Source organism: Dreissena polymorpha, chromosome 5 (genome assembly GCF_020536995.1).
Source record: "Dreissena polymorpha isolate Duluth1 chromosome 5, UMN_Dpol_1.0, whole genome shotgun sequence".
NCBI lineage: Eukaryota > Metazoa > Mollusca > Bivalvia > Myida > Dreissenidae > Dreissena > Dreissena polymorpha.
The window spans coordinates 5780963-5840815 of NC_068359.1; the positions used below are offsets into that span (position 1 = coordinate 5780963).

Here is a 59853-nt window from a genome sequence, read left to right on the forward strand (position 1 = left end):
CCAACAACGAACCGTCGGCGGCATTCATAAGCTCCGATTCACTCATCCTGTAATAAATAATTGTGTCACTTATATGCAACTTCATATGCAGCATGTGTTGTGTTTATATTAAAAACAAAGACGGATATGCATAACTTTTTACACCACTGTCGTGTGATTAAATCGACCCCGCCCGTTCTTTTTTTTTTTGCTATTTTCGTTTACTGGCATTGAGCTAAAAAGTTCCAATAGAATTTCGGACCTGCATCGCTGCTGATCTTAATCTCTGAGAGGCAGTTTAAGCAGAGTGATTATTCATGATATGCTATCTAATATATAAGTGAATAACCTTAGTACCTTCATTTGGACATAAAGATAAATGCTTTAGATCAACCGTTTAGAACGTAATTTAAAATATATGGTCATATAGATTTTACTCATTAGACTTATCCAATTTGTTTAACATTTATCTTTCACATTTATACCAAATCATAATCATAGTTCAAAGGGATAAGAACATGCTTCGGTAATTCGTTTTTGTTTTGCGTACTAAGTACATACATTTTTATTTATTGCCTGCTTACTTTAACAGTATTCCACAGCGAATTCTGCATGTTTGATTCACAAAAAACGAGTGTGTTATATCTGGAAAAAAGTGTCTAGATGTCGGGAAACGAAGTGCCATTGCTTTTTAGATGATCGGTAAACGAAGTGCAGATGAAAAATGTGCATGCGACTCTTAAAACATTTGAATTTTCTCAAATACATTAGTAAACTAAAATGTAACATTTTGTAACATTACTGGATATATTGATCTTTTAATTTCGAATAGTAAGCACGTTCTTAATTATTTCCAAGTATCTTTATTTTATTAAAATATGTACTGATCATTCAATTCATGCTGATTATCGATGGAATTTTATCGGTTTTTTTAATAATTCATCGTTTTTCCGCGAATTTCTTTCTTCGCAATACGAAGTGCTATACCATTAATCACCCAAACAATGTTCTGTGTCTAAAAACCAAATAAACAGAACATACATACAAAAAAGCTGAAGAAGTCTACTCTCGCGCGTGGCTTTTGTTGTTCTCTGTTAGTGAAGTGCCATCCGTCAACGAAGTATTCGCATACCCGGCGTGAGCGGAGTACGTACTCTACAAGTTTGTACGTAGTCCATGATGCATAAAACTTTGATTTAAGAAATTGGGATACTTGAAAAAAAATGAATTTAGAGCTAAATTTGGTCATTTATAATGTGCACGTGACGTATTTATACTGTAAGCGACTATATTAGAGTTATAGGTATTTGTGAAATATGCAAGCATGTGAGCCCCCATAGTTGACACCTGCAAACGCCGTCGAAACGTTTAAAATGCTACAGCTGATCATAAGTCACATGAATGTCTCGTATTTAAAAGGTGCAAGACTACCGGTATATCAGATGGGAAGGCTATTCTAGACACTACAACCACGTTTAAGTCCATTTATGCCTAGTGGACTCTCCCATCCTTCTAAATTGGATCAATTTATTTCCAAAATTTAGGATGTCTAGTATATTTATTTCTATCTTTAGAATATTTCTTACAGAAATTCCTTTAAGTCCATAGTGCAGGAAGACTCTGGTTTGGATTTTGATCGCTTAAAACTTCACAAGTATCTATTAGTACAGTAGTCAGTGAAAACGCTGGTTTGTTTATATTTCACACATGAGAATGCACTCAGAACGTTAAAATGCGCTTATTTTGACCATGAGTCAAACGGTTTTAGTATTTATGCTTTCTACAACCGCGTGTGAGTTCATAGGCAAGGAAAACACGCGTACGGGAAATATGGACGCTTGAAAATTGCATGAGAACTTGATAACTTCGTTCAATTATGTTATAGGATACTGGTTAGAACATAGTTTTCGTTAGAAATAGTCTTAATGTTCGAAAGAACATAACACACTAAGTGAAATAAATAGGTTTATTGAATACAATACTAAAATCAAATCAGATACATTGAATGAATATTTCATTTTTATGAGAGTTCATTTTTAAATGGTGTAAATTGCTTAATAGGTGTTGTGACATAAATTTAAATTTTACGTGTTAATATGATAAATGGCTTGAATATTTAATCCTATATGGCTAAGTAAAATACATAGTGTACATTGGCTTCAAAGATATATTCGTACGGCCGTTGATTTTAAGATGCGCCTTTCTGAACGTACATTTGTGCATGATACATTTAAAATATGGTCAAAGGTGTTTAATGACGTTAGAAATATGTTGCGACAACCCATACCTGTGAGTGAAATATACTTTCACGCCTCGCGGCCGTTTTCGCAACAATCTTTATATTAAAACACGACTTATAACGTCATTTCGTTAAACGTGTATCGTGATGTCGATTTTCGTGTCAAGATGACATTTTGCTTTCGGTTGCATGTGTGATATTTACAAAATGTGAAGTATGATAACAGATCGAAGATTCTCTTAACGGGTATGATGAAAAGAATAAACACTGTGAAGATGACAGTATGTAATTGTAACGAGTGGACCATGCCGGTCCTAAAGCGCTCATCTGAATTCAAGGTACACCAATTGTCGAAGACGTCAATCGGTAAAATATTTTTTGCCCCACTTGGCCATGATTTGAACATGGCATAGACATTGTCCAGATAAACATTCTGACCCAGTTTCATCATTTTTGAGTAATAAATGTCGCCCCATGCAGAGGAAACAGGGTTTTACTTAGTTGGGACCGGGTGACTTAGTTTTTAAACACATATGACCAGATTGGATCTCAGCCTAGATATTGTCAAGATAAATGATCTGACCAAGTATCAACACAATTTTTTTTTAAAAAATGTGGCCTTTAGAGTGGTAAGCAAAGATTTGAACCGGGGAAGTTTTTGGGTCGCAAATAACCCAGCTTAAAGCTCGGCATAGATATTGTCAAGATAAATATCTGACCACGTTCCATAAAGATTTAGTCATAAAGATGGATGATTCTTGATTGGTAACATGGTTCTTCTAAGATTTGACCTGGTGGCCAAGTTTTGAGACGCATGCGATCCGGATTCAAACACGGCTTAGCTATTGTCAATATTTATATTCTGATCATGTTTAGTCAATTTAGTGTAATAAATATAACATCTAGTTCGGAAGCAAGGTTTCTCTCAGATTTGATTTGGTGACCTAGTTTTTGCACGCTTGTGACATAGATTCAAACTCGGACTAGATAGTCTAAGTTGAGTTTAAAACATGAGAACATTCGTGCTAACTTTCGTGCTACTAGGCAATTTTCAAGATAAACATTCCGACTAAGTTTTATCAATATTGAGTAACAACTGTGACCCCTAGATTTTTACAAGTGTTCTCTATGATTTGACTTCAATACCTTTTATTTGCACGCAAGTGACTCATACTGGAATTTTGCCTAGATATGTTCAATATAAACTGACCAAGTTTCATCGGGATTGAGTAATAAGTGTGGCCCCATGAGAGGTGATAAGATTTCTCTCAGATTCGACCTGGTGACTCAGTTTTTAGACGCACGTCAACACGCTTCGGACAAGGCCTAGATAGTGTGCAGATAAAAATTCTAACTTAGTTTCATTAAGATGGAGTCATACATGTTTCTTCTATACAAGAAACAAGGTTTTTCTAAGACTTGACATGGTCTTCTTGTTTTTGCACGCACGTAATCAAGATTTGTATTCGTCGTGATTATTGTTGAGATGAACATTCTGACCAAGTTTCATCAAGATTAAGTAGAAGTTTACACTAAACAAGTTTTACCTATGATCTAAACAGGTGACAGTTTTTCGACGCACATGATTCACATTAGAACTCAGGCTAGATAATATTAATATTAAATACTGACTAAGCTGTATAAAGATTGGATTTAAATTGAGACCACAAGAGTGGAGACGTTATAAAAATTGACGACACATGACGAACGTCGACGAAAGCCGGACAATTATGACATGATTTACACAAACTTGTTGTAGAAGGATATATTCTGGTTTAAGTTTTAAAAGTACTGATTACTTATTTTCACATTTCAATTCAATTGCCAATGAGTTGCTTGCACTTTGTTTAAAAAAGTGCAAATAAAATAAAAATACATAATTATGTGTATTTTATTTTATTTCGTTTTTTTCCCGTCAATTTGAGATCGACTGATTTCTCATATTTATTTCTTTAAGAATCATTTACAAAGAAAGCTAAACAATCACAAAAGTATCGAAAAAAACATAAACCACATGGTGCATATAATTTATGTTACTAACTGATTAAATGAGGAACACAAGTTTATAGTGTATACAATTTTACATTCTCAATACCGAAATTATGATATACAAATGACAGTCTTCGGCGGCCTTTCACAGAAAGCGTGCATTAAATTGACTTGTTGACATATATTATTATAATGTGGCTATTAATTTCTTAACTTTACGAAGGTATAAATTAGATATCATCGAAACGGAAAACCTATAAAATGTCAAAAGATATGTTAACACAAATAATACATGATAGAATCGTTGATGTCTCCTTCCGCGCTCCGCGTCGACTATATATTTCTTAATAACAAAATTGTATGTTCTTGAACACTGTACATGTAAGAAATAATGGCAATAAACACACATATACGGAAACAAGTCATAGAAGTCAACTCCAAAACTAAAAATATACAATTATACATATACATACAAACGTTGTCATTCAAATGTTACAGCAGATCAGCATACTTACCACCACGAACTACATCAGGTCATTTTACTTGTGTTCGCTTATAAACGTGTAAGTAAAACAACATTGCGAAAGTAAATAACGCTTTACATCAAGTTTTACCATGATTTCAATGATATTACATCTACTATAATAATGATCGTGCAACTCTTCATCCACTTCAATCTAGAAAACTGCCCGTTTAATTGGGTATTGTGCACTATAGCATTCGAATAATGCAATTCTTCCCATGACATTTGCAAAGAGCATTTGTCCAACTAAAATTGTACATAAATAGATATCTGGATTAATTCCACGACAACCTGTCCCTTGAAAACTAAATGGACCTAATAGTAGTATATACCCAAATTCTGATGGCAGAATATTATCACCTTGAAGCGAACAGAACATGCGCATGGCTTATCGTACGAAAATCATCTTGTTGCATAGTGAATAAAACGGCAAAGCTGTGACAGAGGCGATTTTATTAATGTGTCATATTACATTGCACATACTTGTATTTAACGGTTGTTTTTTCAACAAGCATAGGCTATTTCAAGCCAAAGATTTTGTGCTATAAGATACAATATTCCAGTGCATAGTTATATGTGTTTTCGTTTCGTAGGGTTAACTATGATGGAAAACAATGGCTCTGTAATAGGCCTTTAGCTTATCATTTCTAACGCAAAATAAGGGTTATTATTATTAAAATTAGACAGCAAAACAAAGCGTTTGTTCGGAAAAAAATCACCCAATGGAATGGTAAGTGTAGACAAGATTTTAATTGTGTCTCGTGAAGAGTATCCTTCTTTATTGAATTTCGACCACTTTGCTCTAGTTCGAGCATCAAGGTGGATCTTGCAAGCCGACATGGGAACTACATTAATAACTTTATGCTTATTAAATAGTAGTTAATTAATATGATAAAACGATACTTATTAAGTTTTACATAATTGCATAATTGAATGTAAGTCTCACTTTCGACAATGTTTAACAGGGAAACCCTTACCACGGGAACAATGTTCTATAGAACAAATGAGAATATATGTATAATTAACGTGTACTTCAAGCCCATTTTACTAGGCTTTTCTTAATCTTCAAGACACAATCTTAAACAATACATCCCAAACCTAACCCCGTTGTTATTTTAAAACAAATCATGTACTGTTATATTGCTTAATTTTAAGTTAACCAATGGTACAAGCTATTCCCCGATATATATATCTCTACTTATGTTATCAACCATATTTTGCCCCCACGTGTTGTGAACCGCTTGACCATACTAGCGGCTCGGGTGCTCAATGATCCGCTGTCGTTGCTCAATGCTAGGCTGTCTTGATTTCTGTTTTTTCTGCATAAGAAAATATATGAATGAAAAGCCTACCTTGTTTGGAAAATATTGTGAATCAATCGTTTTTCAAATCGTATCAATTATGATTATTATAAACACGCCCAAGAAAAGTAACCTTAAATGAAGCACCGACTGCGTTCCAAATCTTTCCTGGTCGTTCACAAAACGTTCATTTCAGCTCTGATATCCGTTGACAAACATGTCAGTACACAATTCCGGTGCAAAACTGCATCATATTACATAAATGCCCTTGTGTGCTCAATAATAGCTAAGTGCCAACTAATCTTAATCGCTATCCACTACAGAAGGCTCGGGGGTGCCGGGAATTATAATCACTTCTGGTGGTTCCAACTTTGACGCTCGTTCGGCGCCTCCGTCCTTGGGAGAATCATCCGCCAGCGACCCGTCAGTATCCCGTTCCGGCTCCATAGAACCGGTGGTCTCTTTTTCAAGCTCAAATGTTTCGCCCTCCGTGTCATTCTTGGTGGTCAAAGGGGAAAATTCGGTAGGTGCTTCCGGATCATCCGATTTCGCTTTTTGCGCGGACTGCGTGTCTGTTTTCCGGTAGATCGCTACTGGTTCTTCCTCGTCGACTGGAGGCTCCTTGCGTTTGATGTTCAGCTTCTTACGGAATGTGGTGATGATACTTCCTGGAAATGTACATATGTATTTCACAACATGTCAAGTTTAAACCATGATATATGTACAATATTGGTCTGTGAAAGTGGCTGTTGGGTACTTAACCAGTGAGCTACACGAACAGTTGTTAAGGTTATACTCTACAATACTAAGTGTTAATTATTAAGATATTGAAAGGTTTCTATTTTATCACACGGCTTTTATTTGATTAAAATATTGTAGACTTTGATTTTTTTATGCGTGTTATGATAAAACAAGATTTTTCAATCGATCATCGCCGCATGATATTAGCTTTGCTAGGAACCAGTTAAACATAATATAAAACCGCATGTCCTTAAAGCAGCTGGGTTGCACGTTCAGATGAGTTTAAATCTCCAATGAAACACAATATCCATATTTAGTTGCATTAAATAGTACGAGTGAATGTTTTTAAAGTATTACAGGGGCCTTTTCACAGATTTTGGCATATTTTGAAGTTTGTCATTAAATGCTTTATATTGATAAATATAAACATTGGATACAAAAATCTCAAGTAAAAAATCAAGAACAAAATTAAAAAAAGAGAAAAAAAGGTATCCCTCAGCAGGGCTCGAACCACTGACCACTGGAGTCCTGGAGTAAAAAGTCCACCACTTAGACCACTCGGCCATTCTTCCGAATAAAATGCCAGATGTGTTTCATACTTTATATAAACAATCCTCGTAGTTTCATAAAATATAACGACAACAACAGAACTCTCCAAATTATTAATTCGTTTCGCGTTGCAACGGTTTATAAGGTTCGGGTTTTAAAATCGTCAAAAAGTGCATATAATGGCTATTTTAGAGCATGGTAAATGTTTAGTATTACTGTTTCCTCACAAATAACATTACTAAAACGAAAATTAGCGAATCTGAAACAATTGTTTTACAATATTGTCAATTTACCGAAACGTGAAAAAGCCCCTTCAATTATCAATACAAGTGGGTCTGAAAGGCCCAATGTCGCTCACCTTAGATACAAAGGAACCGACCTGTTTTCATGAAGAGTGAAATATAAATGTAACTTTTAGAGTACAGCAAGGTTTTAGGATGGCCATATAAAAAATGCACTTCCCTCCAGGCCATGTTTTTCAACAGATCAGAACCATTTTCGAACTCATCCAATATATTATTAGAACAAAAGTTCTGACTAACTTTCATGAAGATTGTACTAAACATGTGAATTTTAGAGTGTTAACAAGTTTTTTACTATAGCAATATAAGGGAATATGCCTGGCGACCATGTTGTTCAACCAACCAGAACCATTTTCTAACTCGTCCGATTATCGTTTAGACAAATCTTCTGACCAAGATTCATAAAGATCAGACAATAAATGTGGCCTCTAGAGTGGTAACAAGGTTTTACTATAGCCATATAGCCATATAAGGAAAAATGACCCGCCCCCTGGCGGCCATGTTTTTTACACCAACCGGAACCATTTTCGAAATCGTTCAAGATATTATTGGGACAAATCTTCTGACCAAGTTTCATGAATATCGGACAAGAAATTAAATGTGGTCTCTACAGTGTTAACAAGGTTGTACAATAGCCATATATAGCCTTTTAAGGAAAAGGTCACCGCAACCTGGCGGATATGTTTTTAACCAACCAGAACCATTTTCGAACTCGTCCAATATATAATTGGGACAAATCTTTTAACGATGTTTTATGATGATTGGACAATAAAGGTGGCCTCGTATGTGTTAACAAGGTTTTACTCTAGCCATATACATGTAAGGAAAATTGCCCCGCCAACTGGCGGCCATGTCATTCAACCAACCGGATTTTTTTTATCGAACTATTATTTTTCGGAGCTTATGTAAGATATTCAAGATATTATTGGAACAAATCTTCTGACCAAATTTCATGAAGATCGGAAATAATTGTGGCCTCTAAAGTGTTAACAAGGCAAATGTTGACGCCGAACAACGCACGACAGACGACGGAAAAAAGGCGTTCCCAAATGCTCACCATGAGCACATTGTGCTTAGGTGAGCTAAAAAGCAACTGGTTAGTGCATGTACAATGAATGCTTGTACTGGCAATACAACTATTGTACACACTGGCCGGGAAAATGAATGCGTTAATGATTTATAATATATCATGTATGCCCACAGGCTTAAACCATGCACGTGTATACATTGGCAATATTACATATATACAAACTGGCTGGGCGTTTTAAGCAACACACTTGCGTATATTGGCAATACCGTTAATATGAACGCATGTTGGTCGGGTTAAGTCATGCACGTGCGTGTATTTGCGATAATACTGATATGCATACTGGCTGGGCGGTTTCAGCCATGAACGTGCGTGATTCAGAAATAATACTCATATGCACACTGTCTGGGCGGTTTTAGCAATACCTTTCACAGTCTCAGCCACGGGCGTTTTATGTTTGCTTCTAAACAAAATTTGGGTTGACCTGCCGGAAAGAATAATGGAATACAGGCCTGGGTAACCAATATTGGTTTAATATAATTAAAGAAAAAATTAGATGTTGATCGATATTAAACAAACTTCTATAGAAACCAAACTTATACGTAGCATATTATCTTGGTAATTCGCCGCTTTTTGTCACGGCAATCCATCTGTGAACCACAACAGCAGGTACATAAGCTAAGAACGACAACTATTAATAGATTCACATGCACCAACTGAACAAAAGTAACGCTCATTGTAATAACGGCGATGTGGAACTCAAAACTATAAGAAGCACTAAATAAACACGTGGTATTTTAGAAGATCTAAATATTGTGTTCAGACCAAACAACATTAAATACAATTAACGCAACACATGTTATTAGCATTTGAGAATATTTACAATTTAAATCTTTGTTTGTTTAAGTATAACGGACATAAAGACGGACGGACTCTGTGAGTCTACATTCCGGAGTACAATATATATGTTAATTGAAGATAAATCATTGCAATACATTTTCCTTCTTCATTATCTCATATAATGGAACTTCCATTAGGAAAGTTTGAGGAAAGTCCCGTTCTCCCATGGCTTCGATTGTGGAAGTCATGTGACACAAACTGAGCGTAAATTACCCATAAACTTAATTTAATGCAAGCCGTGATCACATGAAAATTAGTTATCCACGTCACGTAATGTTACCTTTCTTCTGGACACCGGATGTCGATTCGGCGGTCGTGTTTGACTTCCGGGGCGGCGCGATGGAGCGGCTTGTTGAGCTGGATACGGCCTGGTGTTTGGTGTAACACCAGGCGACGAATAGGATGATCAGGAATAGGCACGAGAGGGAGACGCCGACGGCGATACCATGCACGTAAGACTTGTCGGCCCGGTCAAGCTCGATCTGTTGTTGGGCGTATATCGCTGAAATTCGCGATACACGTTATACTAAGGATATATAGGTATTTCTGCTATACATTTGCCAACCAAACTAGTACAAAATACCTGCGTTGTATTGATTGAAACTAGAGTCTCATACCTGCAGTTGGTGTCTTGAGAGAGATATTATGAAAGATGGTGCAATCTGACCCCATTCACACACGACAAAGAAAAATTCTTATGAATAGAAATCATTGTACTTAATGTTAATATTAATTGAATTATCTTCGTAATACGTCATACCCGACCAAACGACCAAGAAAAATAACTAGACGATGACATCAATGATTCTGTGCCCAGTGTTATTTTATTATTGTTCTTGAAAGCTGACATTAGAGCTAAGGAGTTTCAAAAGTGAAATGTAGGCGTGCAAAATGAGATGAACACAATATCACTAGGTGTTTTTGTAACTGAAATATGTTATCAAATGGAATAGTCTCATTCTCCATCCGCAAAATTAGTGATACTAAAATAAGTAAAGGAATATATGAAGCATACATAGGACAATAATACTAGGATCAGAACAGTTTACCACAAATGAATCAAAACTGGATTTGTCATTTTGGGAGACCTACTCGTACAGTGTCTTCATAACCGACAGAAAAGTATATAATAAGCTAAATCAGTGTTAGTATTAATTTTACGAATGGAAAAACGGGTGCGGGGCTAATTCTTCAATCTGCTTCTAATAGCATAAATGTATATGGCCAATCGTTTGTTTTTTATTTCGTTTATGATCACTGTTCATAGTTTTAAGTCACATCCCTTCATTTTGTATCAAAAACTGAATTATTTAGAATGGAAGCAGTTCGGGGATTCGAAGGCGTCAGGGTTTTCAACTTCCCAGTGGGCATCCAACGTTGCTGCAACGTTGTATTTAGGTTGCATTCGAACGTTGCAGTTTGGCTGTACGAAGAGTCCAAATGAATGTTTTCCTGACGTTTTTTCCAAACGTTGCTGCAACGTTGTATTTAGGTCGCATTAAAACGCAGTATTTTTAAATTCTATTTTTTTTTAAAATAATATAACAAGGGCTGTTTGTAAAACATGCATGCCCCCCATATGGGCTGTCCGTTGTAGTGGCAGCCATTGTGTGAATACGATTTTTGTCACTGTGACCTTGACCTTTGACCTAGTGACCTGAAAATCAATAGGGGTCATCTGCGGGTCACGATCAATGTACCTATGAAGTGTCATGATCCTAGGAATAAGCGTTCTTGAGTTATCATCCGAAAACCATTTTACTATTTCGGGTCACCGTGACCTTGACCTTTGACCTTGTGACCTCAAAATCAGTAGGGGTCATCTGCAAGTCATGATCAATCTACCCATGAAGTTTCATGATCCTAGGCGTATGCGTTCTTGAGTTATCATTCAAAAACCATTTTACTATTTCTGGTCACCGTGACCTTGACCTTTGACCTAGTGACCTCAAAATCAATAGGGGTCATCTGCGAGTCATGATCAATGTACCTATGAAGTTTCATGATCCTAGGCCCAAACGTTCTTGAGTTATCGTCTGACAACCACCTGGTGGACGGACCGACCGACAGACCGACCGACAGACCGACAGACCGACATGAGCAAAGCAATATTCCCCCTCTTCTTCGAAGGGGGTCATAAAAATTTAGAACTATTTACTGCCAACCGTTCTTTCGATTATTATCGGCAGTTATGAAAATTATGTTTCATACAAACAACCATTATTTGATGTCTAGAGAAAATTACCTGAAACGCTCCCCGAGTGGGAATCGAACCCACCAACTTCCGATCACTAGGCAGATACCTCATCCACTACACCACGTCGACTGTTGTATGTTACAGACAAAAATATTGACTATTAATTTTTGGTCGAAACTTTGAAACTAGATTCTACCATTTTAATGCATAACACAACTTAAGCAATATATTTTATCCGGCGAATTTGAGTTAAAGTTTATGTTTAGCATCGTAAAGTTTAAGCAACTGATTTGTAAAATTTAAAAAATTAATTTCTAAAATGTACAAGAAATCATATTCATGAACTGTATTATTGTAAAGTACGAATCCTACTCGGGGAGCGTTTCATTATCCCCTCCATAGACAATAAGTACTGGTTCTTTCTAGGAAACGGACTCGACTGTGTGCATATCTGCCGATAATACTCGAAAGAGCGGTTGACAGTAAATAGTTTGTTTATTTCTTTATATTATTTAAAAAAAGAAATACTACGTTTAAATGCAACCTAAATACAACGTTGCAGCAACGTTGGAAAAAACGTTGAAGCAACGTTGGAAAAAAAACGTCGGGAAAACTTTCAAATAGACCATTGGTACAACCAAACTGCAACGTTCAAATGCAACCTAAATACAACATTGCAGCAACGTTGGATATTGTGACAACCAAACTGCAATGTTTGAATGCAACCTAAATACAACGTTGCAGCAACGTTGGAAAAAGACGTTGCAGCAACGTTGGAAAAAAACGTCGGGAAAACTTTCATATAGACCATTGGTACAATCAAACTGCAACGTTCGAGTGCAACCTAAATACAACGTTGCAGCAACGTTGGATATTGTGACAACCAAACTGCAACGTTTGAATGCAACCTAAATACAACATTGCAGCAACGTTGGAAAAAACGTTGCATCAACGTTGGAAAAAAACGTCGGGAAAACTTTCATATAGACCATTGGTACAACCAAACTGCAACGTTTGAATGCAACCTAAATACAACGTTGCAGCAACGTTGGATGCCCACTGGGAAACTGCAACGTTTGAATGCAACCTAAATACAACGTTGCAGCAACGTTGGAAAAAAACGTTGCAGCAACGTTGGAAAAAAACGTCGGGAAAACTTTCATATACACCATTGTGACAACCAAACTGCAACGTTTGATGAAACGTCCGGGTAATGTTTTGTATGCAAAGTTGTGGCAACGTTCAGTAATGGTTGCCGACGTTGCGACCTAAATATTACGTTGTATTATCAACGCAACAACCCACTGGGTTGGTTAATCCACACAATTCTTATCATTCTTCCAGTATTAAGGCTGTTTCAGAATGTTGATTTGTTGAATGTTGATTTCCAAATAGCATTAAACTGGCCGTACCTGCATGGTCCTGCTTCTTATGGCGACTGCATCGCGCGGACACGTCGACGTCAAAGTCGTAGAGCGGACGTTTCTGAACGTAAGCGTACGTGTAACTCTCCGATACCTCCACGCGCACTGAGCTGACTTCCCAGCAGAACGAGTTCTTGTTCTGGTCGTGGCATGTCAATTCCTGTAATAATCGAACACCGCAATACATGAGCCGCTTTATGGGATGATGGGTCGCAAGATTTCGTGGTGTCGTTAGCGCTTGCGCAATCTGGAGCTAGGCAGTACGCACGGCGCATATGGCATGAGACCCATTTTTGCATGGCGCGGACCATGTGGTAATATTTACTTAATTGTTCTGCTTGTGGAACATCAATACATTTTTTTTTATATTGATACTGTATAATTATAAACCATTATAGGAAGGATTCGACTGAAAGAGGAAAACCCACAAACATGAATACTGATGGCTATATAGTAATTGATTTCCCAATACATTTGCCAATATCTTTACAGAATAAATATAATGTTTCTTGTGAACGCTAACATCGAATGACCATTTACACCAATATGCTGTGTAACATTACACGGTATGAAAGTGTTTTAAATAAGACTAAACAAGCCTGTGCCAGTTTCTTTCGTTATGAATATTACTAACCATGGAGGTAATCACCTGGTATTTATGTATGTGCTTTATTCTTGTGAATTTTTCCTCAAACAATATATTTGGTATTATCAACGCAACAACACAAATAATGAAGCAAGCGATTAATCTACTAGCTAAGCTATTTGGAGAAGATTCCTCTAACGATATATAAGCCATTGTGTATGAGTCTGTCTATTTGATAACGATTATCTAACTATACAACCGATGCCTTTCACAATCGCTACGCCATTGCCCAAGAATAGTCACACCACCGTTATAGACCAATTAGAGCACAGCTTTGTTGAAAACTATTTTGAACTCGACAATGGCGTAGCAATTGTGAAAAGCATCGGTTGAATAATTAGTAAGTGGTAAATTTGTTTGATTTTGATTGTATTTGATTGTATGAGATGTGTAATTACAATGTGAATGTCTGTCCAACCGAATCATGCATGCTTGCAATGTATGTCCGTGGTAGCCAGATCGATTCTAGAAAATGTTTTTGCAAGTTTGCTGTTTAATGACCGTTTTACGATAGACTTCTGCGAACAGGTATCGATTTATTCATTAAGTATGAAGTCTTCTGCGTTGTTTGAAACGAAGATTCGGTAAATCGGTTGAAGATTGATGGAGAAGTGACCTTCGGAAATTGGCTGGTGTGCCGAAATCAGCATTTGAAAGGTCGTAGTCACATACCTTGTTATATATATTAGGAAAAACCCACTAACTTTTGCTTTTGTTGTTTTAATATTTTGTATAAAAAATTGAAAATTTTGAGGATTTGGGAGGCGGGTTTGCAGCTTGGGGTAGGGGGTGCAACTTATGCCGAGTGCCTTTGCGTTCAGTTTCGTCCCAGTTAAGTCTGTGCTGTCCGCAACTGTCTAATCAGGGACGACACTTCCGCGCCTATACTTTTGTACACGGAGAATTTAACAAAAAGTGGAAAATATCGTCCCTGATTAGCACATGCGGACTGCACAGACTTTTATGGGACGATATTTTACGCATTTTCAGAAGGCCCGTTTTTCTGGCTCGTCTCGATTACAGTTGCCACAAATTACAGGGCGTCTTTAAAGTGCCTCAGGATAGCGGAGCCACGATGATGACGACCATAATGCGTTTTATCTGATAACAGCGGTACCACATCCCGCATCCTTCGATTATGGTGGGCTGTCATGTTTCAAATTGCAAGACATTTAATGAAGCCATAGCCGATCAATAGCTACACTGTCTGTAACGGTTTGGTACTACTGTACATTATATTGTTTTCGTTCATAAAATTGTTCGTCCTAATAATGCTTATGAAGACGAAATTATTTGTTTTAGGCTATTGCTACAAAATCTCATATGTAACTCGCAATGTTTTCTAAAGGCAAAGAACAAGCGCGTGATAGCTAAACTAATAAACCCAATAATCACCGAAGGCAGTCCCTATTCTGTGCGAGTACTTTAAAAAAGTGAAGTTTACAATAAATTTGTGATGAAAACTTTGAGAGCGTAGAATGACTGCTAACGAGAAGTAAATAGACATTGCTCATGTCGCACACAGTTTTTATTTTGAGCGCCCAGTTTCAATGAAACAATTGTATGAGTAACAATGCAAATCTTTGCTAAACACGGTAGAGTATATACTAGAACATGGCGATTTAGGAAACAATGATGAAGCCAAACGGAATTGATTGAGATCGAGACATTAAGTTAATTCGTCCTTTAACGATGTACACTAGACACCCATAAAAACACACATATCATACCCTTATGTAGTCTCCAGACGCGAAGCGGTGACCAACAAACTTCAACTTGACGTCACAGACGCTGATGGTCGCCGTCTTGAACGTAACGCAAAGTGCGTCGCACGTGTGGTTGTCGATTGCGTCCGGAGAGAAAACCGTGAGGCCACAGTAGCCGTCGGGGGCAAGACCCTTGGATTTAAACCGGATGTCCTGCCCTAAGCCTAACTTTAAAACGGAACCGCACTTGTTGTTGGGCAGGGTTTTGTCCATACTGGCTAAAATGAAAAAAATTGTCTTCTTACGTTGAAATGGTAAAACATTACGTTCTGGTATGTTAAATTATACTTATAAGCATAGATCAAACTAACTTTATTTAACATTTATATCATATAAATATTATAATTTTTAACACATTTTCGGGTGCTTATATTTGACAATTACGAATTGAGACATTGATACATAAAAAGAGACATTTCACTTTGCGAACCCAATAATGAATTGTACATAAGTCGTTTTAAACAAATATATCAAATAGGCATGCATCGCAATTGTAACTGAATGTCCACTATCGGCATATTCTTAATCAGTTGCTGTTCCCATCTTTGTTTACTACATACAAGGTGCCTGTACCACGTGACTTTTTTTAGCTATGTTTGGGACAATCGGATGTCAACAAACCATCGCTTCAGGTACGTTTCTGATAATTTCTTCATTAATTCAAAACCATTTTCAAAAAAACAAAGACGAGAGCCCGGTCATTGTCAAAATACACAACTGTGGAAAATTCTTGCATACCACACATAGCATTTAAAAAATGTGTCCCACACATAGTATTATTGCATTTTTATACACCACAGACTCCGAATCAGATGTATATGCGCAAACATACAATATATGTAGCTTCTCTATGAAGAATTACAATGTCCGCCCTATTTTTTAAACCTTCAACAATATTATAATGAACATTTTTGTTGATTGAATAAAAAATATACCACACATGGCATTTTAATTCAAGTATTTACAAACACGAGGTTGCACTTTTTGGAAAAAATACTAAATTAATTTTACGCAAACTTAACACAGTTGTGTATTTTGATAATGACCGGGCTCTCGTCTTTGGTTTTTTTTAAGGTTTTGAATTAATGAAGAAATTATCAAAAACGTTACCTGAAGCGATGGTTTGTTGACATCCGATTGTCCCACACATAGCCGAAAAAGTCACGTGGTACAGGCACCTTGACATACCAGTGCAGCCTTATAATTAACAAGAAATATCTTTTAAAAAAGATATACGGCGTTGATTGTGGTTGGGGTTGGTGAAAGGTAAAGAGTTCAATGAATGAGATCAAAGATAGCGAATGTCTTTTTCTGAACAGTTCTTAGCTGCATCACACTCAGTACGGGATGTTACCCGGAGTTTTCGCGGCTTATTTTACATTATTACATATTGGTGAAGTCTATAGATAAAAAACAGGAAGCAAAAAGAAGAATGGAAGAGAAATTAAAACATACAAGAGGGCCTGAAAGGCCCAAGGTATCCCCCGCAACATATGCTTTGTTTGAGGATGGGTGCAAATTGGACGGATGAACATTATGATAGATGGACGGACGGAGGACAATAACACAAAACTAAGACAAAGGAAGGTTCTTAAGCCTTCACAATTTATTTATGTGAATAAATAAGTCGTGCGTTTTTGGCAGGGGAATATATTCATACCAAGTTTTAAAGAAATCCGCCAAAGCGCTTCCAAGATATGGCTCCGGACACAAAAATGCCTATAGTAAAAAGCATTTTTTCAAGATACAAAGGGCCATAAGTCTGTTTTTAACAGATGGTGTACAATGCCATTTGGCGTGCATCATCCTCTTATGCATATATATACTCATACCAAGTTTAAATGAAATCCGCCAAAGCACTTCCAAGATATGGCTCCGGACACAAAAGTGCCTATAGTAAAAAGCATTTTTTCAAGATACAAAGGGCCATAAGTCTGTTTTTAACAGATGGTGCACAATGCCATTTGGCGTGCATCATTCTCTTATGCATATATATACTCATACCAAGTTTCAATGAAATCCGCCGAAGAACTTTTCAAGATATGGCTCCGGACACTAAAAAGCATTTTTTCAAGATACAAAGGGCCATAAGTCTGTTTTTAACAGATGGTGTAGAATGCCATTTGGCGTGCATCATCCTCTTATGCATATATATACTCATACCAAGTTTAAATGAAATCCACCAAAGAACTTCTAAGATATGGCTCCGGACACAAAAGTGCCGGACGGACGGACGGACGGACGGACAACGCCAAAACAATATCCCTCCGCCTCTGGCGGGGGATAATAAGTCAACCGGCCACACGCGAAGTATCTTAACATATTTTAAATATTGATACGCGCGTTCTTCGAACAAACCTGTTTTAGTGGTTTGTTGGGCATTGCTATTTGATTCGATTATTAACAGTATCGAGAATCATCGCGCTCATGCTTAAAACATTGGTCAATATAGTGGAATAATTCTTGTAAAATTAATCAAAAATAATATTTATCATGGTATTGTTGAAATTAAGACATTAAGAATCTATTATTGACATACCATAATTATATCGCCGAATATCTCCATTTAACATATTTCTGGTCTAATGAAAATTCCAGTTCACCAAGTTCACGCGGTAGCGTCTTTATTATATAACGATTATTTTACTGGCCGCGAACTGACCCGGATACCTTACGGGTTGGAATGCAATGCATTAAAGTGAAGTCACGCTTCCACTGCTGGAAACAACGGCTTGTTTAAAACTTTATACTTTTACATGTTTTATGTTCAGTTTCGGAAACAAATAAAAATGGTTTTGCCAAAACGAATAACGGGATAGGGAAAAACGATACTTTTATGAACTTAAATATACTAGTACACAGACAGGAATATGGAAGTAATTACTTAATGTGAGAACATAGCCTTTAAGTACAAACGCTCTGGCGCTGACAAGCCTCTGAATATAAAGGGGCACACACAAACAGTATTGATGTCAATATTTGAGTGTAAAACTGTTCTATCCATCAGGCCTTTTCATTAGAAATAAAATTGTTTCATACTGAACACGCAGTAAAACAGAATAACATGCTATACTACAAAGACGCGGTCATGTTTCCAATGCTCTGGGGTATAATGATCAAATCAGCCAATGCAATTAATGAAGTGTATTCATTCATGTCTAGCCGCGGGAAATTTTATTTGAATTTTATTGGACACTTACAAAGGTCAGGTAAGGTGAAAAGTTGGCTTAGACAGCTACGCCGAAAAAACAAGACTCTCGACTTTGTATGTATGTATCGCAACAACACATACCTATGATTTCCTCGCCATACACCGCAACGAGAAGGCAGATTGCTATGGTGACGTATGCAGTTCCCATGGTGACGTCGCTAGATGGAATCTGCAAATATAAGGACATACTAATCATCAAAACAAACACTGGAATTTGTTATGCAATAGCAACAGAGATCGGCGAGTAATTATGGCATATTATGGTCTTATTAGTGAGCCCTTATCCATAGGGGCTAATAATTATTCAAATGAAGATTTTTCACTCATTTCATATAAGGAAAAAAGTTATCCTCAAGGCTGGCAAACATTGCATATAGGGGACAAACTAAGAACAACTCTACGTGATATAATTTAAGAAATATATCTAAGGTTGGGACTTGTCTTTCGTGGAGGAGAGTTATTTTGCTACAAAACTAAATAAATTATGTACCCACCGCGGCGTCGCCCGTTTTTGCCAAACAAAATTAATTGAAACAAACTATGTAGAAAACCGTTATGTGATGAAACATACAAACTATCTAAGCCCTGTGATTGAGGTTTCAAACAAAGACTTTAACCCATTTATGCCTATCGTCTAGAAAACAAGGCCTTGGCAAACAGCGTAGACCCAGATGAGACGCCGCATTATGCAGTGTCTCATCAGGGTATGCGCTGTTTGCTTACAGGAATTTCTGTAACAAATATTCTAAATACATGTATAGAAATAAATATACAAGACATCCCAAATTTTGGAAATAAATTGATCCAATTTAAAAGGATTGGAGAGTCCACTAGGCTTAAATGGGTTTAAAGTTGCATCTTGCCCCCAATGCATGGTAAGTTCTGCAACATACAGGCGCATAGACGTGAGAGAAAGCGTCAATCTATCAAACAAAAGGATTCGCGTTCTGAGAAAACTGGGCACTGTGCATATGCGTAAAGTGTCATCCCAGATTAGCCTGTGCAGACCGACTTAAAACGATTTATGTATTCTGTCGACTAGAAACTACCATATTTGTTTCTTGTACCTGCCAATATTAATAAATGGTTTGTCTTACACATAAAACCCCCGAATCCCATCAGTCTGCGTACAAAAAAAAAACACTAATTGCGAAATTTTCAACAAGTCTGACTTGCGAAGTTAGCGCCTATGTTAGCGTTTAGTCGATGACTCTCCCGTCTCACCATCGACTGGCTTATGCCGATATACAGTATGGCATACTTCGATATACTAAATGATAGACATTTCTTTCATGGCCTCATGCAATCCATCTGTCGCACTATATCCTAATATAAAGAAAACAAACATCAATCATGCAGTTATACGGATCCGACTACTTCCGTCAGCCGGAAATTTCTTCTGAGACATACTTTCATAAGTTTGACAACAACCTGACAACCACCAGACAGACATGGCATACGCTTTCTGGTTTCTTATAATGTTAAAGGGGCATTTCCCGTTTCGGTAAATTATCAAAATTCAATAAAATGTTTCAGATTTGCAAAGTTTCGTTGTAGTAATGATATTTGTGAGGAAACAGTAATACTGAACATTTACCAGGCTCTAAAATATCCATTATATGCATCTTTTGACTTAAAAACCTGAACAATATAAAGCGTTGAAACGCGAAACGATTGAATAATTTGGAGAGTTCTGTTGTTGTCGTTATATTTTGTGATACTACGATACTTTTAAGATCCAATGTTTACATTTATCAATATAAAGCATTTAATGACAAACTTCAATACATGCCAAAATCTGTAAAAACTGAAAAGGTCTCTTTAATACTAGATTACTTAAAAGATTGCGTTGTATACTATACTACAAATGAAAGCATAGTGATAGTAACTGTAGAATGAACAATTCTTAGTAATTTGCAACAGGTTGCAATTTCTCGGCGTGGCTGTCTTACTGGTAACCAAGGTTTGACCTTTCTATATAGACAATGGAATGTTGAAGAAATTTCCCACCAGTTAAGCAGAACGAGTATTTCATGGAATTGCATTGGCTAATTTCTCCTAAACTTTGGCAACATACATGTATCTGTTTTCAGAATAATGGAAAACCGTCGGAGTATACTCTATGCGCTTTAACTCTTTCAGTGCTGGAACCGAATTTTGAAGGCCTTTGCAAATAGTTTGGATCCAGATGAGACGCCATAGAACGTGGCGTCTCACCAGGATCCAAACTGTTTGTTATTCTGATAGTATTCTTTTAAAAAAATCTAAGAAAATGCTAATTTTATCAATTCAGCAGACGACATTTTAGCAGACGACAAATTTCCCAGCATGCAAAGGGTTAAAGTGTTGACGCTTGATTGTTTCGTCTTGCACAATTTTCCAAGCGGGATATCACATATTGAGAAGGACAGATTGCCTTCCCACCTTTGTCTCTTGATCATTTATCCTGTTTTATCCTGCGTTTGGTGACCCTTCCCACCTTTGTCTCTTGGTCATTTATCCTGTTTTATCCTGCGGTTTGGTGACTATTTCCAAAGAGTTTATCAATGTTTGTAGGGCTTTAGGTCGCTGTTGGAGTCGATGGTACAAATGATGCAATAATTTGAACAAAATACAGTTCAATTACAATCCAGCAACTCTTAAACGTTGATTTGTTTTAAATTATTATTTGCAAACGAGTCAGTTTAGCTTATTTAGGCCTTTATAAGCTCAACAACAATTAAGAAATTGATTTATCAAAATAGCGACAATCAACATAGAATACAATAAAAAGAGTTCAGGTTCGCTAAAAAAGTTTCATTCAGGTTAAACAACTATGGATTGGTCGGTCAGGTTTGTTGAAACAAACAACTTGTTTACGCCTGTGTGAATTTTATGTCAATGGCCTGAACTTGTATTTAGTGATTTGAGTTGTGTGTGGTATTCTTAGGTTTTGTATTTTAACATGTTAACTTTTAAGACGCCAAATATTGTTTAAAGATTTTCTAATTGAAAATCTAATATTAATGAATATGTTTTGCAGTCACGTTCGAGGTACTGAAGTCTTAAAAATAATAAAACAAGGTTATATTTCCCGTTTATGTCATTTTTAATATATTTTTTTAACAAAACGATAAACCAACGTGAAGGCAAAATAAAATAATATTAATTATTATTAACAACAAGCAAATTCGTAGAATTGATATCCCCCGCAACATATGCTTTGTTTGAGGATGGGTGCAAATCGGACAGATGAACAAACTGACAGATTTTTTCAAGATACAAAGAGCCATAACTCTGGTTTTAACAGATGGTGTACAATGCCATTTGGCGTGAATCATCCTCTTATGCATATATATACTCATACGAAGTTTCAATGAAATACGCCAAAGCACTTCCAAGATATGGCTCCGGACACAAAAGTGACGGACGGACGGACAGCCGGACGGACAGCCGGACAACGCCAAAACAATATCTCTGGCGGGGGATATATACTTATACCAAGTTTATATGAAATCCGCCAAAGCACTTCCAAGATATGGCTCCGGACACAAAAGTGCCTATAGTAAAAAGCATTTTTTCAAGATACAAAGGACCATAACTCTGTTTTTAACAGATGGTATACAATGCCATTTGGCGTGCATCATCATCTTATGCATATATATACTCATACCAAGTTTCAATGAAATCCGCCAAAGCACTTCCAAGATATGGCTCCGGACACAAAAGTGCCTATAGTAAAAAGCATTTTTTCAAGATACAAAGGGCCATAACTCGGTTTTTAACAGATGGTGTACAATGCCATTTGGCGTGCATCATCCTCTTATGCATATATATACTCATACCAAGTTTCAATGAAATCCGCCAAAGCACTTCCAAGATATGGCTCCGGACACAAAAGTGCCTATAGTAAAAAGCATTTTTTCAAGAAACAAAGGGCCATAACTCGGTTTTTAACAGATGGTGTACAATGCCATTTGGCGTGCATCATCCTCCTATGCATATATATACTCATACCAAGTTTCAATGAAATCCGCCAACGCACTTCCAAGATATGGCTCCGGACACAAAAGTGCCTTTAGTAAAAAGCATTTTTTCTAGATACAAAGGGCCATAACTCGGTTTTTAACTGATGGTGTACAATGCCATTTGGCGTGCATCATCCTCTTATGCATATATATACTCATACCAAGTTTCAATGAAATCCGCCAAAGTACTTCCAAGATATGGCTCCGGACACAAAAGTGCCGGACGGACGGACGGACGGACGACCGGACGGACGGACGGACGGACAACGCCAAAACAATATCCCTCCGCCTTTGGCGGGGGATAATTGTTACGTATACTTACTGCATTCCACTTAAATAAGGCTTGAATTAAGAAAAACGTCTGATTAATAAAGACATACACTACAGTGTTACAGAAACAAGAGGGCATGAAAGGCCCAAAGTCGCTCACCTGAGATTCAAAGGAACTGACCAGTTCTGTGCAGCCCAAGATGTCATTAGAACAAAATGTTCTTACCAACTTTCATGACTAGTGAACACCCTGGCAGCCACGTTTTTCAACAGACCAGAACCATTTTCATACACATCTAAGATATCATTTAAACAAATATACTGACAAAGTTTCATGAAGATTCATGAGTCCATATAAGGAAAAATGCCCTGCCCACTGGTGGCCATGTTTTTCAAGCAACTGGAACCATTTTCGAACTTGTCCAAGATATCATTGGGACAAATCTCCTGACAAAGTTTCGTGATGATCGTACAATAAATATGACTTCTAGAGTGTTAACATGGTTTTACTATAGCCATATAAGGAAATATGCAATGCCCCCTTGGCGGCCATGTTTCTCCACCAACCGGAACCATTTTCGAACTCATCCATTATATCATTGGGACAAATCGTCTGACCAAGTTTCATGATGATCGGACAATAAATGTGGCCTCTAGAGTGTTAATAAGGTTTTACTAAAGCAATATATAGCCATATTAGGAAAAATGCCCCGCCCCCTGATGGCCATGTTTTTAAAGCAACCGAAACCATTTTCGAACACATCCAAGATATCATTGGGACAAATCTTCTGACCAAGTTTCATGAAGATTAAATGTGACCTCTAGAGTGTTTACAAGATTTTTCTATAGCCATATAAGGAAAAATGTCCCGCCTCCTGGCGGCCATGTTTTTCAACCAACCAGCATCATTTTTGAACTCGTCCAAGATATTATTGGGAAGATCCGAAAATAAATGTGGCCTCTAGAGTGTTAACAAGATTTTACTATAGCCATATACAGCCATATAAGGAAAAATGCCCCGCCCCGTGGAAGCCATGTTTTTCAAGCAAACGTAACCATTTTCGAACTCATCCAAGATAATATTAAGACCAATCTTCTGACCAAATTTCATGAAGATAGGACAATAAAGGAGGCCTATATAGTGTTAACAAGGTTTTACTAAAGCCATATGTAGCCATTTCAGGAAAAATGCCCCGCCCCCTGGTGGCCATGTTTTTTAAGCAACCGAAACTATTTTCGAACTCATCCAAGATATCATTGGGACAAATCTTCTGACCAAGTTTCATGAAAATTGGAAAATAAATGTGGCCTCTAGAGTGTTAACAAGGTTTTACTATAGCCATATAAGGAAAAATGCCCCGCCCCATGGCGGCCATGTTTTTCAACCAACCTGAATCATTTTTGAACTCATCCAAGATATTATTGAGATGAATCTTCTGACCAAGTTTCATGAAGATAGGACAATAAATGTGGCCTCTAGAGTGTTAACAAGATTTTACTATAGCCATATAAGGAAAAATGCCCCGCCCCTTGACAGCCATTTTTTTCAAGAAAACGTAACCATTTTCGAGCTCATCCAAGATATCATTAAGACCAATCGTCTGACCAAATTTCATGAAGATTGGACAATAAATGTGGCCTCTAGAGTGTTAACAATGTTTTACTATAGCCATATAGCCATATAAGGAAAAAATGCCCCGCCCCTTGGCAGCCATATTTTTCAAGCAAATGTGACCATTTTCGAACTCATCCAAGATATCATTGTGACCAATCTTCTGATCAAATTTCATGAAGATTGGACAATAAATGTGGCCTCTAGAGTGTTAACAATGTTTTAACAAGGGAATAAACTATTAGAAAGTATGCATGCACATGTTATCTTTCTTTAACAGACTGTTCACATGTTTTCACTATCTACATATAGAGAAAACTGCCCCAACCCCTGGTGGCCATGTTTTTCCACCCATCATGACCATTTTCAAACTCGTCCGAGATATCTATAAAATCTATGTTTAGAAAAAGTTGTACGATGATTAGGCAAAAAATGTGACTTTTTTTTTACTATATAAATATAAGGAAAATGACAGCCCCACCCCCCTGGCGGCCATGCTTATTACCGATCCGAACCATTTTCAAACCCAACCGTCATATCCAGAAAACACATGTTCTGACCAAATTTCATGAAGATTGGACCAAAAATGTGACTTATTTAGTGTTCACGTGTTTTCACTATATATCATACATATAGAAAAAACTGCCCCGCCCCCTGGCGGTATGTTTTTTCACCGTTCTGGACCAGTTTCGAACTCGTCCGATATATCAATGAAACCAATGTTTGACCAAGTTTCATGATGATTGGGCAAAATTGTGACTTCTAGAGTGTTCACGTGGTTTTTCTATAGCCATATAAGGAATACTGCCCCGCCCCCTGGCGGCCATGTTTTCCAACGGACCGGAACCTTTTTGAACTCAACCAACATATCATTTAGACAAACATTTTGACAAAGGGAGATGAAGATTGGGCATCAAATGTGACTTCTACAGTGTTCACAATGTTTTTGTGTTTTTTTAACCTTATGACCTAGTTTTTGACCCAGCATGACCAAGTTTCGAACTCAGTCGAGGTATCAATGGAACAAATATTCTGACCAAGTTTCATGAAGATCGGACAATAAATATGGCCTCTAGAGTGTTCACAAAGCAAAATGTTGACGACGCACGACTCACGACGCACGACGAACGACGGACAAAAAGCGATCACAAAAGCTCACCATGAGCACGTTGTGCTCAGGTGAGCTAAAAACAATGAAATATTTCTATCAATTTTGCGAAATGTAAAAATAGAAGCAAAACTTAAAACAATACAAAGGTTCACCTTTACATAGGCAGGTTTTCTAAAAGAAGTCGATACTTGCCTGTATTCGAAATGTTAATATTATGGTCTGAACAGTTGATGACACGTCTTTTTGTTACTGAAAACTTATCATACCGGATGCACAGTTAATCGGAAAAACATGTCAGCTTACAGAAATATATTTAATATAATTATGAGCAATATGCGTATCAGGTGTGTGGTAACACGGACTCTAGATGAGACAATATACGCTCCGTGGTGGTAAGACTTATGACGTGCCTGCATCTAACTTTCACGCGCATTAAACAAATCGATCCATATGGAAGTAGTTGACGGGCGATAACGCGTCACGTGTCATCACCTCTGGGTGTGGTGTCTTAAACTTCCCCCGCTGTAACCCCGATACTAGACCGTGAGCACCTCTCTGTTGCCGCTATGGATTCAATTAAAGACCTATAACTTGTCATTGTTAAGAGAACAAACATAACAAGGATGCTGTTTTCATGTTTCCGCACAATTTTATTGAGTGTCATATGAATATGATAACATGAAATCACTTACATGCGGCAATTTCAATTGCATAGACAGATATTTTTGTTATTTTAAGAAAAGACACGCGAGCACTGATTGATGCATACATTATACATGTTTCAATTTAATCGAACTGATCCATCTTGTGCGTATTAGTTTAACTGTAACTGATTCATCGTGTGTGTATTCGTGTAACTGTAAATTATACAATAAGATGAATAAGTGTTATTATCATATATGTTAACTTAAAAAAAAACAATACAATTTTGTTAATTATTTTTCTCTGACTGATACTCCTGTACTGTATCATTTAAAACATTAACATAATTGTATCTATGGAACTTAACAATTTAGATGTCCTCTATTTACTGTAGGTGTTTGACTATTGACTCGCTGTAAATGAGTGTCTGGTCTCCTAATCACATATGAACGGACTTTGATATTAAACTCACTGGTACGACATCTAAATCAGTAGAATTTACACACACAAAAATCATAATTGAACCGCGCTCTTGAAACACACACCCTATGAAAACAGGGCGTAATGCGTGTGCGTAACGTATCGTCCCTGATCAGCCTGTTCAATCCACAAACGATTAAAATCAGGAGCGACACTTTCCGCTATTGTTATATGCTTCGTTTCAAAGAAGTCAATTCCACTTGTAAATGTGATGCATAAGGCCCGTTTGTACCGCAGCGCGACTCGTATAATATGTATACGCGTGCCCCTACCCTCACTGACGGAACCCCGCATCCAGGATGGCATTTGCCCCAGTTTACGATCTTTAACATAAAAATTAACTTAACATCTCGATCAACATAATCAGATATTTGATTTTTTACCAAAACCAACAACAAATTTCAGTTAAATTTAATACGTTCGTCTTCAGGTCCAAACGAGATAATATATACTCAGCTATGAACTTACACGAAGTAATTTGACCGTCATGAAATCTTGATGTTGCTATTGATTATTGGCAAGCAGAATCCGCGACGCTTCGCTTGACAGAACAAAGCCGCAGCCGATATGAGGGATGGATGGAATAAAGCAAATACAACAAAACTTTCATGATTTGACTATAAAAAGATAAAAACACAGTTTATTGTCGACATACAACTATTTCAGTTTCACGTACCTTGCGTGTGAGTATTTAAATCCGATATTTGCTGTTAAAAGAAGAAACACAAAAAGCGCTGTCTAACGCTTGTATTATCAACGGTATATACAGGGAATAGTGGTTAACTGCAGCTGCTGCTTCTTTGGTTAATGGAAGCTAGAGGCCCTCGAAGGGGAATTTTCCGAACACAAAAAGCCAATACTAATTTTATGCGAATGTCAGTTATTGATCAGGTATGGCTAATTGGCTCTAGGGATCGTGGTATCTACGAAAAGGTTTTATCGAACACCATCTGCGGAATCGAACGCCATCTGCGGAGATGGTTTATCATATACATTTGTATCGGTTTCGGTTGAAGTTTGATATTCGCATAATCATGGGTTTGATTCCATTCCAAGACATTATATAACCCGTATGTGATCATATTCTAAAACAACAGGAGTTAGGGCCTATATATAACGTACATGTATTAACATGTACTATTGTAATACATGATTTGTTAAATAGTCATACCCGTAGCCGGGGGGATGCGTTGGGTGCGTTTAACATTTTTTGACGAGTACAAAAAAATGTTAAAGCTATAACTGTAATAGATAATCATAACGTTGATGAAGCTACTTATTTTGGTTTGAAATCCCAGTCTAATAACCTTTTTCGACAATCATCTAAATGGCTGGAAAAACAATTGGATTAGCTTGAGTAAACGATCTTAGAACAAAGGAAGTGCATTTTAGATGATTATTAACGGAATGTTATGCCAGCTTCCGAAAATGACTGAAATCAAAGGACAACCTGTACTATTGCCGAAGACGAATGAGTCACTGGTTAATAATTGTGCATTATACCACGATTTATAACAATTGTGCTCAGCATTTTCGACAGACTGCGTTGTCTTTTTGTTATATACCCGAACAACCATTTTCGGATCACCTAAAGGGTTTTCCAGTAAAAAAAATATCAGCTATGCTCAAGACAGTTTTGAACTTAAAACGTTATAACATATGACGTTAACGTTTAATGTTCATTAACTGCGACGGATCTTGAGCCTTATGGGCTAATAAGTCCATCTTTTTTCTTTAACTTCATTGTATACATTGTTAAGGACTTTGAGACCATAAGGCTACTAGTTTGTGGTTAGGGTCTTTATGAAGCCTTAATGGTTATATGTTTCTGAAATTCGTTTAGAAAAAGATAACTTATCTGTTAAATATAGTTGTAAAAAAATAAAAGTAACCAGTTATACCATTTTGATTTCTGTTTAGTATTGGTGCAGATTAGAGAAGACCCAGTTTTGTTAATCAGTGTTTGTTGTACAATACGACATTAGGCCTCTGGTACTATCTATAGTAGCAGACAAATAATTGTTTAGAAAAAAAGTCAAATATTTCCTTTCAATTTGCTTGATTTATAATGGTTGAATTTTGGAATGGTAAAATACACCAATTTTATCAAGATCCCGCAATTCCAATAAAAAAATGATATGTTATACCGTTCTTATTGTTACATTCTATAAAAAATTTGTTGCATATGGAAAAACTGTGTGCGCGTATACTAGTGTCGGGTTAAACAACGTATAAAATAATGTATTTCCGTGACTACTAGTAATCGAAAAGGGTGGTTATAGAAAACCGGTAGTGGGGAATACATGTATGTTATATCATATTCATGTCGATTAGTCACTTATTATGGTCAATGAAAGTGAAATTTCATATTAAAATTAATGATCTATAACCTTTGTCTCTTTATACAGATAAAAAGTCACCAGAATGCAGGAATTAACGTTTCATTTTCAAAATTTTCTAGGAGGAAGACCCCCCCCCCCCCTCATTGAGGGACACCCCCTCCCGCCCGCACCTACCTCATTGAGGGACACCTCCTACCCCCTCATTGAGGGACACCCCTCCCCCCTCATTGAGGTTCACACCCTCCCCCTCATTGAGGGACACCCCCTCCCCCCTCATTGAGGGACACCCCCTACCGCCCGCACCTACCTCATTTGCCACTTCGTGGCACAATCGTTTATGGAAAATTTCGCACCCCCGTTTCAAAACCCTGGCTACGGGCCTGAATAGCATGTTATAATTAAACTAGAAATGGCGCGACAGAGGCCGACGCGTATCCCCACGCCGCATGTTTGACCCAAGGGCGCCCCAGGGTAGGTAATGGGGCCATGCATAGTTGAGATTTACCGTATTGTCATAAGAGAAGTTCAGTATCAATTAGAAGTGAAGTTCAGTATCAATTAGAAGTGAAGTTCAGTATCAATTAATTAGAAGTGAAGTTTAGTATCAATTGTGTGTAAGTTTCAAGGTTCTATAGTGCTTATAGTGTAGGAGGAGATATATATAGTGGCCAGGACGGACGGACGGACAGACAGATGGACAGACGGCGGAGATAACCACAATATCCCCACGCTTTTCAAAAAGCGTGGGGATAATTAGTGATTTAGCAGAGCTAGCAATTATTTTACTGTATTGATAGATCATAAATCGAATTCATAACGATTTTATTTTTCTTAATAATTTAAGTTTCGGTTTCGAAATAACAGATCTTCGTGTACATCGGTCATGAATTAAATGACTTTTAAAATATACTATATATACGACTTGAGCAAAATTACATCTTTAAGATAACAGAACATGTTTATTATCCATTAACGCATTTAAAGTAGTAAATTAAATCCTTTTGTCCGTAAACTCGTTCATTTCATAATGATTATTCTAAATATAAACATTACGAGCTGTTTACTTTTTAATATCTAATTTAAACTCGCTTGTATGTGAAGTTGTCGTGGCCGAGTGGTTAAGGCGATAGACTAGAAATCTATTGGGATCTTCCCGCGCAGGTTCGAATCCTGCCGACAACGCAAATTTTTTGCAACGCGTTTTATTTCTTTGCTAACGATTTTGATTTTATATAGCATAGTGTTGTTAAATAAGTAGTCCGGTTTTCCAGCAATGACACAGAAATTGTAATTACTGCTCGTATAAACCAAGCTTATGAACAAAAGGTGATGTATTTAAATGCACATAGCAATGACTTTTCATTATTCCATATAATATTTAATTTAATCAGTTAATTGATAACAAGGCTACATTAACAGTGAAACAAAGGCAAACAATTTAATATAATTATAAGCGAAGATTTTAAACATGAAAACATATATATTTTAATCAATAATTGTGTACTTTAAATTAGATAACCAATTTAACTTTAATGAAGTTGTACTTTGTGGTGGTGGTGGTGGTGGTGGCGGCGATGAATATGACCGTGACCGTGACGACGATGATGATGATAATGAATTTATAGAGGATAATGGATAATGATAAATTGTCTCCGATGTTGATAATTGACATGATTATGGTTATATTATGACGGTAATTGTGAATATAACGTTAAGGCTGAAGACAATTAAGATGGTGATGATAAATGTGATGATTATGATTGATGATGAACAATGACCGTTTTGATGATGATGATGATGATGATGATGATGATGATGATGATGATGATGATGATGATGATGATGATGATGATGATGATGATGATGATGATGATGATGATGTATGATGTTGATGATGATGATAATGATGATGATGATGATTATAATGATGATGATGATGATGATGATGATGATGATGATGATGATGATGATGATGATGATGATGATGATGATGATGATGATGATGATGATGATGATGATGATGATGATGATGATGATGATGATATACTAGTATATTTAAATCCATAATTGTGTACTTTAAGTCTTTAACCAATTAAAATTGTATTGCAAAAAGAGGTTATAAAATGCCGTAGGGTAACTTCCCAAATTTTAGGGTAGGGGTGTCCCGCTGAGACTTCCGAAATGTGACCAATTTTAATACCGGAATTCTGATAAAGTAGACCCATTTTGATACAAGATTTTTGGAAAAAGCATACCCATTTGTATACGATAACATTGAGAAAGTGGACCCATTTCAATACAAGAAGTTTGATAAACTGGACCCATTTAAATACTAGAATTTGATAAAATGGACACATTTCATACTAGAATTTTAATCTCTTTCATATCAAAACAGTATACTTATGGAATTTGCTATTATATCTTTCCCGCCACTGAAATTTACTTTTTGATACCCATTTATATGCAAGAATGAAATTTATCATACCCATTTTGATACTGATACTTTCAAATCTATATGCATGTATATACAAGCAAACTTCTGATTGTAATACCCATATCTATACTTAGATGCTCAAAACCATACCCATATCTATAATTTTAGTCGAAAAACACACCCCATAAAATCGGCACACCCCTATATACCCGTATATAGGAAGTTACCCCCCCCCCCCCCGGGTATAAAATATTAAGTACAAGGAATTTACAATAACGATTTAGTAGGTTTTATTATGAATACTTCTAAATGTAACGTGTAACATTTAGATTTACATGACGAACAATATCAGAAATTCCAACATGGACACGAGACAGATTGATTTATAGACGGAGTTGTCGTGGCCGAGTGGTTAAGGCGGTAGACTAGAAATCTATTGAGATCTTTCCGCGCAGGTTCGAATCCTGCCGACAACGCATAGTAACATAAAACAGCAGGTTGATATTCCAGTAAAAACGCCGTGTGTTGGCATAAGTGGCAGCACAAACATACATCGAACTTCTTAACTCAGGGATGTACATGTGCAGCTAGAAAACATTGACCTGGCAAAAGTTATGATCGTTTAGCACGATTTTACAACGCAATAACTGTTTATTTAATGAGGAACGATTCAATCGGTTAAAATCAATTCTAGTACAGAATGAAATGTATTGATCGGATATGTTTATCCACGAATAAAGCCCAGTGTCAGGTTAACATTTGCGAGCATTACTAGAAAAACATGCATTAAGTCGTACCTGTTCATTAGTTCGACTATTGTGACTAAGAGGTTGTCATATTGTCCGACTCATCCAGGTACGCATTCGTTAAACAAGTTTAAAAATTATTCTAGTTGCTCGTGCTCGTTTGCATTAACTAATTGTTGTCGTGGCCGAGTGGTTAAGGCGATAGACTAGAAATCTATTGGGATCTTCCCGCGCAGGTTCGAATCCTGCCGACAACGCATACTTTTTACAACAGCGTTATATAGTTTTTCTGTTATACTAGTATTTGACGACATGTTCATCGTAATTGTTAATTCCGGTATTCCAGCAAAAACAGAGAAAATTAAACAACTTGTAATAACGAAGCGTATGACCCAAAGTTGATACGAGCTGTATTTAAATGCATAGAGCAATTAGTTTTCTAGGTTTCGTTATCCCATATCAATAATAGTCATTATATCACGTTTCAAAATTCCATTGGATTTTTACCCTTGGCGGTTCGAATCAAGCCGATAAAGCACATTTTCTATGCTGGATTGAGGTATTTTGTGAACACTTTGCGAAACTCATGCTTTCTAGAAATATCATCCAATCTTAATCGATTTTCATTTAAATTTAAGATTTGTAAATATAAAACATACATAAACCGTTTACCGTGCTTGCTGGGCAGTAACATTAAAAAGTTTTTTTTAATAAACGATAATTTAGTCAAGTTTAATATATACACCATGTATTATAAATAAATACGTGCGAATGTCATGCTTTGAGAAAGTACAAAAGCTAGGAAAAGTAATAGCAAATAAACATGTCATCTTAGTTGTTTAAACTTGAAATATTTATTGCTATGAGCATGCATTAAACAACTAATAAAGCTCAAAACTAAGTCCCGACGGACTAAAAATCTAGCCCTTCACGTCCAATCAAAAGGTCCTTATTGTCCGTTTCGTACGGTCTTAAGGCCCGTGTCGTGCGGTCCATAGGCCCGTATCGTCTATGGGTCCATCCTGTCCGGTTCATATGTCCATCTTGTCCTGTCCATATCGTCCAGTTCATAGGTCAGTATCGTACGGTACAAAGGCCCGTATCGTCCGGTTCATATCGAATGCAGGGTGCAGGATCACGTGACTTTGTGGGGTTCACAATTAAACGTTAATGGATGTAAACACACTCTCTTAAGAATTTCAACTCATGCATAAAATACGGTTTTATGCTGTTTATGGCTATGTGAAATACATCAGAATTACTTTATATAACAAGACTATTGTCAAGCAATATGGTCCCCTACCGATGAAACTCCACCAGTCAGAATTTAAAAAAAATATTTGTTGCCATATTAACCAGAATTTTTGACATAGGAACAAAATGAAATGACGTGCATATCCTCCATATTGCCATCTATCTATGTTTAAAGTTTCATGAAAAAATATGAAGAACTTTTAAAATATCGCAGGATCCAGAAAAGTGTGACAGACTGACTGACTGACGGACACACAGAGAGCAAACCATAAGTCCCCTCCGGTTTCACCGGTAGGGGATAAAAAGCCCGTGTTCTTGGCCGAAAATTCGATATGTACAACATTCATGTTCACGTTTATGCTGCACGCAACGTTAAATTATGGCACCAATTTCAAACTTATACAAGGATTTATTCTTAAATCTTGAGATATCTCGGTACAAAAACTGTCTTTTATGCACTGACGATTTTTGAAAATGTAGTTCAATAACTTGAGATATTTGTAAAAAGTTTTTGCCGGTGTGTTTACATTATGCAGGGACCTATACAAACAAAATATAAGACTATTTATTTGTATAGGTCCCTGCATTATGTCAAGCTCGTGTGTAAACCCCGTTGATCCTGCAACCTGTTATGGTTCATAGGTCCCTATATGATCCGGTTGATATGCCCGTATCGTCCAGTCCATAGATCCGTATTGCACGGTACATAGGTCCGTATCATCTGGTCCACATTAATAGATCTATGGTCCATAAACGTTTCCTTCAGGCAAGGCAAAAGAGCTTGAACATCCATTTTTCTCTTATATTTATTTCATTAAAATATTCTAAAATACAACAAAATTAACAAAAATTTACAAAAACGAAAGAAAAGTATAAAACTATCACTATTATGCCACAATTTAAAAATAAAGAATTGTCAATGCTTGTTACTCATTTATTCATAATCTATAATTTTGTTAGTATTTTTAAACAAGGCAAAACAAAAAATATGCATATAAAACGATTTATCCATTCTCAACGATGATGCGCTATTTCAAGGTATAGGTGAATTGATAAGTCACTGGAACGGAACGGCGTGGCAATAAGCGTATGCCCACTGTGTTGAAAAAACACATTGGAAATGATACTTTATAAGTGAATGATAATAGGATGAACATTATTTTTTGTCTAACATATGAACATAATTAACAATATATACCGCATTTTCAATGCTCAACATATATGTTTGTTTCATATATAATAACACTGAACAAAACAACAATAAAATAAAGAGGAATACAATAAAATAACAATAACCTAAACTTTTAATATTTTTAGGCAAATATAATAAGGACACAATCTGTTTGTAAAACAGGATGTCCAGTTGAAGCTTTTTTGTAGATGCCATTCTTGTGTTTTTTAAGCTGCTATTAGTCTTTAAATTTACGCGCGACAGACGGACCCAGCAAGTGTGATATGTCCACATCAGATTCATCTTTGAACGCGCATGAAAGATTTGAGCAGGATTTTGATGCAGGAACTGTGGTCCAATCATCCTGTTGCTGAACGTCGTGTAAGGATTTTGATGGTTTAATGTTTGCCGTCCCTTCTGCATCGCTCAGGTTGGACTGCACTGATGGCACTGGCGACAGGCACGCCTTCTTGAGTCTAGCAAACAGCCCCCACTCACTGTCAGACCTTGCTGGAGAAGAACTTACCTCTGCAATTGTTCAATGAATATTTAGAAATTTATTAAACATTAACATAACATACCTTTACCTGTATATAAAGTTAAATTGATTGCAAGACCAAGAGACAGAAAAACATACCTAAATACAGATAATATGTGCCCTTAGTTGAGGGTATAATGACAGTTACAGCTGATGGTCAATAGAATTGTGAAAAACAAGCATATTAATTAATGCATGTTCTCGGGTATAATAATAAGCTTTTAACAAACTAAAACAAGTATTAACCAAAGTACAAACGAATGTTGTCTGCAAAGTCTTATTTAAATAACAAATAATATAAAGTATAAATACACCAATGATTATTATGTTTGGTTTATTCCTTCACAGTTATTAATCCAACAAAAACAAGACAATCATTTTTCACCACAGGTGAGTAATAATATTTTGACAAAAAATACACAACACTTAAAAATCTGAAAAATGAGATACTTTGAAAGATACGATACTATACCCTCCCTTGACTATTCATTTTATAGTGCATTGTATGTTTCCAGGCAAGAAGTTTTATGACCAAATTTGACTGAAAAGTATGTGACCTTTAGCTTTAACCCTTTCAATGCGGGAATCGGATTTTGAAGACCTTTGCAAACAGTTTGGATCCAGATGAGATGCCACAGAACGTGGCGTCTCATCAGGATCCAAACTGTTTGCTATTCTGATAGTATTCTTTGAAAAAAAATCGAAAAAAATTATAATTTGAGAAATTCAGCAGACGACATTTTAGGAGACGACAAATTTCCCAGCATGCAAAGAGTTAAGGTGAGAAAAGAAACGTTACAGCAACATGTTGCCATATGATATTTTACATTTGTGCCAAATTGTTTAAAAATCGAGTATATATATCAAGTTATGGCTTAAACAAGAATATCTTACTATATATTTAAATAATAATATTTTAAGCCTAATTCGACCTTTACCTTTCAGAATTTACCTCAACCTTTGAGGTAAGGAGAGGTAAGGAGATGGATGTTACACATAACATGTCCTAGGATGGTTTTCATTTGTGCCAAGTCATTTAATACCCATTTATAAATGCCAAATTATGGCTGAGACTTGAATTGTTACAATCCCCCATTTACCAATATTTACTAGTAGGAAAATTAACACAGAAGCAAACAAAAAAGGCAAAGCCACAAGACAACACCTACAGTAGACCTGGTTTCTTGTAGCTTTCTGCCTCAGCACAGCTGATTAGACCTCTTTCCTTCAGGTTCAAAATTGAGTCCGCTATTATCTGCCCCGTGGACCTTTGGTAACCTCCACTAGTTACCATGACGATGGGAATTTTGCGCTTTATTGCATGTTCAAAAACAATCTCGTCCCTCTTTAGAATTCCCTGTGGACATAAATACAAAGATCAACAGGTTATATCCTGTGGACATAAATACCAAGATCAACAGGTTATATCCTGTGGACATAAATACCAAGATCAACAGGTTATATCCTGTGGACATAAATACCAAGACCAACAGGTTATATCCTGTGGACATAAATACCAAGATCAACAGGTTATATCCTGTGGACATAAATACCAAGATCAACAGGTTATATCCTGTGGACATAAATACCAAGATCAACAGGTTATCTCCTTAAAGATGCTCGAAGGCATGCACTAGTATTCACGTATATAGTATAATAGCTGACACAATAAGTTGATAAGTTGCTTTAAGAAAAATGACTTTTCACTGAATTTGAAGATTGTTTTAGTATTGTTCTTTATTTTTACATCTATTGTAAATTTAGCAATGCATCTCTAAGAACACCAATATTATATTAATATATGGCTTTACACTAGTTTCAATCTGAAAAACTTGAACTGGTATTTATGAATGCAATGTTTTACTATCTTAAGACAGTAAAGTAGTGAACTTGTTCACTTCTTGGCAGTCTTTAGGAAGTTTTTCCATAGGGACAAATTACATATTCTACCAATGACACGTTCTCGGCACTATATTTAGTACTGCAATCAATCGCCAAATTACCCGGTCTTAAAATAAGCTGATAAAAATGTGTGATAGTATACAAGTTTAAAAAAACAAAAAAGAGTGCTGTTATTTAATCAATACACACAGTGTATCAATCCGAAGCCCTCATGGAAACAAGAACATGAACCCCACACAATTCTTTTTTATGAGTAGCGCTCTGTAAAAAGGGGGTTTTATGCATGTGCATAAAGTGTTGTCCCAGATAAACCTGCGCAGTCTGCACGGGTTAATCAGGGACAACTCTTTCAGCTTTTATTGTATTTTAAATTTAAAGAAAGACTGTTCTTGATAAAAAATCAAGTTAAGGCAGAAAGTGTGGTCCCTGATTAGTCTGTGCTGATTGAACAGGCAAATCTGAGACAACACTGAACACACTTGCATTTAAACCCCTTTTCGCAGAGCAAGGCTCAAATCTACCACACTACTCTACCTTGGCTGAAATGTTCAGGTGGCCGAGGGGATCCCCCTCCAAGATGTCTGTACCAGCGTTGTACACAATCACATCTGGGGTGAACTCTGACAGGGCTTCAGTAAGGTTGCTGTCAAACAGACAAGGGCTATTTTAGTTTAACAATTAGATGTATTTTAAAACCAAGTAGTTAATCTTATCCAGGGCAAAATGGTGTCTAAAGGTTTCTGTGAAAAGCCAAGCGGGTTCATAACAGATGCAGACTTGTGCACTAAAATTTGGCTGCTATGGCAGATATGCCAAATACATAAAAAGTTTGAGGTTGAATTTTCTTTTAGTTTTAAAGACATGCTCCAAACAAAATTTAAATGTATCAGCATTTAGACCACCTTCCAGATTCAGAAGCCTGCGTGGTGTAGTCCCTTGAGAGGTCCCAGGTTCCAGACCCAATGCAGGCACATTTGTTATTTTATCTCTTTCCTTGTTTTTGTCATTATTTTAAATTATTCCAAATATTTGGGTTTGGTTAGTAAATTCATATAGTGAGGTATTGTTTTATGCATAAATCCGGAAACTAGTCTGTTTGATTATACAGGAACACTCCTCAACCCATACGAGATCAGGCAGTGGGGGGAGGGTATATCTTAACTGGTCTATGGGTCTAAAATAGACCTTTATAAGATAATTGAGACCTTACTCACTCTGCTACCAATTTCAAGTAATCTTCATCTTCTGTAAAACTTTGCAATTCAACTTTCTTCTTTATAGCTTCTGTAAAAGAAAATCAATGGCATAGCAATAAGGTAACATATACATGTAAACATAACAGCCGTTTCCAATTTAAATTTAAATTTATATATTCCATATGCAAAACATTCTTCCTTCATGTTTTAATGAAAATAAAAATGCTTTTTTAAATGCTTTTATTTAAGAAATGGTTAATAATGTTTGAAGAAATAGTAACAATCAGTGCCTACCGGTACTTGCATAATTGTAGCTAACAAGTCAGCTAAAATTCATTTCATAATTTATACACACAAAGTAGAACAAGCATAATGATAGGTTTACTATTTGTTTGATGATTTGTTTTAACCTACTTTTTGCGTAGCCATCATGCGGATAGATGCCCCTATTATAGACGTCCATGATATACACCCTGTCATCGTCCATGAAGTCTCTCTCATGCCCATTGCCCTGAAAATACAATGATGAACTACAGGAATAAATCCACAAACCTGGGTGCCTTAAAAAGTTAAATAGAAAAATAAATCTTGAAATATGGAACATTTATTACAAGATTGGGGTTCATTCTAATAACATATTTATAGCTTTTGTTTTTGATGTAAGTACTTATTCAGCATGCACATGGATTGAAGGTAACCTGACTTATCTGAGAAATGTGTTATCCTTGTGTAATTGATATTGTCATAAAAAAGAATCAGTAAACATTTTAAATGAATAAAAGTTTTTTTTGGACAACAACCTGCATTTTGTCACAAAATATATTAAAGAATAAACAACAACAATAACTTAAATATTGTAAAATCCAAAATAATTAAATAAATCAGTGTAAAGTGAAATTGTTCTCTAATGAAAATCTTAATATACATTTGTGTCGTGCTCTGTGAAAAGGGGGTTTATTGCATGTGGGTAAAGTATTGTCCCATATTAGCCTGTGCACAGGCTAATCAGAGATGACACTGTCCACTTAAACTGGATTTTTGCAAAGAAGAGACTTTCTTTAGACGAAAACTACCATTCAAGCAGAAAGTGTCGCCCCAATAAACCCTTGCAGACTGCACCGGCTAATCTGTGACAACACTTTACGCACATGAATTAATCCGCTTTTCACAGAGCGAGGCTCCTTTATTTTTAGAGCTTTTTCAGTTGAGAGCCCTGGACCCACCTGATGTGCATCAAGATCGACTATCATGGCCCGCTTGACATTGGGACAGTGTGAGAACAGGAACTTCACAGCGAGTGTGATATCAGCGTAGGCGCAGAAACCCCCGCCCCTATCTGAGGAACAGTGGTGGAACCCACCCCCGATGTTGATGCCCCACCCTCGCTCCATTGCAAGCTTACTGGCCTGAAAGGAAGAGTTTACACCAAAATAGTAAAGACTTAAGTCACATGCACACAAATGTTAATTTTTCAAAATGCAAATGACAGGCAATTTGAAGAAAATACTTAAACAAATCTATGTTTAAAGTGTAAGTGATAACCGGAGATGTGCTATATGTCAATTAAATACGTTTCTACAGTAAAAGCATGCAGCTACAGTCACTTTTTCAAAAGGGATGTAAATAACAGTCAATGTCATGTCACAATCAATATCTGTTAATGAAATTTCACAGAAATAACATATCAGATACATGTACTATGATTTTTGTTTACATGGTCATCATTTAAATCTGTTGCAATTTACAAACAAGATGCCTATTGGCAACATGACAAGCTGGTAATAAATTGCTAAACTCATAATGCAGTTATTAAGCTCTGGACAGCGGAATTGTGCTATCAGAAGCAAGCATGCATATACAGTCAATCTTGTATTAAGAGACCACTCAAGGGAGTAATCAAAAGTGGTCTCTTAATAAAATGGTCTTTAAATAAAAAAAGGCCATTCTGGAAGAATGCTTACCCTCAATTTTAATCTATATGAATGATAATCTCTTTTGTCAACAATGATTTTAACTTTTATAATAAAATGAATATAAACACAATACATAAACAATATTTTACTTATAATGTGTTTTATTTTTTTCATTTATTATAAATTATCATTTATTATAAATGAATTGTGTGTACATATTTATTTGCAAAAACAACATAGACAAGGAAATATTTTTCGCGTTTTTTTTCACCTGACATTTTATTTTCCACGTATTCAAGCACCTAGGCTTTACGTTCTGAATTTGAGTTTTACAGACTCCAAACTCATCTGCGATTTTACGTCCAAAACCCAAATTTTCTCGTTCAACGTTTACACTTTTCGTTTTGACATTTTAATTTCTGCATGTACGCTTAAGGAAATCTGACACGATTATGAGCTGAAAAAAATAAAACACGTCAATTGAAAACAAACAAACAGACCTGATTGGAAAATTTATTAAGTAAATAACAATTTGATTGGCTAACAAATATCTACTAATTAGAATAATTACAAATTGGTAATGTAAGGATTTCGACAGATATTGCCGATTAAAAGTTTATTTTCCGCACTTCTCAAGATTGTTTGTCGCGTACAGTGCATTGTTTCTGCACCTGTTATCTATACTCGAGAAAAATCGGCGTTGTCTCTTAACGTTCCACATAGTAAACTATTTAAGCTGTAGACTGTGCGCAATACGTTTCTCTATTATTCAACTCAATAAATTTATACGCAGTCTACAATAATACCGGTCAGAACCGGTCAACGAGAAAAAGCATAATCATAATGGTTGGTGTGAAAACAAAGCAGAGGTGTAACAGTATGGTTGGTGTGAAAACAAAGCAGAGGTGTAACAGTACATCTTATCGGCTTAGATAAACAATTAACACGGGTTTGTCCCTGAAAGATCAATAGATTAACAACATTTACCTTCTAGTAGTCGCTTAATTCAAGATTCTGACATCAAAATACACAAAAATCAGAAGTCGCTGGTCGCGTAGGACAAAAGTCGTTTAATACAATATCATTATATAGCGAAAAATGTCCGTGGGATTTCAAAATGGTCGCATAAGACAAAGGTCGCTTAATACAAGTGGTCGCATCCACAAGATTGACTGTACACTGATCTGCCTTTGTGAAATCTTTAAAGAGCTGGCCACAAACAGACTCAACAAAAATGCTTAAATAGCAGTTGACCATGATCTTTATAAATACAATTTTACTATGATTACAACATTTAATGGACAGCGGTTGTAAGTATTGTAACACTATGTACCAGAATGGTTCCCCCAGTCTGGTATCGGAAAGGCCGCAGTAATTTCCGCTGGACAATGAAGTTGGGCAGCAATGCTACAGGGGGCACCTCTGCTATGCCCGCTACATTGATGCTCCACTGCAGCAGAATATAACATTTATAGCATTTCAGAGCATTGAGGTACCCATTATGGAAAAGTATCTTGGTGTTTAACCCTTAGCTTCTCAGAAACGCTCATTGAAACATTTGCATGCCCTCTGAAATCAAATTTACGCACCTGAAGACCTTTCTCACTAGATCAAGTTTTAGAGGGTTCATTTCAAACCCTGAGGTACTAATAAGCAGCAAACAGCATGAAACCTTAATAGACTGCAAGTCACTCGCAGGCTGTTGCGGGTTTTATGCTGGTTGCATGTAGCCATTTTCAATTTGCTTCTGATCAGGAAAGGGTTAAGAAAAGGGAATGCTTTTAGTGAATGAATTTAGCTGAAAATGAAAATGCAAGTATTCGTGGAGGGACACTTGAATAGGCAATGAATGCATAAACTGGTATTTACATAGCTGCACTGTAAATATATTGTATAATTTACTAAAGAAAATATTATTAGGGATTCAATACAAGCAAACAAAGCTAAACAAAACAGGTAGCAATCTAAAGACAGATAATATTGACACACATTTACATTTCTAAACACTTAGATGTATTTCTTTTATTTTAAAGCAAAATATAGTGCAGTACATGTAACTGATGCTTTTTTAAATGAGTATGTGCCACAATACAGTATAAAAAGGTGTTTTAAACAATTATAAAACTGGGGACAAATTGATTATGGGGGGGGGGGTAAGTACCACTATGTGCTATGTGCACAGGAAAACACACTCGTCTAGCCAGGAAGTAGGTAAACTAACCACTGCACTGTTCAATGTTTTACTGTTAAAATAGTAAATAAATCCATACATTCACACGGTAAAATTGTATTTGACTTAAGAAAATGTATGACTAAATTCAAAATCTAACTGAACAGAGCAAGATTTCAACATAAATAGTCAACTACAAACAAAAAGACAGCAAATAGCCAAAACAACAATAATGTCACTTTATTGACACAGAATAGTGGGCATTTCCCTACGTCGTTCTTGACCTGAATACAAAGTTATGTACTTTTAAAAGAAACTAAATTTGATAATTTTCAGAATCAAAAGCCCCCCAATATTTTCATGTTAACAATATTATATACTTGGTGAAAATCAACATTAAAAGTTCCAATTTCTGAAGAGTCAGACAGGCTGATTATTGACAAATGAAATTCCAAAAAAAAAATTATACTCTCCCAAATAATATAAATATACTAATGTTTTCTATGTTTGAATTCCTTATTGACCAACAATTTAACTGTGAGTATCACAAGGCAAACATGTCCCACATGCATTTTTTATTGTCTGTATGCCCATGCTTACAAGAAACCAATTAACTGCATATATTCATATTTCAGGAGAATAAACTTTCGCTATCCTAATTCCCCACTGTCTATGAATACAGATTAAGCAAGAGCTGTCACCATAGGATGACTTATGCCCCCTATAAAAGCTTGATAGTAGTTATGAGCTTTTTTCGAAACCTAAACGCACATTTCGAAACCTACATGTAAACGCGGACCCTAAGTTCAAGGTCAAGGTCACAGGGGTCAAAATTTGTGTGCGTATGGAAAGGCCTTGTCCATTTACACATGCATGCCAATTATGAAATTGCTATCTGAAGCGACATAGAAGTTATGAGCATTTTTCGAAACCTAAACGCAAAGTGTGACAGACAGACAGACAGACGGACAGACATTCGGGTGCATAACAATTAAGAAAAGAAGGTTTTCAATAATGTATAAGTGTTTGACATTCGTTCTTGAACTTTTATTCCTGTGTGTTTCTCGATGTTTTATACATGTTATATATTTTTATTTAATAACATTGTGTAAAGACATTTTAAAGTTAGTATCCCCAAGGCAGTATACACTTTGTGCTTAAAAATGAAATTTTACTAAATATCGGTAATCATTAACATTATATCCATATTTTATATAGCCATTTCATTATGCACTCCAGGTTGAATCTACTGGTGCAGCAACACACAACAGGAAGTCTTCTTCATTAAGGGAATTTAACAATTTCTGTTTGTAAATTCTCATGTACAGTCTGTTGACATTGTAATTTGATTAATGGCTAAGTAAGCCAAGAGGTTGCAAGTGCACCAGTTAATATCCTGCTCTACAAGTTAGGCACATACATGGGATAGGTACACACTACACTTCACTATATAAATGCAAGGTGGAAACTGAATACAATCAAAAGGTACCTCTTTCAAAACAGTTCCCTCCACTATACTTGTAAGCTATGCATGAATGATGAAATGATACATAATAGAGAATTGACATATAAACAAAATGAATAACATGAATATAACATAGCAGTAAAATGTGTGCTTAATTTATGTTACTGCAAGGATCATACCAATTTGACTGTTCATGCAAAAACTAGAGCTTGTCACACAATTTCTAACGAGTTTATGAACAAACAAGTTGATTCAAATTATCAAAAGTTAAAACTGTTTCAAGCTCCTTGCCCATAAGGACTACCAGATTTTGAAATTGACATGTCAAGACCTAATCTACTCACACCAGGAGTAAGAGCAACCACTTATTTCTATCCATGTAATTTTAAGAATGCAATAGCTTATCAGTAGTTTATAACACTAAGATATTCAATAGGCAAATATTCTATTTCTATAAATAATGTGTACCACAATGTTACCTTAAGTGAGTCAATGTATTTCTTGGAATGAACCACAAGCAAATCTTCCTCAGAGGCCTCTATTGGCTTCACTAGTGTGTCGTCCTGCACCATATTCTTTTCTACAGAAAAAGAATAGCTAGTTGAAAAACAACATGAACAAAAAGGCAAATAATGTTTATTTTGTATGCTAATTGTGTCTTCAGCTGTTTTCAACGGTATTTTATTCATTTCATGGCCAGCCATTAGCAAACTGGCACTGTTACTGGAAAGCTGGCTTAACAGTACTGAGCACACACACTTGTGCCTGTAACTGACAACTGCCCTACTGAGCACACACACTTGTGCCTGTAACTGACACCTGCCCTACTTAAATCAACAGTAAGGAGAGCATGGCTGTAGGAAGGATTTCATGACCAATGCCCAGGCTGGGCTGGGGATTTAACACGCAATCCTAGGATTCATAGTCCAGCTGTCTACAGGGTTGGCACCAATCGACCGCCCCCGGTTTTAACCGGCGGTTTTTACCGGTTAAAACCGCCCCGGTCAATACTCCCGATGTGGTCATTACTGGTCAATACTGGTCAATTGAACTTTACCCCCAATTTTAATTTATATTCCATGCCTAATTAAACAATATTGATAATATAAATTAAACAGACATGTTGCAAATAATGTCTTAAGCTATTAATACCCACTATTTTATACCTGTTCATGCAATTTGTAGGCCAATCTCTCAAAATTTTGCAAATAAGTCAAAGTTGGTCAATTGGATTTTTCTGGTCGATTGAACTTTTTTTCAATTCTAATGAATTATGATGCTCAGATAATTCTGTGCTTGATTCAACAAGAACCTGTAAATTACTGTGTATGCGTTGTTCCTCATACCCCACTGTCCCCACAGTCTTCTAACAGTCTTCCCACCTATACAGGTTGGGGCACCCAAAACTGATAATAGGGCCTTAAATGGCACCTTTTTGACACAATCCTTACTTGTCATGTATTCTTGCATTGATTTCTTTAAATACTTTTTAAACAAAATAGTGTAAAAAACTTTTTTTATTGATATAAGAATATAAAAGTATAATAAGAAATAATTATTAAAAGAAAAAAATAATTGAAAAGAAGAGTAGACCCACAATTGGAAAACATAATTTGTTGGCAAAATCAAGAACTTTGATTGTTTATTCATTTGAATACCAATTGAACTTTTTAATATGAAAAGGAAAAAAACCCTCTTAATACAGAAAGGAAACAAGTTAGAAGTAACTATTAAATTAATAGTAAGTACAATGTAATCTTCTTTTGTGTGAGTGATATGAAATAGCCGAAGGGCAGATTTGCTTAATTGTCAATATCAGAGACATAACACTGCATGCATTTTATTACCAACTAAGAGGCCAGATTTATAACCCTAGAATACACAAGAGTTCTGTTTGTCCATCTGCTTATCAAATAGATATATCAATAGATAAGTGAAATGCAATGGTAGCTACAATAGTACTTTAGTAACAGATGTGATACACTGAGATAAAGATATTGCCTTAGTCCTTATGTATTTGAGGCTGTTTCCGTAAATAATAAAGAAGTAACTTTTTACAGCTTTAAAGATTTTTTTTACAAAAAATAACTCAGCAAAAAGTTTATCAATTACAGAATAATTATTGATTTAATATAAAATGGCTCCTTTGTAATGTTTAAATGCTACAATTTTCAATCGACCAGTATTGACCAGTAAAGACCAGTAATGACCAGTATTGACCGGTTTTAACCGGGTATTGACCGCCGGCCCGGTCAATACTCAATTGACCGGTCAATATGCCAACCCTGGCTGTCTACCAAGCTAACCAGACGGATCATATAATAATAATAGATAATAATAATTGTACATAAATATAGTAAACAACAACTAAAATAGTGCATAAATATACATATTGATCGTTTCAACCATACTGAACACAAGAAAGCGCTATTAATACTTATAAATCTAAGATTGAACAGGTAACAATTTTAAGCAAGCCCCAACCTTTAAGTATGTTCACCACTCGTCCCCATTTCCCTGAATCGAACGGATGCAGCCTCTCCAGGCCCAGGAATCCAATGTTGTACTCAGGCGTGTATACAATTGGCCACTGGGTAGGCTTCACGTCTACATACAGACGATGTGTGGGCTTGGAGACCTTGGTAGAAATAGCCGCTGATACGCCAGTAGAGTCATCATTTCTGAAAAACAACAAAAGGATGAAGTTAAATCAGTTTGAAAATTCTTTGAAATGGACGTACTGTTTTTTCAACATCATTTTAAATTTGACAAACAAGATGCGTTTATGAAACACAATGTCTCCCTATATGACATTTGACCTTGAAGGATGACCTTGACCCTTCACCACTCAAAATGTGCAGCTCCATGAGATACACATGCATTTCAAATATAAAATTGCTAGCTTCAATATTGCAGAAGTGACATTACATGAGCAATTTTGACCCATATATTTGACCTTGAAGGATGACCTTGACCTTGACCTTTCACCACTCAAAATGTGCAGCTCCATGAGATACACATGCATGCCAAATATCAAGTTGCTATCTTCAATATTGCAAAAGTATTCATAAAATAAGCGATTTGGGCCACATATATTTGACCTCTGACCTTGAAGGATGACCTTGACCTTTCACCACTCAAATTGTGCAGCTCCATGAGATACACATGCATGCCAAATATCAAGTTGCTATCTTCAATATTTCAAAAGTATTCATAAAATAAGCGATTTGGGCCACATATATTTGACCTCTGACCTTGAAGGATGACCTTGACCTTTCACCACTCAAAATGTGCAGCTCCATGAGATACACATGCATGCCAAATATCAAGTTGCTATCTTCAATATTGCAAAAGTATTCATAAAATGAGCGATTTTGGCCACATATATTTGACCTCTGACCTTGAAGGATGACCTTGACCTTGACCTTTCACCACTCAAAATGTGCAGCTCCATGAGATACACATGCATGCCAAATATCAAGTTGCTATATTCAATATAGCAAAAGTTATTGCAAAATGTTAAAGTAGGCGCAAACCAACCAACCAACCAACAGACCAACCAACAGACAGGGCAAAAACAATATGTCCCCCACTACTATAGTGGGGGACATAAAAATGGGTCGTTAAGATGGGAAGGAATTAAGATAAATTACAGTTTTTCCATTTTCCATTTTTAGTCCAATATTCAGCCATGGTCCAAATCTAAACAAGGGCTGTTTGTAAAACATGCATGCCCCCCATATGGGCTGTCAATTGTAGTGGCAGCCATTGTGTGAATACATTTTTGGGCACTGTGACCTTGACCTTTGACCTAGTGACCTGAAAATCAATAGGTGTCATCTGCCAGTCATGATCAATGTACCTATGAAGTTTCATGATCCTAGGCGTAAGCTTTTTTGAGGTATCATCCGGAAACCATTTTACTGTGTCAAGTCACTGTGACCTTGACGTTTGACCTGAAAGTCAATAGGGGTCATCTGTGAGTCATGATCAATGTACCTATGAAGTTTCATGATCCTAGGCGTAAGAGTTCTTGAGTCATCATCCAGAAACCATTTTTCTAAGTTGAGTCACCGTGACCTTGACCTTTAACCTAGTGACCTGAAAATCAATAGGGGTCATCTGCGAGTCATGATCAATGTACCTACAGTGTATGAAGTTTTATGATCCTATGCATAAGCGTTCTTGAGTTATCATTCAGAAACCATTTTACTATTTCGGGTCACCGTGACCTTGACCTTTGACCTAGTGACCTGAAAATCAATAGGAGTCATCTGCGAGTCATGATCAATGTACTTATGAAGTTTCATGATCCTAGGCATAAGCGTTCTTGAGTTATCATCCGAAAACCATTTTACTATTTCCGGTCACCGTGACCTTGACCTTTGACCTAGTGCCCTGAAAATCAATAGGGGTCATCTGCGAGTCATGATCAATGTACCTATGAAGTTTCATGATCCTAGGCATAAGCGTTCTTGAGTTATCATCCAGAAACCATTTTACTATTTCGGGTCACCGTGACCTTGACCTTCGACCTAGTGACCTCAAAATCAATAGGGATCATCTGCGAGTCATGATCAATGTACCTATGAAGTTTCATGATCCTAGGCCTAAGCGTTATCATCCGGAAACCATCTGGTGGACGGACGGACATACAGACGGACCGACATGTGCAAAACAATATACCCCCTCTTCTTCGAAGGGGGGCATAAAAAGTATATGCATGTTTGTTCTCAAAAGTAGGTCAATTATAAGGTCAAAATTAGATCAGGGTATGTGAGTGTATTGAGAGAGTCCATAGATAACATCCATGTAAGGTTCAAAGCTTTGTAGCAAGCTGTATCAATGAGAGAAAAGAACCGTTTTTATGGTTTAACCAAGTCCTTGGACCATCTGACCTAGTCCACTGTTAAAATGAGGTCAGGTGATGTGGTATTATTGAGAGTGTTCAAAGACATCATCCATACCATACCATACCATATTCAGGTATCGAATCTTTCTAGCAAGTGGTTAATATGTATATATATATATATATATATATATATATATATATATAAATATATATATTTGGCAAAAACTGTCATTTAGGTTAACCAAGAACTTGGATCTTCTGATTTTTATATTTATATGTTTACAGGGCTCAACATTAACGGTTGTCCTATTGCCCCTGGCAAGTAAAAGTTGGGTCTGGGCAAGTAACTTTATAATCTAGTTGTCCGCCCAGGCAAGTGCAAAAAAGAACAAAGCATTTAATTTAGACTTTAATTGCTGTAATCATTTTGTTAAATGTGCAAAAATTAAAAAGGTTGTGTGGTGTATCATTTTGATCTTTATTAAAAAATATGAGGTTAACAGTTAATGTGATGTTTCATGTTTGGGCAAATGACTTTATGTTCAGGGCAAGTAGATTTTCTAAGTACTTGCCCGGTAGGGCAAGTTGGTTTTTAGGTTAATGTTGAGCCCTGGTTTAAAGCGTTACACAGAACATGTAATTTTGGGATAACCTTGTATGAACAGAAGAACTAAGGAACAAATGGACAGCTAGGCCAATTGCTTTATGCAAACCACAACAAAGAAAAACTAATTGGGATACTTAACATTATTAATAAAATTCAATCTTATAACACAATTGTTTCAGATGTGTTTCCACCCGCTTCTATAGAATATCAGTGAGATGAAATGACCAACCATTATATTCTATATACATGTAACAAGCAAAGTCGTTAAATTGATATCAATGCCAGGATAAATGTTGTCTATTGAAGGGTGCAGATGAAAGAACTGGGAAATAGCTGTAAAATAACAAAGTGTAGGGTTATTGAATTTGTACAGAACAAAGTCCTTGATTTTTGGAAGTAGATTATAGAACAGACATTTCATACTGATTTGGGCACAGTCATATTTTTTAACTGCTCTGATGTTGCTGCTGGTTTCTAGGCAACAATTAATAAATAAATTACACATTCAGTATTCTCATGTGACATATTGCATGGGCATGCCACTACTTTAAAATTTCAGAGTGACAAAGCTTAAACAGTCTGAGTTTATTCAATAAATATGATTGACAAAAATAAATCCAATCCAGCATTTCTTAAGAAGAAACATTTATTGACCCAAAATAAATAATAAATAATCGTTACTGAAGTGAAAAGTTTCATTAAATGTCGGATGAACATATGATTTAGCATAAATAATTTATGAATGAAAAAAAAGATTAAACAATCATCAATGCATTTAACATTAATTTAAAACAAAAACAAAACAGCGTTGAGAAAAAGAAAATATTAATATCTAAGTAGGTAAAACTTCCTTAGTTTTTAGCAAAATTTCCAAAACCAGCAGTAATTGTAAAACTTTCTAAGTTTTTAGCAAAATTTACAAAACCAGCAGTAATTAAGTTGAGACTGCCAGTTTTCAAAAGTTAATACAAGCCCTTTTACTGAAAAAAATTAACGGTTGCTAAATATTATTAGACATGTACTTTTCTTAGTTTATTAAAATTTTCTAGCACCATCAATGTAAATTTTTTCATAACTACCTGAACATGTTAAAGGCAACAATCTGCAACGGCAAAAGTCTTCTAATTACTCTGTACATTGTACATGGCTGGGAAATAATCGTCTCAATGTCAGGTTCGCTTAGTTTTTACAACTTCGATATAACCAGCATGGAATGTCAGCATCTATTATTTAGAAAAAAATAATGATAAAAATAATACATCATGGCAACATTGCTAGCTGTCACCTGCCAGCAAAGAACTTTAACATCTTTAGTGTTAACCTGAACTAAAAGAGTTGTTTAGTGATTTTGTTATTTAAGAAAGTATGTACGGTATGTAAGTAATAGTATGCATAAATGTGATTACCAATTTTTCACCAAACTTGATTACTTTGAATAATCTCTTGAGAGAACCAAAATATAAATGTATGCAATATACCTTTTTCAAATCTGATGGGCTTAGAAAGAAAAAAAAAAATTCTGGACTTTTCTTTTAGTGTGCACTTATTTTTTTTTTTATTTTTACTATCCAAACTCCAAAGTATCCGTATGACAGCCCCACAGCTGACAGTGTGCATCCTATATACCATACTATCTTTCCTATAAGGTGGATTAACTATATGATTGGGTAAAAAAAACTTTGACTCAACATGATAGTATTCTTTGACATCATAAACCTAGAAATAGAACACAAGTGGGAATTCACATCAAACGACTTTCAAAGTCTTGACATCCTTGCTACAGGTTAGTAATGGCTTGCAGATTTTAAGTGGAGTTTTTACGTGGAGATTGATACATGACTTCAAAGAATCAAACTTTCATGTGTAACAGATGATCATGTCATTATCAAAGACTGAGGAAGGCATGTATTGTTTATTCTCCTACACTCATGAAAAAAAAACACTTCAGAAATGCAAGCCAGTCAATGTTTTACAATTTGTAGAAGTTTTAATAAATGTAGTTTAGTAATGTAGCAGGGTTCAGTATAAGGAGAACTTATACTGCCTTTGCTATATGAGTTAGCTTTTAAAGTGACGCGGTAGAGTGTCTGCCAGATTCGGATCCGCAAGGTCCCGGGTTCAATCCCATTGGCGCCCAGCTTAAAAACCAATCATATGTGTCACACGTCCCACAGATGTCATGGCAATAGGAAATTCATGGAACAATTTCACAATTGGAGGGGTTGTGTATAGCAGGGTTGGGTATAAGGAGAACTTATACTGCCTTGCCATATGAGCTAGCTTGTATAGCGACGCGGTAGAGTGTCTGATTTGGAACAGGGAGGTCCTGGGTTTGATCCCCATTGTGGTCGGGGTTTTTTCTGGCTGGGTTACATTATAGTTGTATGGAAAATAGTAATAAATCAATGTAACTTATGAACACTTTGTGAACAATACATAAAAGAAGAATTAATTTATAAGAATGTATTGAGTTGTGGCAAATAACAATAGCCAATAGTGACCCGTTTTTGTCGCATTTTTTATCAGCAAAAGGATGGTCACCGTGTCAAAACTTTTTCCTGTAACAACTGACTTATGTGGGAATGTTTGAAACTGAAATCCAATCCGTGTTGACTTTATGCGATCTCTTTAACCGCGACTCATAAAGAACCCACGATTTAACAAGAACCAACCATACACATCGTCACATGCTACAGTACAGGCACCGTGTACTTAAACAAATGCCACTCGCCGCGGTGTTCATCTCACTGTGTTCGCTTACCAATATGAACCCCGCGATGGGTGTTCAGATCAAACGGGGGCCGTTTGCAATAAGGCGAACACCGCGGACCCATGATATCTACCGCAGTGTTCATTGTGTTTGCTAAAAATAAAATAATTGAACATAAACGTATTGCAGATCTACTGATCCTTTTCATTTAAAAGTGTTAATATTGACGACAACAGAAAAGTATCAAATAAATTTCGGCATCTGTTTCTATTTAAAGATTTGATGAAATAAGCGTCCAATCGGGACAAGGGTATTCCAACATGCGTTAATCACTTAATGTGGTGTGCGCGCATCGTGTACAGTTCATGTTCTGTTAAAAATTGTAGCCACAAATAAATACATGTATATGCCCATGATATTTTAGTGTCAAGTTTTTGTCTGACAAAAAGCGCGTGAAAATAGGCGTGGGTGTATTAATTTATACACAAATAACTGTGAAGAGCAGACAACATTGTAAAGCTTTGTAGTGAATTTCCATTTAAGTATCGGGGTATCTCGCAAATGATTTGGAATTGACATTTCCTCTGCATAAATATAAAGGCAAAAATGCTGTGTCATTATCATCTTTTAGTTCGTTCAATATTGCAACAATTATTGAACTGTATCTGATTGCACACAAAGTGCCGTGTACAGTTCATGAATATTCTTTAACAACGACCAATGAACAGCGTCATCTATATTTAGATTTCATTCAACATGTATAAGTCATTTTCTGGAAATCTGGAGAATGTTAAAGCGATTTTTCGAAAATAAACCGTTTTTTTAATTTAATTTGTCCTAATTATTTATGTTTTGTGTTGTCTGTGTACGTTTGTTTGGTTCTCATTTGTTTTCAGCAAATCTTATGAAAATAAATATCATAATTGTAAATGTTTAAAGCAAGTCCCGTTTCCGAGATCATATACAAGAATTACTTCGATATGTTTACTGACATGTACAATCATTGTTTTGACAGACGACACGTGCTTATCTAAAGATTGTGTTTCGTAATACATAGGATATTGGATTTTGGGTGCTTGATTGGGAAATAAAACAAAGACGCAGTCGGACGTTTTCTATAGGCCTTTTGTACTGACCAACATGATAATTAATAGTGCACGTGCTTATTTAACATTTAGGGATAAGAAACACGGGTTCTAGAACCTTTGGAAGAAAGTCATCGCGGTGATCACGGGTGTTCCCGTTAACGATAGCGTGCAATCGCGGCGATTTCGGGTGTCTGCTGAACACCGCGGTCAGTAGTGTGTCAGTCCCCCGCGAAATGTCACCTATCGGGAAAAGTGAACTACGCGGACAGGCGTTTTTGTTTAAGTACACGGTGCCTGTACTGTAATTCAAGTGTTTGATAAAATTATCGCTTAATTCCCAACAAAAAATAAAATAAGTTATTTTAACGGGTAAACACTAAATATTACGTAGGGCCAGTTGTTTTTTTAATAAGTAGCGAGTCGTTATCAAACAATGGGCGAGTCTTACTTTCGTTTTCACAAGGAAAGCTAACGTCAGTAACGAAGACTGATAAACTTCAAGCAAGAGATGACAGTAACTGGCACATGACAAATATTGATTATTTAAGAATTTATCTTAATACTGACGTTTAAATAACTTTTGAAACATTATAATATCACTACAAATAATACTAAAACAGCCTTAAAGATAATAAGACTCACGTAGTTTGGAATTTATCTGATTGTTTACTCGCACTGTCAGCCATCTTTTAATTCGACTAGACACAACGCAATACACAAATAACAACACCATTACAAATAAGCACTGAAGTCACAGGACATGAAGTTCTTCTTCTTCCAATAAACTTCAAGAGTAATGTAGAAGTTGGTGAACTATGTACATGTGTCGTTGAGAACAGAACGGTGCGTTAAAATCGGTGTTTCATTCATTAATTTTTACACAGAGCGTTAAAAAGATAAAAATGGCCAATTATCTAGGCGACCGACTGCAGCCTGGACTAAAAGTCCTCGATTGTAGTGGCTGCAGCAACTGTAGATGGTAACGAGTTCCATAATCTGATAGTGCTCGGGAAGAATGAGCACATGTGCAGTTTAAGTCGAGATGGTGGTACCATGTATTTCCAGCAATGACCTCTGGTGTATGTTATGGTTGGACTAACTAGATGGGGATAAATTGGAATTGCTATAGGATGGTGTAATATCCTGTACATCATAGTAACTTTTGCATGTTCACGGCGCTGTTTTAGACTGTCCCAGGATAGTTGTTGTATTATAGATGTGACGCTACTTGTACGCCGATAGTCCCCTGTTACATATCTTGCTGCTCTTCTTTGAATTTGCTCAATTTTGTCAATGTTACGAACATTCCACCTGGTGTTTGGTGGGTTATAAGGGTCCCACACAGTTGCAGCATATTCAACTTGAGGCCGAACAAGAGATTTTTAGCAATTTTCTTTCACATTTTGGGAACAACTGTATGTATTTCTTCGTAGAAAGCCGAGTGTGTTATTTGCCTTTGTAGTAATTGTGTTTATATGACTGTTCCATGACAAATCAGAGGAGATGTTGCAACCTATATATTTTGCGGTTTAAACTGTTTCTAATACTTTTCCATGAATCTTATAATCAGTTATTATCGGTTTGGTTTTATTTGTTATCCGTAATACCTCGCACTTGTCTTCATTAAATTGCATTTGCCACTTGTTTTCCCATTCTTGTAGATTGTTGAGGTCACTCTGTAGTTGTTTTGCATCGTCGGGTCTTTTGATTATATTGTAAAGCATACAGTCGTCTGCGAAGAGTCCTGGTTTGGATTTTACACATTTGGGCAAGTCGTTTATGTAAACGAGAAATAACAATGGCCCCAATACTGTGCCTTGGGGGACGCCAGAGGTTACTGGCGTTCTAGTGGAGTGCTTGCCTGCAAGGACAACTGACTGGGTGCGTCAAGTCAGGAAGTCGGCTATCCAATGCAAAAGGTTGCCTCGCACGCCGTAACTCTTCAGCTTGGTGAGGGGACGTTGGTGGGGCACCTTGTTGAACGCTTTACTAAAATCTAGAAGTATGGCGTCTACTTGTTGTTCCTCATCTAGACTGTTTTGGAGATCTTGAAATGTGCGATAAGTTGTGACTCACAGGATCTGCCTTTGCGAAAGCCATGTTTAGCACAACTTTGACATCATGGTTGTCCAAGTGGGAAATGACATTACTATGGATCACATGCTCAAGAAGTTTGCAGCATATGGAGGTCAGTGATACAGGTCTGTAATTAGATGGATAGCTCCTGTCCCCCTTCTTGAACAGTGGTGTTATGAATGCCTCTTTCCATGCGCGCGGAATTTTACCGCAGTCTAAAGATGTTTGGAAAATTAAGACAAGGGCATCTGCTGTTTCTTCACATACAATTTTAAACAGGATACCTGAAATATTGTCTGGTCCGATAGCTTTATGGACATTTATGCCTTTTAGGAGTTTTAGAATGCCTTTCTTATTAACAATAATAGGTGGTACTTCCTCAATTTCATCTTCAAGTTCTGGAGTGTTTGATAGGTCTTCTGTTGTGAATACTGAAGTAAACCGATTGTTGAGTATTTCGGCTTTTATTTTACTGTCACTATGGAGTGTGCCATTTGAGTTAAGTGGTGATACACCATTAGAATCACAACGTTTAGCTTTAATGTGGCTGTAGAATTTCTTTGGATTGTTTATTTTATCCTCATCCATCATGCCACTAATGTATTGGTTATGAGCTTTCCTGCATTCTTGTTGGCACTCTTTCTTGCCTTGTTTGAATTTTTCAAAGTCTGTAGGATTTTTACTTTGCTTAGCTCGATTATAATATTTTTGCTTCTTTGCTGATAATCTTTTGATGGTTATATTAATCCATGGCTGGCTGAATCTTTGCGCTGTCATTTTGCTTGGTACGTGTTTATCTAAAAGTTCGATTTTTTAACATAGGCCAATCGAACGGCCACGAAAAATGCAAACACCAATGTTATTAGTTTAAATTGTCTAAATTGGTGAGCTTTTGAAAAAAACAAACATCAAGGAGAAATATGACATTGATTTACAATCTCTCGTGATTTTATACAGGATTCACACAAACTCCACTTATGATTACAGAGATGAAAACAGAAATTGAACGTACATCTAAGTTGGCACTAAGGAAAAGTCTGTGAGTCTAACAAAGAATGAATCACAACATTATTCTTATAATAAATGTATTGGTATCAACGAGCATTGTACTAAATTCTCAATCAAACCACATTAAAAAGTATTAAATATTTTTCGCCTCAAATTATATGCTTCATTTAAAGGGGCACAGATTTTGGCATTTTTTTTAACTTATTTATTAAATGCTTTATATTGATAAACATTGGATCGTAAAAGCTCCAGTAAAAAATCAAGAATAAAATTAAAAAAGGAAAAGAACATTGCCCGGAGCAGGTTTCGAACCAGTGACCCATGGAGTCCTGCCAGAGTCCTGAAGTAAAAACGCTTTAGCCTACTGAGCTATTACGCCGTGTACACAAATTTGACGTATTTTATACCTTATATAAGCAATCTTCGTAGTTGCACAAAATTTAACGACAAAAACAGAACTCTCCAAATTATTCAATCGTTTCGCGTTGCAACGCTTTATAATTTTTTGGTTTTAAAATCGTCAAAAGATGCATATAATGGCTATATTAGAGCATGGTAATTGTTCAGTATTACTGTTTCCTCACAAATATCATAACTAAAACGAAAATTTGCGAATCTGAAACAACTCTGTTCAATTTTGTCAATTTACCAAGGCGTGAAAAGATCCCTTTAATATATTTCCATTTCAATCGTATTCATTTTCATGTACTAACAGTACTCCTCTACTCTCCCACCCGTCAGCAATATTGTTATGAACGTACCATTTCTGCAACGTTTAAGTCGTAAAAGTAACGATTTTTTCTATAGTTTCAATGGGTCAATACTTTCTGATCGTGTCTAATTACTCCGATTAAACTTTTTCATAATACAATACTACATTTTATGAATTGAACGTCTAAATTAAGTTACAGCACCTGGTCTGTTGCAACATGCACGCTTTAAATGCCTAGAAGTTTAAAAGACGACAGCAACAATGTCGCACTCTTATAAAACACGTTTTTTGTGATGCGTACACAGGGACATTACCGTCATCAGCAAATATAAACACATGGCATGAAAAACGAAAAAAAAAACATGTACTGAAATTTGTACCGCTTAGATTCTTTTAAAGTGTTTTTTTACAACTTACTCGCAATAAGGATTCAATAGCGCACCTTTCGCTTTAAGCTGTTCATAAGAAACTATGGTTAAAAGTTAAAAGGTGCGAGGATGATGCCCGACATTGTCTTTAATGTACTGCATAATAAAGCCTGCATTAATTACCATTTTATATTACGTAAAGTTCAAACTGTAATTATTTGTAAAACAATCTACGATAAACGCTAACTTTATTGACCAACATCAATAAAAAAACAGTCGCCAGTTAACCCCGCCCTCATAAGCATTCTCGGATGTCAAAAAATACAGCTTGGCGACTAGAGAGTAACCTGAGAATTTCTCGTGACGCATCTGTTTCATCAAACCTGACTCTGTAATGTGGCTTAAATATTCGATAAGTTCATCAGGTTATCTCTTATGAGAGGATTATCTATAAGGTACATAGTGTCCTTTAAAGGGCGTGTTATTCAGAAGTGTATTTACAGGTCATAGCTGAGTCTTTAGGAGTGCATTATGTGTAGACTTGCCCCTGAGACCTTTCAGACAAAATATTTAATTTTGAACCAATGAAGGTCGAAGTAACATCGGATTCCCGGGTATTCGCCAACGAAAATAAGTTTGATCCAAATAGACGAGTGCAAGGTGACCAATGCGACCTTAATGTACACTGGTAGACAATTTAAAGACAATACATGTCTGGCTGCCCTTGAAAGGACAAGGTTACTCCGCCAATGGAGTGCTGACAATTAAAAGAGACCATCTTCCCGCCCCTCGTGCGCTGCACCGCTTTTATGGCCTCTCTAGACGCCACGAGCGATCGACACGGACCCCACAACGGTTTCCCCAGCACGTTCGGCGTACTGAGTACCGCCGTTCTGGGACACTTCTGATATATTCATAGGGTCACCTCCTCAAAATCTTGGCCTGTATCTCTGCCAAAGGTCCACCCCGTTCGTCCTCTACGCTGCCACCTCCGTAGCTAAAGTCCCTTTTTCGGCGACGAAGTGGAACCACTATCCTCGTACGGACAATAACCATTCCGCTTGGCGATCCTTCCAAGTTCTAGGAGTCAGCGAAGTCAGCGGGAAAGGACGTCCGGGTCGGGGGATGACAATACTCGTTTGATTAACAGAGCCGCCCGCAGAAGTTCCCCAATCCGACCTATCAGACGATGTAAGCTGACCTTTGTAAGCGTCCAATGAAATTTGAATAACATTTCCCGCCAATAGGCCAGAAACTTTTCGAAATAGAAAATGCACAAACAGTTATCACATTTACATTAATAGGTAATTAAAGTGACTTTCTATTTTGTTAAGTATAGGATATGTAAAGTGGATACATGTGTGCGGCTTGCAACGATGTCAACTGCCTGTTCAACGCGAGACAAGTTTATCTCTAATGAAAATGCTTGAGGATTACACCAGTTTTTCACTCATCTCTCGACGTCAACATGTCTGCTCCTTTATATCGGGAAAATCGCCAGCGCCAGATCGTTTGTACTAAAAGGCTTTGTTCTCGTGTTAATTGCTAACATATTGCACTATGTTCACAAGTATATTTTAGATCATATAAGTATTGCTGTTCACTATTCTGATATTCGTTTTGAACAAAATATTTTCAATTGTTTTCGATTTACCACTGAACATGTATACCGGTAAGTACTAAGTTCTAAACGAACCTTCGCTCCAGCAGTGGACTCGCGACCTCACTTTAATGCATTTCGTTTCCTCCCACCAGGTATCGCTGTCAGGTCGCAGTCAGTAAATAATCGTTAAATAAACGCCAATGCGTTAATTAGGTTAACTTGAATTGTATTTTGACCAAAAACATCTTAAATGAAGACACTCTGGAAACAATATATCTTTCTGATGATAGTCTATGAAAAATTAAAGAATAAAGATAAATAAAATAGAACCGAAATTTAAGTTTTATGTTTGTCAAACGTTATAATGCCAACTCCTTGTTTTCACACAATAGCAAAATATTATTAATTATTTATTGTTTCATTCGTATTTTTCGTATCTGTAGTAGTCCTTATACCATATTAAATCGACATGTTACTCAGCCGTGGTTTCAAAAAGCAAATTTTTAGCATATATAATTGCAAAGTATTGTTGTAATCCTCCTCATGATAGTTCATAAACTGGCAGTTTACATTATGATAGTTTAGATATTATGGCTAAGATACATACGTTTATAATAAGTGTATGCAATTCTTACATCCCAATGGTCACTTTTTAAAGTGTTATCTTAGTGTTTGTTGTAAATGTCTAACGTGTTTTGGGAATCTAAATAAATTACGAAGTATTTGCACGTGTGTGTCATATTCTTTCCTTCGCGGAAGTGTTAGATCGCATTAAACGACGA

General features: G+C 36.4%; 2 protein-coding genes and 3 non-coding genes across 8 annotated transcripts; 3 read left to right on the forward strand and 2 right to left on the reverse strand.

The window, feature by feature from the left end:
• Positions 1 to 4231: 4231 nt before the first annotated feature.
• On the reverse strand, positions 4232 to 27771 carry LOC127831827 (uncharacterized). Its single transcript, XM_052356900.1, has 6 exons — positions 27593 to 27771; positions 18876 to 18963; positions 15548 to 15801; positions 13160 to 13331; positions 9831 to 10052; positions 4232 to 6699 (listed from the first exon to the last, which is right to left on the reverse strand). Exons 2-6 carry the CDS (start codon positions 18940 to 18942, stop codon positions 6335 to 6337), a joined length of 1080 nt encoding a protein of 359 aa, XP_052212860.1. The 5' UTR covers positions 18943 to 18963; positions 27593 to 27771; the 3' UTR covers positions 4232 to 6334.
• Positions 27772 to 30358: 2587 nt separating this feature from the next.
• Trnas-aga (transfer RNA serine (anticodon AGA)) lies at positions 30359 to 30440 on the forward strand. The gene has a single exon. It is a non-coding gene; the product is annotated as a tRNA-Ser (tRNA).
• Positions 30441 to 32086: 1646 nt separating this feature from the next.
• Trnas-aga (transfer RNA serine (anticodon AGA)) lies at positions 32087 to 32168 on the forward strand. The gene has a single exon. It is a non-coding gene; the product is annotated as a tRNA-Ser (tRNA).
• Positions 32169 to 32613: 445 nt separating this feature from the next.
• On the forward strand, positions 32614 to 32695 carry Trnas-aga (transfer RNA serine (anticodon AGA)). Its single transcript has one exon. It is a non-coding gene; the product is annotated as a tRNA-Ser (tRNA).
• A 1789-nt stretch (positions 32696 to 34484) lies between these two features.
• LOC127882464 (histone deacetylase 11-like) lies at positions 34485 to 54100 on the reverse strand. Of its 4 annotated transcripts, none has more exons than XM_052431110.1 (12): positions 53947 to 54100; positions 50586 to 50729; positions 46532 to 46728; positions 44527 to 44627; positions 44072 to 44107; positions 41746 to 41862; positions 39723 to 39905; positions 38914 to 39010; positions 38518 to 38587; positions 37838 to 37946; positions 36578 to 36758; positions 34485 to 35391 (listed from the first exon to the last, which is right to left on the reverse strand). In XM_052431110.1, the coding sequence occupies exons 2-12, from the start codon at positions 50642 to 50644 to the stop codon at positions 35102 to 35104; spliced, it is 1440 nt and encodes a 479-aa protein (XP_052287070.1). In that variant the 5' UTR covers positions 50645 to 50729; positions 53947 to 54100; the 3' UTR covers positions 34485 to 35101. The 4 variants fall into 4 exon arrangements, with proteins under 4 accessions (XP_052287070.1, XP_052287072.1, XP_052287071.1 ...); XM_052431113.1 differs by having other exon boundaries at positions 35224 to 35391; positions 36571 to 36758; XM_052431112.1 differs by lacking the exon at positions 44072 to 44107.
• Positions 54101 to 59853: the final 5753 nt, after the last annotated feature.

Bases quoted from the DNA above. Each gene is read 5' to 3' on its own strand.
- LOC127831827 (XM_052356900.1), bottom strand. From the start codon at position 18,942: ATGGGAACTGCATACGTCACCATAGCAATCTGCCTTCTCGTTGCGGTG. The intron at 10,053-13,159 runs GTACGGCCAGTT...CGCGAATTTCAG, and splicing joins TAAGAAGCAGGACCATGCAG to CGATATACGCCCAACAACAG. The intron at 6,700-9,830 runs GTAACATTACGT...GTACATTTCCAG, and splicing joins ATCCGGTGTCCAGAAGAAAG to GAAGTATCATCACCACATTC.
- LOC127882464 (XM_052431110.1), bottom strand. From the start codon at position 50,644: ATGTACAGAGTAATTAGAAGACTTTTGCCGTTGCAGATTGTTGCCTTT. The intron at 44,108-44,526 runs GTAACATTGTGG...ATTCATGCATAG, and splicing joins AATACATTGACTCACTTAAG to CTTACAAGTATAGTGGAGGG. The intron at 35,392-36,577 runs GTCTACTGTAGG...GAACAATTGCAG, and splicing joins AGAAAGCTACAAGAAACCAG to AGGTAAGTTCTTCTCCAGCA.